At 33.6% G+C, this 72,089-nt stretch overlaps 3 protein-coding genes and 2 pseudogenes across 4 annotated transcripts in view; 4 read left to right on the top strand and 1 right to left on the bottom strand.

Annotated features, from left to right (window-relative positions):
• Window positions 1–25,864: 25,864 nt before the first annotated feature.
• On the top strand, window positions 25,865–28,784 carry LOC116133982 (berberine bridge enzyme-like 21). 2 transcript variants are annotated; one of them, XM_031419640.1, is made up of 3 exons: window positions 25,865–27,494; window positions 27,598–27,650; window positions 28,480–28,784. In XM_031419640.1, the coding sequence occupies exons 1-3, from the start codon at window positions 25,910–25,912 to the stop codon at window positions 28,543–28,545; spliced, it is 1,704 nt and encodes a 567-aa protein (XP_031275500.1). In that variant the 5' UTR covers window positions 25,865–25,909; the 3' UTR covers window positions 28,546–28,784. The 2 variants fall into 2 exon arrangements, with proteins under 2 accessions (XP_031275500.1, XP_031275501.1); XM_031419641.1 differs by lacking the exon at window positions 28,480–28,784 and having other exon boundaries at window positions 27,611–27,645.
• A 6,291-nt stretch (window positions 28,785–35,075) lies between these two features.
• Window positions 35,076–36,776, top strand: LOC116133998 (berberine bridge enzyme-like 21). Its single transcript, XM_031419652.1, has one exon. The coding sequence runs from the start codon at window positions 35,106–35,108 to the stop codon at window positions 36,687–36,689; it is 1,584 nt and encodes a 527-aa protein (XP_031275512.1). The 5' UTR covers window positions 35,076–35,105; the 3' UTR covers window positions 36,690–36,776.
• A 7,720-nt stretch (window positions 36,777–44,496) lies between these two features.
• On the top strand, window positions 44,497–46,604 carry LOC116133988 (annotated as a pseudogene).
• A 13,156-nt stretch (window positions 46,605–59,760) lies between these two features.
• LOC116133987 lies at window positions 59,761–61,279 on the top strand (annotated as a pseudogene).
• Window positions 61,280–71,298: 10,019 nt separating this feature from the next.
• LOC116133996 (phospholipase A1-IIgamma-like) overlaps window positions 71,299–72,089 on the bottom strand; it is a 1,948-nt gene continuing 1,157 nt past the window's right edge. The window contains exon 3 of the mRNA XM_031419650.1: window positions 71,299–72,089. This exon is cut by the window's right edge and continues 40 nt beyond it. Within this exon, the coding sequence (XP_031275510.1) occupies window positions 71,509–72,089 (581 nt within the window). The 3' untranslated portion in view covers window positions 71,299–71,508.

Raw genomic sequence — 72,089 nt, 5'->3', positions numbered from 1 at the left:
TTCGCCGCAGCGAGCACTAAAAGTCTAGCGCATCGGGTTTACAAAGAGCTCCTCAACGCGGCAACAAAATCTTTGCCATGGCAAGCACTACATACGTCAAAAACATCAATTTGCGATCAAGTCTGATTTTGCACAACATCGTGAAACCAAAACATGCGCAACAATGCATGACCAAAACTAGAACTCTCGCAACAATATGTCTCCAGAACCAATATACATCGCATCAACAAATTCAAAATTTTTAAAGAAAGTCAATTGAATAGATTGAAAACCTAATCATGCAATTCTAATTAAACAATTGCAAGGCAATCAATCAATCAATTCAATTAAATAAATTAAAACATATATAATCAAAACCCTAGGCTCTGGTACCACTGTGAGTAACCAATGAACCTTGGCAGTGGAATAAAACAAAAAATTTGGTTTATCAATTGCTTAAATTCCATGATCAGGGTCATGTGTGTGTGTGTGTTTCACACAAAAATTAATCCATACAAGAAGATTATAGATCATATTAGCAGTAGGCTCTTTCAATGTCTCGATCTCTTCACAATTTAATCCAAGAAAAGGACTGCACTTATGATATCCACACGAAGGTAGGAACTTTCACAATTGAATTAATTGAATAGATTAATTCAATTGCTCTTTGGATTTTGCTAAAGAATTGAAAGAACAAATTGATACATGTTCAATAATTGATATTTTCAATCCCTTTATATCAATCTTTGTGATATATTTTGTGATTAATTGAGCTGATTAATATATTTTGTGAATTAAGAAAGGAATGGAGGCATGTGAATGAAAGTGGAGCATAATATGAAGTGTTCAGACATTAGCAAATTCGACCTCTAAAGGTTCAATGAAGACTTTGACGATTTTAGAGTTCAAGAATGAGAAAGAGGTCTCATTGAGGTTTGAACTAGACATCCTGAGCTTTTTAAATTGGGCTTACATGTTTTAATCCTAGTATATTTGGGCTTTCCAAGTTTACATCAAAGTCAGAAGATCCAATCTCATCACAGCCTGGGCATAGGTCAGTAATTGAGCTATAACTTGGGTTCTAGAAGTCCAATTGAGGTGATTGAAGCTGCGTTGGAAATCTTATAACCACTGCTACGACTTTCATGGAGAGCCCAAGCCCGAATTCAGTTTTTTTCTGACCAAAATCAGCTCACAAATTCTAGCAGAAAATTAGTTAGCCTTTTTTGGAAAGAGTATGACTCAATGCCTGCAATTTAGGAATTTGAGTTGTAAACCGTTTAGGAGGTTATACACACGTTTTTTAGGGTTATTTGAAAGGGCTATAAATAGAACATTAGGTTTTTAAGGAGAAAAAACAAAAAAAAACACACACACACACATAAGGGGATTCATTCAGAAACACTTGTTGTTCTCAGTTTAAGATGTTTGGCTAAACTTTTTCAATTCAGTTCAAGGGGATTTCAATTCCTAACATATATCAATGGTATAATTGAAAAGTAATGTAATTTCTTACCTTTCTATGGATTTGATTTATGTTATTCTGTTTTAATGGAATATGATATTTGATTCGTTTAATTTACTTTAGGCCTAGTAGATTGATTGAATTGATATCGATTGCTAGAATTAGGGATTGTATTACATAATCAATCTATACAAGGTGCTTGGTGATTTCAAATCTATAGATCACATACACCACCATCCGTTAGAGGATTTATTCCACAGACACTAGGGTTATCATCTATGTGGAATCCTCTAGTGGATTTGTCCACTGAACTTGCTCATATAGCAAGCACCCACGTGTCACACCAGGTCATTACCAAACAACCTTGACAAGTGAGATATGTCACTGCTTCTCAACAGGGTCGTACAACACGATGATAACCTTATCATATTATCTGTGTCCTTGGTCATATAATATTAAGGCTACGAATAATTCTACAATAGCCACCATATGTGCTCGTAGAGTCCTCAATATCAAGATTTGAAATATTCGATACCCTCCTCATGGTTCTACCATAAGGACATACATCACAATATATAATAAATACGAATTACATGATGTGGAAAAATGCCTTTATTGATTGTAAACATGATATTTCAAAGTCAATTACAATAAATTGATTGGTTCTAAGGCACATACTCTAATATATTCTTTATAGATGTTTGGTATAAATCCATAAGATGTTTTGGTGTACAATAGGTACACGACCAATGTCCTTTGCCCTCGCATCTATAACATACATTTTCGTCATTTCTTGATGATCTATTTTGTGAGTATTTTCTTCTTGTTTTATTTGGAGCTTATTTGATAGGTGGTTTAGTTGGAATTTCTTTGTCTAACCACCTTGAGGTTGAAAGTCATTTCGACCCCACCCTCGCCTTCGCCCTCGACCATTACCTCATCCAGATTACCATCAAGGTTAGTAGCATTCACTTCAAGGAATGGAGCACTACTGGTTGGACGAGTCTAATAGTTTCTTAACAAGAGTTCATATTTTCTCTACAACAAGCAAGAATGATATCAATTTATAATATCTTTTGAAATTATTTTCCCTATATTGCTGTTGCCGGAGCATATTGGAGGGACAAAAAGTTGAAAATGTTTTCTCTAACATATTCTCCTCGATATAGTTTCTCCACATAACTTCAATAGAGAAACAATCCTGAATAATGTTGAGTTATACTCACTGATTGTTTTAAAATCTTGTAATCGTAGATGTGTCTAGTTGTATTGTGCTTAGGGAAGCACTATCAACTTGTGGTGGCCAAATCTTTCTTTCAAGTGTTTCCACAACTCAAGTGGATCTCTCACAGGGGTGTGAGCCAAGTCGAGCCGCGAGCGGCACAGTAAAAGTTCGAGTGGCTCGGCTCAGCAGGTGAGCCGAGTTAAACAGCCAATGCTAGGCTGACAGCTCGCGAGCTTAAAGCCCACTCGAGGGTCTATTTGATATTTTTGAAAGTAATATGTCTTTATCATTTTTTAGTTTTTAAATGACAAACACACTCCTGCCGATGCTTACAAGTTTCAGATCTAACAATATACCCCTACAGAATTCAGGTGTCAGGCGGCTTGTTTCAGACTTTTGGGGCTTGGGCTGCCGTCAAATTTATTGATTCTTTCTCTTTCTTTTCAATATAATATTATAAAATGAATAAAAACCTTTTCTCCTTTGATTTGCTTTTCTTTACCATTTCAATCTGGCTTGCCTTTTGTGAGAAACACAGAGAAGAGAAAGAATCAGTGAATATGGAGAAGATGAAGCTTTTAAGAGGAAATTCCCGCTGGCCAACCACCCTTTGGTGCCGCTTTGTTCGACTGCAACCGTATCATACGCATTCACAAATCAATGTTCCCTTCTCGAAACCCAACGACGGTGACTGGAATCTGAAACTACGGTGCTGTTTGCTTCAAAGAATGACATCATTCCAAGTTTAGTGCCTATGACACACCAATCCCAGCTTCGGTGCTCATTGAAACGATGTGAGTTGGGCATTTTTTGTAGGTGAAAATGAGTGGTTTTTAGGTGGAGAAAATAAGATAAAGAAAAAGAAGAAGAAATATAAGAGAAAAAAAAGAAGAAAGAGAAAAAAATATATAGAAGAGGAGAAAGCGAAGAAGAAATAAAAAAAGAAGATGAAGAAGGGAGAAGGCAGAGAAAAAGATGAAGAAAAAGGAGAACCTGAGGATAAAGAGAAATAGAAAAAGAGAGAAAGGACAAAAAGCTAGGGTTTGTTTTATTATTTTGGATAAAATTTTGGGAATAATATTGGATAGTTGAGTAGGATTATTATTACGAGAATATGATTTAAAGAATATGTGTTTGGTAGAGTATTTTGACCTTGATATTTGTGTTAAATAATTTATTGATATATTTTTTTATAATTGATTTATTAATATAATATTTTGGTACATTTTGTTAAAATAATGTATTATTATAACCTTAAAATTTATCAATTTATATTTTAATAATATTAAATATTTTATTGGTAATTTTGTAACTAGTAAATATTAAAAAATATAAACTCATATTAATTTCAAGTACTAATCCAACTGTTTAAAAATATCACATTAATACATATATGACAAAAGTACTAATTATCAACCCTTACAATCGTTTTTATATGTATACTCCATTAACAACTACGATATGGTCCACTATACTGCCTACAGTGCATTCGTTATGTTATCCCGTACAATCGTCATGTTGTCTATAATACCTTGCTGCAGTTGACTAGGTCCTTTTCCATTTCGGCCATCTTCTACCTAGAGGTGGAACAAATGGGTCGGGTTAGGCGGGTCAATCCTAAGTCGGCCCGCATTCAAGAGAGTTCAACCCGGACCACCAATAAGACGGGCCAGGTTGAACCCAACCCGCCAGCAACCCCTGGGCGGGTCGGGTTGAGAAATGGCAACCCGGCGACCCGCGGGTTGCTATTTTGTCCTTTTTAGAGAAAGGACCGCCAACCTGCCGGGTTGACCCCCCGGTTGGCTGTTGGCAACCCGCCGGGTTGGCCAAAAAACAAATAAAAAAAAAAAGAATTTCTTTTTTGTTTTTTCCAATTACCCTTTTACCCTTGAAATATAACCGTTTTATAGCCATTGGAATGGTCTTTTTCATCATTTTCTTTTCCCATTTTTTTCTATAAATTGGCCCTAAACTTTCATCTTTTCTCACAACTCAAATTCTCTCATTTTCTCTAATCTCTAATCTCTCAATTATTCATTTATTCTCTTAATCTCTTTGTTATCAATTTGCTTTTATTTTAATTTTTATTAGTTTTTGCAATTTTCAATTCATATTTCCATATTCCAATTTCTTTCTTTAATTTTTTATTTTTTCTACGTCAATTTTTTTTTCAACTACAATGGATAGATATTTATCTCCCATCTATATCAATGATGAAGAAAACTACTATCCTAGTCATAGTCCTGCTGATTTTACTAACATAAATGCAGGAGATTCAAATAGTCCCGCAGTTTTCCCTGTCTCAAAATCCGATACACCTCAAAATATGCCCCCGATTCCTCCCCATACAGCTCCCGGTGGTTCTAGAAGTCGTCCTCGTAATCGTCATCCTCGTCCAACTTCATCTCAAGCTGAGGCAGGTTCATCAACTGTCGTCGAAACCGAAGACAGACACACATCAGACGTTTGGGAGCATTTCGACAAGTTTTATGAGACAAAAAATTGCATTCAAGTCAAGAAAGCGAGATGCAAATACTATGGAAATATTTATAAAGCTGATTCAGGTAATGGTACTAGTACTTTAAAAAGGCATGCTAATAAACATATTAATCAACATGGAAATAGAGAAAGCAATCAAACTCAAATAATTAATATGGGTACTACTTGGCGTTATAATTCTAATGTATATAGGGAACAGTTAGCTTTATATATTGCTGCAACTGATCAACCTATTAATATGGCTGAAGATAAATATTTTGAAATATTTGTTCAAAATTCATTTTTTCAAGGATTTAAAAGTTATTCTAAAATTGCAACTAGAAATGATTTAATAAAATTGTTTAGAAAAATGAAATTAGAATTAAAAAATAAAATACATACTTGTCATGTTAGTGTGACTCTAACTGCCGATATTTGGAGTGGTAGAGCTAAACAAGATTATATTTGTGTGACTAGTCATTATTTTGATAATTAATGTAAATTAAATAAATCTTTATTAGGATTTAGATTAATGGATGTTGATCATAATGGTCAACAAATTTATAATAAAATTGTTTAAGTTTTAGAAGATTGTGATATTGTTAGTAAAGTGATAAGTTTAATTTTAGATAATACAAGTTTTAATAGTAAAGCTATAGATTATTTTTAAAGTAATTATCCTTTATATAACAATTTGAAGTTTTTTCACCAACATTGTGCATGCCATGTTATTAATTTAATTATGAAAAGTGGTATGAAAACAATTAAAGAAAATACTGATAGAATTGGAGATTGTTTAGCTTGGATTACTGGTAGTAATAAAAGAAATGCTGAATTTCAAGATGCTTGTATAAAATCAAATATGTCTCCTAGAACATTTGCATTAGATATGCCTGTTAGATGGAATAGTACTTATTTAATGCTTGATTCATGTTTACCTTATGCTAATTTTATTAGTTATTTTGTAGCAAATAATAGAGGTCCTCATTATTTGGTAAAAGTATTTCATTCTTTTCTTAAAATTTTTTACCAATCCACTTTACAACTTTCTGGTGTGCATTATCCTACTAGTCCATTAGTAATACATACAATTGTAAAAATTTCAGAGTTATTTACAAAAAACAAAAACAATGAAATTTTAAAAGAACCAATAAAGGCAATGGAAATTTTTTTTTTAAAATATTTTAAACCCATTCCTTTTCTTTATTGTTTAGGTGCCATTTTTTATCCTAGAATTAAACAAGAAGGTTTAGAAAATGGTTTAGAGACATTATCTGAAAATTTACAAAACTTAGCATTTGTCAATCAAATAGGAGAGGTAAAAAATTGTGTTGCAGAGGTATATTTCCAATATGAAAATAGGTATGGGAACCTGCAAAGACACGAAATACAAAGGGAAGTTTCATCAGAAGAAACAAATGAAGACTTCTACACCTGGAGTGCAGTTAATAGGCTGAAAAGGAACCGAACCCGAAGCACAGGCGCAGCCTCCTCTTCAGAAGCACCAACGGCAACAACGAATCTACTGTCCACCACGCAGTCACAAAGTAACGAGCTTCAACAATATTTGGGAACTCCTGAAATGTTACCAACAGATCCACAACAAAGAGCCAACTTTGATGTCTTGGAATATTGGAAAACCAGAAAATGTATTTTTCCAGTATTATCAAGACTTGCCTTGGATGTTTTTGCTATTCCAGTCTCAACCATCTCATCCGAACAAACATTTAGTGCAAGTGGAAGAATTTTAAATGAAAGGAGGTCTAAACTTTCACAAAAAATGATTGAAGTCCTCACATATCTTCGAGATTGGGAACGGTCGCGCCATCAAGGTCAATACGAGGTTGTCGACGATACTTTAATGGAATCATTTCAATTTTGTAATATAAATGATACGGATGAGGAAGGTCCTAGTCAACCCAAAAATTAGTTGTTTTGTAAATTGTAACTTGTAAATTAATTGTCAATTATTGCACTCTTTTTTCCTTACCAAGTTTTTGTCCCATTGGGTTTTTCTTGGTGAGGTTTTTAACCAGGCAATAATTATTGTAATTTCTTATTTTATTTTTTAATAAATAAATAAATTTTATTTTTCTTATATTACAATTTTAATGTATTAAAATTGAAATAATATTTGGAATGTTAACAAAAAAAAATTTAATTGAATTGAATTATTGATATTTGAAAAGAAGTTAACTAAAAACAATTATATTTATTCATTTATAAATTGTTAATTATTCATTTGAAAAGTTAATTAAACATTTAAACTTAAACAAAACAAAACAAAACAAAATGAAAAAAAAAAAATAATAAAAAAGGGGGTTAACCCGGCCCAACCCGCGGCCTAACCCGACGGGTTAGGGTTGGCGGGCGGGGTTGGGCCAACCAATTCCCCATAATTGGCGGGCCTAACCCGGCCTGCCAATGTTGGCGGACGGGTCAGGACCAAACCGCCACTTTGCGTAACCCGCCGCGGGCCAGGCGGGTTGCTTTTCCACCTCTACATTTCTACCCCATTTTGGCGATCACAATATACTTGTTCATTACCCGTATTTTCAGTATACTGTTTGAAGATAGGGTCCTCCATATTGTACATTCTGATAAAATTATGAAGTACACAACATGCCATAACAATTTTCCTTTGTTTATCCAACGGGTAATTGTTCATTCTATTCAGAATACGAAACCGTCTTTTCAAAACACCAAAGGTTCTCTCGACAACATTGCGGAGTGAAGCATGTCTGTAGTTAAACAACACTTGTGGCCCCCTTCGGTTACGGTGGTGATTAGAAATATGGTAAGCCACTCACCTATGAGGGGCGAGAAACTCCTCTCTATTTGGATAACCCGCATCAATCAAATAGTATTTCCCTGTAATAAAATCATACATGTTATTTGAATTACAAGGCCTCAACAATGGAGCAAATACGCTATAATACATCAAGAAAATAGTTATACCTGGTGGAGGATGTGGGAATCCAGAATTTGGATCATCAATAATTGAATTTAAAACTCTTGAATCATGCGCAGATCCTTCCCATCCAATAACGACATAAGTGAACATCATCCTAAAGTCGCATGCAACCATTACATTCTGTGACAACGTTCCTTTGCGATTCCAGTATCTATCGGCAAATTCATGTGGAACCGAAGCGTATACATGTGTGCCATCAATGGCTCCAATACAGTCCTATCATCAAAATTGAATTTTACTCATATTAACCGACTATCAACATTAATAACACAATGAACTTAACTATCCACTAATAAAAAACATAATGAACCAGTACCTTAAAGAAAAGGTAATATTTTCGATTGGCTGATATTTGGGTAATATTTTCAGTTGGCTGATATTTCCCATGGAACATCACTGAAGTTAGGTGGTCTGATAAACTCTGTCTTCAACTCACATATAGCCTCGCAAACTGCGCCAACATGTCTAGAGATCGTCTCACCCGAAATGTTGGAAATCCTCTATCATCGTTCTAATTTTCTCGTTTTTACCAACGATTGTTAGAAATATCATAACTTGTTCTTCCAAACTCGTCTTCCTGGTTGGTCACAATTTGCCTTGCTCTGACAAAATGTCACATAAGTATGTAAAACAGTCTTTGTCCATGCGGCACTTGTCAAAGATCTTGTTAGCATGACCATTAAGTACTTCCAACATGTACTCATGACCAGTTAATATGGATGTATGTCATAGTTGACGCCCAGTTGTTTCTAACGCGGCAACACAGTAGAGTGAAATGGCTATATTTGTCAGTATTTCTTCTTCGTCATCTATAGAACGTCATCTTCTTCCTGTACGGCTAGACGATGCCATTTAAACCTGCACATTTGCAAAACATTGATCAACAATTAACAGTTGTTGTACTACTTAGCAAAATATAATAGTCAATATTTAATTCTAATGACAATCCAAAACTCATATGAAACATGTAATCTCACATAAAACAATAGCACAATTAATAAGTTCATACAGTAGCATTATAAATTCCAATTCTAATGCCAAGTGCCCACTGACGCATACAAAAGTGTTGGCAAACACTTAGGACATACAATGTCATCTACAAATTGCAAAAGTCGTTATAAATCCAATTAGCCTTTTCCTCGGGTGGGAGTTTCATGAATATCTCCTGCCACCCTGGGTTTTGATATAAGTACTTGACAACCGGCATATAAAACTCTATGGGTACTTGCATGGCCGTCATGATGTCAATACAATTGCTCATGGAAAATGGATCAGATGGACCACTAGTGATCTCTTCGTCCCTATCATCTCCACTGCGATTGCTAGCCCTCGATCCCATAGTCTACTTCTCCATAAGCTCGTCCGTCAATCTACCAATGACATCTGCAAGTGATTGTCCCGGGCCACTTCTGTTCCTCCCATTTCTCGCTCTTCCATGGCCAGATGTGTTTGGCCGTTTTTCCCCTGTCGTCCGATCTAGATCAGGTTTAAAGTCGCTATCATCCATGGGAACCGCGCCCTGATTGGAATAAGTGGAGGTCTCCACCGGTTGAGATGTAGATGTGTACACATATCTCCTAGTGGCAATTTGCTTCTCAAATATGATTTCATAAAGCTCTTTGTGAGGAAGTCCTTTGTGGTAGAATTGTTGTGCCAGTAGGTTTTGCTGGTAATGCAAAAGAATAATATATTAATATTTGCAGTCCAAAAAAAAAAATGCATACAATTACGATGTTGTTGATTAATATTAGTTAAAAAAGTTGAAAATTTACCTTCACATATTCTTGCCAAACCTCTACGGGACACTTTGGACTTTGCGACTCATGATCCCACCCGAACCCCATGTGTTGCAGCAATTTCCACCATGCTTGATATACTCTTCGCAGGCGAAAGTACTTAGAGGTTAGTTGTGTGACGTTGAGTCTCCTCCCAGCCACTGATGATAAGTCGTCCAATATTTCCTAGTAATCTACTGTTTTTATTGAAGTACCATGCAAAGTTTTCTCCCGCTTAGACAACAGGACCAGAAATTTGTGGGTCATCTCAACGGACCAGGTCACAGTATCACTCATCTAAGGACAGTATGGTGAGAACGACAACCAACATTGGGATATCATACGAATCACCAATCATATTACAAAATATAATACTCACATGTTAACATAATCAAGTAAACATAGATAAACTTATACCTCGTTCGATCCGACATTGCTTGAAGACGTCAATGCAGGGGAAGATACAAACAATGTCGACCAACAGGGTGTATGATGAACCCCAAGTCTAGAAAAATGTTGAAACTTTCGCCTCTGCTGCAAGTAGTATTCAATCCTGCGACGTCGGGATAAATTATACTAACATCTGTGCAAATGAGCGTAATTTGTTGTTACGATTAAAGAACGATGTTGAATCTATAGAACAAATATATCAGTTAGTGAAATCCGAAAAAAATATTTATAATAATCTAATAATTTTTTACTCCCAAAATTTATTCATTACATACAACATGTTACATACAAAACATATGAAGCTGTACAATATTTTGACGCATGTGCTAAACACGGTAAACAACATGGCACATGCTCTAACCGTTAAACTCCACAAACAAATCCACCAGATCCAAGTTTCTCATGTGCAAAAATCACTTTGAGTTCACCAATTATAAAAACGCATTATTAAAGTCCAAATTAAAAGGAATAGTAAAAGGAAAAAAAGTACTAACACAACGGCAAAAATTAAAATAAAAATCAGGACAATTGCATTGGGTGTCTTGAAAACAAACACGTCATGGAAGCTAACTGGATTCGCAAAAGCCAACGGGTCTTTTTCCCTTCTCTGAATAAATTCATGGGTACAACAGATTTACAAACCTGCAAAACCAAAAAAAGTCAACAGATTTACAAACTCATTCGCAAACAAATTCATGCGCACATCATACAGACAACACATTTACAAACCTGCACAAAAAAAAAAAATCAAAAATAGCTTTCTTGTTCACGATGTTCCTTTCACGGAAGTTAGATATTTTCGGTGACGGTTTCATGGGTTTGTGGCTTAACGGTGACAGATCTGAGTCGTCCGTGGGTGGTTGCGGTGGGGTTGTGTTGATCGGAGGGTTTATGGCTTAACGATGACAGATCTCAGTTGTCCGTGGTGGTTGCAGTGGGGTTGTGATGATCAAAGGGTTTGTGGCTTAATGGTGACAAATTTGAGTTGTTAGTGGGTGGTTGCGGTGGGGTTGTGACGATCGAAGTGTTTGTGGCTTAATGGTGACAAATTTGAATCGTCAGTGGGTGGTTGCGGTGGGGTTGCGACGATCGAAGGGGTTGTGGCTTAATGGTGATAGATCTGAGTCGTCCGTGGGTGATTGCAGTGGGGTTGTGTCAATCGAAGATGTCGAGGCTTCACGGTGCCAGATCTGCAACGTACGTGGGTGGTTACGGTGGGGTTGTGACGATCGGAGACGTCGGGGCTTCACAATGACAGATCTGTGACATCGGTGGGTATTCGTGGTGGGTTTGCGATGATGGTGGAAGATGGTGATGGGTGGTGGTCATGCGGTTCTGCTGTGATGATGTTGACATATTGATTGGGTGGTGCTATGGGGTGGTTTTCTGGTTCAGGTGGCTGGTTGTTTGGCTAATGTGGTTTGTTTTGTATTTGCAAGTGGAAGATTATATTGGAGAAGAAAGATGGTTTGTGACGGTGGTGAAGCACTGAAGGTGGTAACGCAGAGTGAGAAAGTGACGGTGCTTCGGTGGTGAAGCACTGAAGGTGGTAATGCAAAGTGAGAAAGTGACGGTGGTGAAGCATTGATGGTGGTAATGCAAAGTGAGAAAGTGACGGTGGTGAAGCACTGAAGCTGATAATGCAAACTAAGAAAGTGAAATGGTGAAGCACTGAAGCTGGTAATGCAAACTGAGAAAGTGAAATGGTGAAGCACTGAAGCAGTGAAGAAAAGTGAGAAAGTGAAATAAAAGCAAGACTACAAACTATCTTCAATGGTAAAAAAATTGTCAGGATTTTATTTTCAGGATTGCATTGTGTAAATATTGAACCAAACGTTATTTGTAAAATCTGGTTGAGAATATGGGCAAAAATATTGAACCAAACGCACCCTAGGAGTCTTGTGCATTCTTTTCAAAGTTGGAATAGTGTAAAATGCCTTTTATTTTTCTTTTAAAAAGAAAAAATATGAGGGTGTATTTGATAGTTTTGAAACTAACATGGAGTAAAATTTTCAAAATTTTCAAAGCGGCTTGAGCTTAAGCTGAGCTTAAGCTGCCCTCTTCAATATCGAGCTTGAGCTCGAGTTTGATTTTTCAAGTTTGTCAACCTTAAGCTCGACAATGTAGCAACCAAGCCGAGCTTGATTAGCCCAAGCTCGGCTCGACTCGACTCGACTCGTTTAGACCCCTCCTCTTACTGAAAAATGTTCACTTCTCAATTCTTTGTGTATATGATGATAAAAGAATATTGTTGTTTTTACATGGTCCTGTAGAGACGCTCAAGACCAGCCCAAGGGGTAGGCAGGTGAGGCACCTGCCTAGGGCCCAAAAAAATAGGGTAAAAAAGGGCCTAAATTTTTTATTATTTTTTTTGAATATATTACAAAATAAAAATAGTGTATAATTTCTTATCCAGGTCGACCTAAGAGACCCCCAAAAAAAGTCTAAAGGCCCAAATTTATTATAAACAAAAAGTGAAGCTATTTCTTTACTAACATATGAGATTTAAAATCTTGAATTTCTATTAGGCATGATTATTTGGTATGAAATGTTATTTGCTGCTAATACGGTTAGTAAATATTTACAATATAAAAATATAGACATTGTTGTTGCAATTGATAAGTTGAAATGTCTTGTTTCATTTTTTGAAAAATTTAGAAAAAATGGGTTTACATCTTTTATGATTTCAGCTAAAGAGATTGTAGAGCAAATGAATAAAGAACCAAAATTTTGTGAAAAACGTACAATAAAAAAAAAATACAATTTGATGAGAATGAAAATTAAGAGATGAAAGTATTTGCTGAAAATCTTTTAAAATAAATTATTTCACATATTTAGGTCCTCACTTCAAAGTAGGTTTGAACAATTTGAAATATATAGTGATAATTTTGGTTTCCTTTATACTATAGAAAAATTAAAATTGCTTGATGATGGTAGTTTGAAGAAAAATTGTTTAAATCTTGAAAAAAATTTAAAACATGACATGTTTAGATTTATATTCAAAATTAAAAGTTTTAAAAGAAATTATAAAGGTGAAAATTAAAACACCACTTGAGATACTAAATTTTATAAAAAAAAAAAAAAAGTTAATTCTTTTCCAAATGCATGGATAGCTTATAGAATATTACTAACTATTCATGTTACTGTAGCTTAAGCAAAAAGAAGTTTTTCAAAATTGAAGTTAATAAAATTTTATTTGCGTTCAACAATGTTACAAGAAAGATTGGGTAATTTGACTATATTATCAATTGAAAAATATTTGGTTTCTAAACTTTAATACAAAAATTTAATTTATGATTTTACATCTCAAAAAGTAAGAAAAATAAATTTGAAATAATTTTTTTTAATATATACTTATATTATTAGAAGATCTCAGAGTAATTCTCGCATATGATCACAAATGTTCTTGAGATGGTGTTGGAGATGCTGAGTTACCCTCTTCTAAAACATTTCCAAGATTCATTGATTCAAGATGAAGAATTGATTGAATAGTCTATTTTGTTTAGTTCTTGCCATCGATTTTAAAGGCAATATATTGATGCTTCTGATGTTTGACATTTTGAAAAATATATAATAAAATAACAAAATTAATATTATGACAGAGAATTCAATATTTTGTCATAATATTAATTTCAAATATTTTAAAATAAACTTAGTCCAGATAAAAATTCAAAACTTCTAGTTTTGACTTCAGGGTTTCAATATCTCAAATTTTTTTTTTTTTTTAATAAACTTCAAGTTAATAAGTAAATTCATAATTTGGAGCTTTGAAAATGTGATATTTAAAACCTTAGTTTCAATCTTATTTCAGGTTTATAATTAGTGTTCAGAACTTTGAGCTTTAAATATTTGATATTTAAAACTTTAGTTCGGGTATTATATCAATTTTGAAACTTCAGGTTTTATTTGACATTTAGTACTTCATGTGAATCATGTCTATGAATTTATGCAATTTTGCAAACTTCAAGCTGCAAATGGGTTATATTAATATTATAATTTAAAGACAATACATGTATCTGTCATTATAAAATAAACTTATTTTCTGACGCGGAAGGTCAAATTTTTATATTGAAAACCACAAAGTATGCTCATAAGGATAGTTATAATAAAATGACATGTATAAATTGAACACATATAATAAATCAAATATTTAACAATAAAGATGTTGAAACATACCCCCAAGTTACCGTGCTAATAACATGATGAAAACGTAAGAGTACAAAATAAGAGGGACTAAACAATGAGGCAGAAGTTGGAGAGCTTAAAAGAGGTAGTCCTTCTTATTGAAGACTCTTAGTTTGGTAGAATATCTTGTAAAGGGGAAAAGGGGTATTTATACTAAATTTTGCCGCCCACCTAAGCAATGGATCAATGCCAGTACAGATAATACTTGTCTTCATTTTGTAAATAAGCATGCCACCATAAGACATGTGATGATATGAAGTGGTGGATTGCCACCTAGCTTTACAACAAGTTTAGATTTTTTCTAGAATATATTTAGATAAGGACAATTAGATATATTACTCATCTCGTTTATTAATAGGGATGACCAATAGGGATGGTCATTGAAGGGTATACCTACCTAGTTATTAACTTCAAAATCTCGAGAGATTAATTGAGGTGTGCACAAATTGATCCAAACACCCACTTTCACAAAAAAATAAAAAAAAATAAAAAAATAGTTTTAGGGTGTTTATCGAAGACAAAATCTCGAAGGTGCACAAGGTAATGTTCATTTTAGGGGTGAGCGGTTCCGGGTACCCTGCACTTTCCAGGGGAACCAGAACCGGAACCGCACAGTGCAGGTTCCCAAAAAAGGAACATGAACCGAAACCGCACAGTGCAGGTTCTTCAATTCAAGGAACCAAAACCTAAAATACAGGTTCCGGTTCCTTTCCCAGGTACCCTATAAAAAATCAATTACCCCCCTATTAGTTTAAAAATGACAAAAATACTTTAAAAGTTTACAAATACACCCCTAACAAATTTTGATTATTCATTCATTTGTGTCCAATGTAACTCATAACCTGTAATCTCTAGGCAATATTTGAATTCAATCAATTCATCACAATTCACATAAAATTCGTCAATCAAAACCAAAACACAAACAATTATTCATCACAATTCACATCAAATAACTTCACCAAAATCATTCAAACATTATATTATAATTATTAAATTATAATGTAATGTTATAATTAATTAAGTGATCATACTATAATGTAATGTTATAAATACTTATAATTATTTAAGTAGTTATTTAACAATAATGTAATGTTATAAATACTTATAATTATTTAAGTAGTTATTTAACAATAATGTAATGTTATAATAAATTAAATTTCTAATAATTTAATTATTTATTTATTTATTTATGTTTAATGTTTATAATATAATGTCATAATTAATTAACTAATCATTTAATTGTGTAATGTTATAATTAATTAATTGATCATACTACAATGTAAATGGTAATGTTATAATTAGTTAAGTAATATACTATTTAATTATAATATAATATTATAATTAATTAAATTGTTAATCATTTAATTAAATATTGTAATATTATTTATAATAGAATGTTATAACTAATTAAGTAATCATACTATAAATTTATAATGTAATGTTATAATTAATAAAATTCTAATCATTTAATTAAGTATTGTGTAAATTAGTAAATTACTAATGTTTATAATATAATGTCATAATTAATTAAGTAATCATTTAATATTTTAATTATGTAATGTTATATTAATTATATGATCATACTATAATAGTATAATGTAATGTTAATATGTTATAATGAATTAAGTAATCACTATAAANGCTTTGCCTTTTGTGAGAAACACAGAGAAGAGAAAGAATCAGTGAATATGAAGCTTTTAAGAGGAAATTTCCGCTGGCCAACCGCCCTTTAGTGCCGCTTTGTTCGATTGCAACTGTATCATACGCATTCACAAATCAATGTTCCCTTCTCGAAACCCAACGACGGTGACTGGAATATGAAACTACGGTGCTGTTTGCTTCAAAGAATGACATCATTCCAAGTTAATGCCCATGACACACCAATCCCAGCTTCGGTGCTCATTGAAACGATGTGAGTTGGGCATTTTTTGTAGGTGAAAATGAGTGGCTTTTAGGCGGAGAAAATAAGATAAAGAAAAAGAAGAGAAAAAAATATATAGAAGAGGAGAAAGCGAAGAAGAAAGAAAAAAAGAAGATGAAGAAGGAAGAAGGCAGAAAAAAGGATGAAGAAAAAAGGAGAACACGAGGATAATGAGAATTAGAAATGAGCAATGCTATACTAGAAATTTTACAAAAATCTTTGTATAGAGTCACTTCGTAAAAAATGAACGGAATAGTAAATTTAATGAGTTTGACTTTTTGTATCACTTTTTTATTCATTTTTTGTCACCTCACTTTATATGTAAATTTTTGTAAGATTTCAAATTTTTGTAAGATTTCTTTGTAAATATAGTATTATTGAATAGAAAAAGAGAGAAAGGATAAAAAGCTAGGGTCCGTTTAATTTATTATTTTGAATAAGATTTTGAGAAAAATATTGGATAGTTGAGTAGGGTTATTATTACGAGAATAAGATTTGAAGAATATGTGTTTGGTAGAGTATTTTGACTTTGATATTTGTGTCGAATATTTGATTGATATATTTTTTTATAAATGATTTATTAATATAATATTTTGGTGCATTTTGTTAAAATAATGTATTATTATAACCTTAAAACTTATCAATTTACATTTTAATAATATTAAACATTTTATTGGTAATTTTGTAACCAGTAAATATTAAAAAATGTAAACCCATATTAATTTCAAGTACTAATCCAACTGTTTAAAAATATCACATTAATACATATATGACAAAAGTACTAATTATCAACCCTTACAATCGTTCTTACACGAATACTCGATTAACAACTACAACATGGTCCACTGTGCTGCCCACAGTGCATTCGTTATGTTATCTCGTACAGTCGTCATGTTGTCTATAATACCTTGCTGCGGTTGACTCAGTCCTTCTCCATTTTTGCCATCTTCTACCCCGTTTTGGCGATCACAATATACTTGCTCATTACCCGTATTTTCAGTATAATATTCGAAGATAGGGTCCTCCATATTGTACATTCTGATAAAATTATGAAGTACATAACATGCCATAACAATTTTCCCTTATTTGTCCAACGGGTAATTGTTCATTCCATTCAAAATACGGAACCGTCTTTTCAAAACACCAAAGGTTCTCTCGACAACATTGCAGAGTGAAGCATGTCTGTAGTTAAACAACTCTTGTAGCCCCCTTTGGTTACGGCAGTGATCAGAAATATGGTAAGTCACTCGCCTATGAGAGGCGAGGAACCCCTCTCTATTTGGATAATCGGCATCAATCAAATAGTATTTCCCTGTAATAAAATCATACATGTTATTTGAATTACAGGGCCTCAATAGTGGAGTAAATACGCTATAATATGTCAAGAAAATATTTATACCTGGTGGAGGATGTGGGGATCCAGAATTAGGATCATCAATAATTGAATTTAAAACTCTTGAATCATGCACAGATCCTTCCCATCCAGTAATGACATAAGTGAACATCATCCTAAAGTCGCATGCAACCATTACATTTTGTGACAACGTTCCTTTGCGATTCTTGTACCTATCGGCAAATTCATGTGGAACCGAAGCGTACACATGTGTGCCATCAATGGCTCCAATACAGTTCTATCATCAAAATTGAATTTTACTCATATTAACCGACTATCAACATTAATAACACAATGAACTTAACTATCCACTAATAGAAAACATAATGAACTAGTACCTTAAAGAAAGGGTAATATTTTTGGTTGGCTGATATTTCCCATCGAACATCACTGAAGTTAGGTTGTCTGATAAACTCTGTCTTCAATTCACATATCGCCTTGCAAACTGCGCCAACATGTCTAGAGATCGTCTCACCCGAATGTTAGAAATCCTCCATCATCGTTCTGATTGTCTTGTTTTACCAATGATTGTTAGAAATATCATAACTTGTTCTTCCAAACTTTGACAAAATGTCATATAAGTATGTAAAACAGTCTTTGTTCATGCGACACTTGTCAAAGATCTTGTCAGCATGACCATTGAGTACTTCCAACATGTACTCATGACCAGTTAATATGGATGTATGTCATAGTTGACGCCCAGTTGTTTCTAACTTGGCAACACGGCAGAGTGAAATGACTATATCTATCAGTATTTCTTCTTCGTCATCTGTAAAACGTCGTCTTCTTCTTGTACGGCTAGACGATGCCATTTAAACCTGCACATTTGCAAAACATTGATAAACAATTAACAATTTTTGTACTACTTAGCAAAATATAACAGTCCATATTTAATTCTAATGACAATCCAAAACTCATATGAAACATGTAATCTCACATAAAATAGTAGCACAATTAATAAGTTCATACAATAGTGTTATAAATTCTAATTCTAATGACAAGTGCCCATTGACGTATACAAAAGTGTTGGTAAACACTTAGGACATACAATGTCATCTACAAATTGCGAAAGTCGTTATAAATCCAATTAGCCTTTTCCTTGGGCGGGAGTTTCACAAATATCTCCTGCCACCTTGGGTTTTGATATAAGTACTTGACAACCGGCATGTAAAACTCTGTAGGTAGTTGCATGGCCGTTATGATGTCAATTCAATTGCTCATGCAAAACAGATCAGATGGACCACTGGTGTTCTCTTCGTCCCTGTCATCTCCACTACGATTGCTAGCCCTCGATCCCGTAGTCCACTTCTCTACAAGCTCGTCTGTCAATCTACCAATGACATCCGCAAGTGATTGTCCTGGACGCTTCAGTTCCTCCTATTTCTTGCTCTTCCATGGCTAGATGTGTTTGGCCATTTTTCCCCTATCGGCCGATCTGGATCAGGTTCAAAGTCGCTATCATCCATGGGAACCCCACCTTGATTGGAATTAGTGGAGGTCCCACCGGTTGAGATGTAGATGTGTTCGCATATCTCCTGTGACAGTTTGCTTCTCAAATATGATTTCATAAAGCTCCTTGTAAGGAAGTCCCTTGTAGTAGAATTGTTGCACCAGTGGGTTTTGTTGGTAATGCAAAAGAATAATATATTAATATTTGGCAGTCCAAAGAAAAAAATGCATACAATTACGGTGTTGTTGATTAATATTAGTTAAAAAAGTTGAAAATTTACCTTCACATATTCTTGCCAAACCTCTACGGGACACATTGGACTTTATGACTCATGATCCCACCCAAACCTCGTGTGTTACAGCAATTTCCGCCATGCTTGATATACTCTTCACAGGCGAAAGTACTTAGAGGTTAGTTGTGTGACGTTGAGTCTCCTCCCAGCCACTGATGATAAGTCGTCCAACATTTCCTAGTAATCTGCTGTTTTTATTGAAGTAACGTGCGAAGTTTTCGCCCGCTTAGACAACAAGACCAGAAATTTGTGGGTCATCTCAACTGACCAGGTCACAGTATCACTCATCTAAGGACAGTATGGTGAGAACAACAACCAACATTGGGACACCATACGAATCACCAATCACATTATAAAATATAATACTCACATGTTAACGTAATCAAGTAAAGATAGATAAACTTATATCTTGTTCGATCCGACACTGCTTTGAAGATGTCAATGCAGGGGAAGTACAGACAATGTCGACCAACAGGGTGTATGACGAACTCCAAGTCTGGAAAAACGTCGAAATTTTCGCCTCTGCTGCATGTAGTAATCAATCCTACGACGTCGGGATAAATTATACTGACATCTATGCATATGAGCGTAATTTGTTGTTACGATTAAAGAATGATGTCGAATCTACAGAACAAATATATTAGTTAGTAAAATCCGAAAAAAAATATTTCTAATAATCCAATAATTTTTTACTCCCAAAATTTATTCATTACATACAGTATGTTACATATAGAACATATGAAGCTGCACAATATTTTGACGCATGTGCTAAACTCGGTAAACAACATGGCACATGCTCTAACCGTTAAACTCCACAAACAAATCCATCAGATCCAAGTTTCTCATGTGTAAAAATCACTTTGAGTTCACCAATTATAAAACGCATTATTAAAGTCCAAATTAAAAGGAATAATAAAAGGAAAAAAAAAGTACTAACACAATGGCAAAAATTAAAATAAAAATAAGGACAATTGTGTTGGGTGTCTTGAAAACAAACACGTCACGGAAGCTAACTGGGGTGGATTCGCAAATTTCATGGGTATCTTTCCCTTCTCTGAATAAATTCACGGGTACAACAGATTTACAAACCTACAAAACCAAAAAAAGTCAACAGATTTACAAACTCATTCGCAAACAAATTCATGCACACATCATATAGACAACACATTTACAAACCTATTCACGGGTACAACAGATTTACAAACCTACAAAACCAAAAAAAGTCAACAGATTTACAAACTCATTCGCAAACAAATTCATGCACACATCATATAGACAACACATTTACAAACCTACACAAAAACAAAAGAAAAAAAAAATCAAAAACAGCTTTCCCGTTCACGGTGTTCCCTTCATGGAAGTTAGATATATTTGGTGACGGTTTCACCGGTTTGTGGCTTAACGATGACAGATCTGAGTCATCTATGGGTGGTTGCAGTGGGGTTGTGACGATCGAAGGGTTTGTGGCTTAACTGTGACAGATCTCAGTCGTCTGTGGGTGGTTGTAGTAGGGTTATGACGATCAGAGGGTTTGTGGCTTAACAGTGACAGATCTGAGTCGTCCGTGGGTGGTTGCGGTTGGGTTGTGACGATCAAAGGGTTTGTGGCTTAACGGTGACAGATCTGAGTCGTTTGTGGGTGGTTGCAGTGGGTTTGTGACGATCAGAGACATCAGGGCTTCACGGTGCCAAATTTGCGACGTACATGGGTGGTTGCGGTGGGGTTATGACGATTGGAGACATCAGGGCTTCACAGTGACAGATCTGCAACGTTGGTTGGTATTCATGGTGGGTTTGCGATGATGGTGGAAGATGGTGATGGGTGGTGGTCATGCGGTTCTATTGTGATGATGTTGACAGATTAATTGGGCGGTGTTGTGGGGTGGTTTTCTGATTCAGGTGGTTGGTCGTTTGGCTAATGTGGTTTGTTTTGTATTTGCAGGTGGAAGATTATGTTAGAGAAGAAAGATGTTTTGTGACAGTGGTGAAACACTGAAGGTGGTAACGCAAAGTAAGAAAGTGACGATGCTTCGGTGGTGAAGCACTGAAAGTGGTAATGCAAAGTGAGAAAGTGATGGTGGTGAAGCACTGAAGCTGATAATGCAAACTGAGAAAGTGAAATGGTGAAGCACTAAAGCTAGTAATGCAAACTGAGAAAGTGAAATGGTGAAGCACTGAAGCAGTGAAGAAAAGTGAGAAAGTGAAATAAAAGCAGGACTGCAAACCGTCTTCAACGGTAAAAAACTGTTAGGATTTTATTTTTCAGGATTGCATTGTGTAAATATTGAACCAAACATTATTTGTAAAATCCGGTTGAGAATATGGATAAAAATATTGAACCAAACGCACCCTAGGAGTCTTGTGCATTCTTTTCAAAGTTGGAATAGTGTAAAATGCCTTTTTTTCCTTTTAAAAAGAAAAAAATATGAGGGTATATTTGATAGTTTTGAAACTAACAGGGAGTAAAATTTTCAAAATTTTCAAAGTGGCTCGAGCTTCAGCCGAGCTTGAGCTGCACTCTTCAATATTGAGCTTGAGCTCAAGTCGATTTTTCAAGTTTGTCAACCTTAAGCTCGACACTGTAGCAACCAAGTCAAGCTTGATTAGCCCAAGCTCGGCTCGACTCGACTCGACTCGTTTACACCCCTACTCTTACTGAAAAATATTCACTTCTCAATTCTTTGTGTATATGATGACAAAGGAATAATGTTGTTTTTACATGGTCCTATAGAGATGCTCAAGACCAACCCAAGGGTAGGCACCTGCCTAGGGCCCAAAAAAAATAGGGTAAAAAAGGGCCTAAATTTTTTATAATTTTTTTTGAATATATTACAAAATAAAAATAGTGTATAATTTCTTATCCAGGTCGACCCAAGGGACCCCCAAAAAAAGTCTAGAGGCCCAAATTTATTATAAACAAAAAGTGAAGATATTTCTTTAGTAACATATGAGATTTAAAATTTTGAATTTCTATTAGGCATGATTATTTGGTATGAAATGTTATTTGCTGCTAATACAGTTAGTAAATATTTACAATATAAAAATATAGACATTGTTGTTGCAATAGATCAATTGAAATGTCTTGTTTCATTTTTTGAAAAATTTAGAAAAAATGGGTTTACATCTTCTATGATTTCTGCTAAAGAGATTGTAGAGCAAATGAATAAAGAACCAAAATTTTGTGAAAAACGTACAATAAAATGAAAAATACAATTTGTTGAGAATGAGAATGAAAATGAAAAGATGAAATTATTTGCTGAAAATCTTTTAGAATAAATTATTTCACATATTTAGGTCCTCGCTTCAAAGTAGGTTTGAACAATTTGAAATATATTATGATATAGAAAAATTAAAATTGCTTGATGATGATAATTTGAAGAAAAATTGTTTAAATCTTGAAACAATTTTAAAACATGACATGTTTAGATTTATATTCAAAATTAAAAGTTTTAAAAGAAATTATAAACGTGAAAATTAAAACACCAATTTAGATACTAAATTTTATTAAAAAAAAAAAAAGTGAATTCTTTTCCAAATGCATGGATAGCTTACTAACTATTCATTTTACTATAGCTTCAGTAAAAAGAAGTTTTTCAAAATTGAAGTTAATAAAATTTTATTTGCGTTCAACAATGTTACAAGAAAGATTAGGTAATTTGACTATATTATCAATTGAAAAATATTTGGTTTCTAAACTTTAATACAAAAATTTAATTTATGATTTTACATCTCAAAAGGCAAGAAAAATAAATTTGAAATAAATTTTTTTAATGTATACTTATATTATTAGAAGATCTCAGAGTAATTCTCGCATAAGATCACAAATGTTCTTGAGATAGGTGTTGGAGATGCTGAGTTACCCTCTTTTAAAACATTTCCAAGATTCATTGATTCAAGATGAAGAATTGAATGGATAGTCTATTTTGTTTAGTTCTTGCCATCGATTTTAAAGGCAATATATTGATGCTTCTGATGTTTGACATTTTGAAAAATATATAAGAAAATAACAAAATTAATATTATGACAGAGAATTCAATATTTTTGTCATAATATTAATTTCAAATATTTTAAAATAAACTTAGTCCAGATAAAAATTCAAAACTTCTAGTTTTGACTTCAGGGTTTCAATATCTCAATTTTTTTTTTTAATAAACTTCAAGTTAATAAGTAAATTCATAATTTGGAGCTTTAAAAATGTGATATTTAAAACCTTAGTTTCGATCTTATTTCAGGTTTATAAACAATGCTAGTTTTACAAAGACACATATAAATGAGGCATACAAAGACAATCCTTATCTTTTATTTTCATGATTTCTTTCTCTTTCTTTCTCTCTCTTTTTCCCCTTTTTTTTTGTTTTTTTCTTCTGAATGATATCACTTTGTATCTCTCTTTATATGAATTTATGTAAGGATAGTATTTTTCATAAACTAAACTTATTTTCTGACGTGGAAAGTCAAATTTTTATATTGAAAACCACAGAGTATGCTCATAAGGATAATTATAATAAAATGACATATATAAATTGAATACATATAATAAATCAAATATTTAACAATAAAAAGACGTTGAAACATACCCTCAAATCAACGTGCTAATAACATGATGAAAACGTAAGAGTGCAAAATAAGACGGACTAAATAATTTGGCAAAAGTTGGAGAGCTTAAAAGAGGCGGTCCTTATTAAAGATTCTCTTAATTTGGTGGAATATCTTGTAGAGGGAAAAAGGGGTATTCATACCTAGTTAGTAAAGACGGGTAAGGCAAAAAAATGGTATGGAAATTTTACGGGTATAATACGGTAAACAGTAAAAAATACATTTATAAAAATTCGACCATAAAATTTGGATATGGAAAAAATACAATACGGGTATATATGGGTTTAATACGGTACATTGTCAATAATACGTTTTGAAAAATACGGTAATATCAATCTTAGTTTTAACACTTTTATAGACTGCCTGGTTAAAATCAATATAACATTTCAAATGCAAAGTATTCAATTAACCAAAAACACAAATACACAATATATAAATATAATTGATATTCAAAATTATAGTCTCCAAACTCAAACACATATTTAGCCAATATTCAACTATAGTCTCAAATCAAACACAACTATAACAAAACCAATTGTTTACAAAAATTACAAATACACATTGTCAGTTAGTTTACAAAAATTACAAGTGTACCGTGTAAAAGTTAAACTATTATTTTATTAAATTTTCTCCCTTCTTTCTCTTCTCATTCATTTTCTCGTTCTTTTCAAAACTTTCTTCTCTCTTTCTTCTATAAGTTTCTTCTCTTCTTTCTCTTTGTTTTCTCCACCTTCTCTTCACTTCCTTCTTAAACTTTCGTCCCTTTTATATAAACTTATGTCTATTTTGTTTCTCTTCCCTTCTCTTTTCTCTCTCTTCTTCTTTCTTATGGAATTTTGTTTGTTAGAGTCGGTTGTGGGAGTTGATAACTTGTTTGCTGGAGTTAATTGTTGTGTGTTGATTGTGGGAGTTGATTGCTTGTGGAAATTTGTGGAAGTTTGTTGATTGTTTTGGGTTTCCGATTTGAGCGAAGAAGAGGAGGTTTAGCGATCTGTTTTAATTTTTAGTAAAAAAAACCCACTAAAACGACGTCGTTTGGGGGTTAAATTTTTTTTTTCAATAGTTCGTGAATTATTCGCGAATAATACGAGAAGCCTTATTATACGTGAATTATACGGTAGATTTTACAAAATATGTATACATATATTTTATATGCGAATTATACGATTGTCCGTATAATTCGCGTATAATACGTGTTTTTACTAACTAGGATTTATACTAAATTTTGCCGCCCACCTAAGCAAAGGATCAATGCCAGTACAGATAATATTTGTCTTCATTTTGTAAATAAGCATGCCACCATAAGACATGTGATGTGGTGGACTGCCACCTAGCTTTACAACAAGTTTAGATTTTATCTAAAATATAGTTAGATAAAGACTATTGGATGTATTACTCAAAAGTCTTGAATTTAAGTCATCTCATCTATTAATAGGGATGAACACTGAAGAGTATACCTGGTTATTAACTTCAGGACCCCGAGAGATTAGTTAAAGTATGCACAAATTGATCCGAACAGCCTCGGTTTCCAAAAAAGAAAAAAAAATAGTTTTAGGGTGTTTGTTGAAAGACAAAATCTCGGAGGTGCACAAGGTGATTTTCATTTCTCACATTCTCCTTGTCAATCCGCCTGTCCCCATCTTCTAAGCATTTAACTTTACCAAATTTCACTTGATGACTTATGATTGCGTTGCAAAAACTCTATCCAAAGCAATCAACAGACAACAATGGAAAATCCAAGTTCATCTTTTCTTCTGCTTCTTTTTTTAATTCATGTTTCCTTTCCATGGACTACCTCATATTCAGTCTACGAAACTTTTCTTCAATGCTTAGCACATCAAACTCACTCCAAAAACCAAGTCCCCAACATAGTCTACACCCAAACAAATGCATCATACACCTCAGTTTTACGTTCGTTTATCAGAAACGCTCGCTTCAATTCTTCTTCAACGCCAAAGCCTTTACTCATAATAACCCCATTACAAGAATCCCATGTTCAACAAGCCGTGATTTGCACCAAACAAGTTGGTTATCAGCTCAAAATCCGCAGCGGCGGCCACGACTTTGAGGGCATATCGTATATCTCTGACCACCCGTTTTTCGTTCTTGACACGGCGAATCTACGATCGGTATCTGTTGACATAAATGAAGAGTCGGCTTGGGTTGACGGTGGCGCCACATTGGGTGAAGTTTACTACGCGATTTGGGAGAAGAGTAAAGTTCATGGCTTTCCTGCTAGTATTTGTCCCAGTGTTGGCGTCGGTGGGCATTTGAGTGGCGGCGGTTATGGCAACATGTTGCGAAAATATGGCTTGTCGACGGATAATGTTGTGGATGCGAAGATTGTTGATGTTAAGGGGAGAATTCTTGATAGAAAAGCAATGGGAGAGGATCTTTTTTGGGCTCTTAGAGGAGGCGGTGGAGCAAGTTTTGGTGTTGTGTTATCTTATAAAATCAAGTTGGTTTCTGTTCCAGAGAGGGTTACTGTATTCAGAGTTGAAAGAGTTTTGGAAGAAAATGCAATTGATTTGGCCTATAAGTGGCAGCTTGTGGCGCCTTCGACTGATAAAAATCTGTTCATGAGAATGCTTATACAGCCCATTACGAGAAACAAGAAGAAGACAGTTAGAATATCGTTTGTGACATTGTATTTAGGCGGGGCGGAGAGTCTTGTTTCTCTCTTGGCCAAGGATTTTCCTGAATTGGGGCTAAAAAGGGAAAATTGTTTAGAGATGAGCTGGGTTGATTCAGTTCTTTGGTGGTATAAGCTTAATGGCACTTCATTATCATCGCGTGCTCTGCTTGATAGAGAACTTAACTCGGCTATTTTCTTGAAGAGGAAATCAGATTATATTCAGAAACCAATTCCGAAGAATTCCTTGGAATCGCTATTCGAGACATTGATGGTACTGGAAAAAACAGGACTGGTTTTCAATCCTTATGGTGGGAGAATGAGTGAAATTCCAGCGTCGGAGACAGCATTTCCACACAGAGGAGGAAATTTGTTTAAGATACAGTACTCAGTGAATTGGGATGAGGCTGATATTGAGCTTGAAAAGAACTGCACATCTCAGATAAGAAACCTTTACAATTTCATGACTCCATTTGTGTCCAAAAATCCAAGGAGGGCTTACTTGAACTATAGAGATCTTGATATTGGCATTAACCATCATGGAAAAGACAGTGATAATGAAGGTGAAGTTTATGGGGTCAAGTATTTTAATGAGAATTATGCGAGATTGGTGACAGTAAAGACAATGTTTGATCCTGAAAACTTCTTCAGGAATGAGCAGAGTATCCCTTCTCAACCAAGTAAGCCATAGATTAAATTTTGGTCCTTCTGTTATTTGTATAGTGTTATCCAGGGATTTGCTTAATATTTATTTGGATAAAAATTTAAACTCATTTTGCTCAGGTGTAAAAAACAGGCAGTTGACCTCCAACTCAATTTCCTGGAAGCTGCCTGGGGTACTTTTCTTAATATACTTGCTTCTCTTTTGTAGAATTATATTGATTTAAAGGATTTTTCATAATTGCGATTTTTACACTGGTTTTTCAATGGGATGCATCATTAAGGCCCTTTATTCTTTAAATGATCCAAATTGATACACACTTTTCTGTCTTCTGATTGCAAAAAATTATCTGAAATGGCTCAACACTCCACCAAGCTCCACAAAATCTAGCAAATGGGGTTGTGTGCTACTTTTCATCAAAGTTTAGTTCCTAGCTGTACTGCATTTGAGTATGTATGTGCAGTAATTCAACCATTACATTATGAAATGCAACTAGAACCAATTAGATTTCAAGTGTCCTTGCTCCACTGGTTTGTATATTATTGCAGATGAACTATTTAGTAGATGGATGGTCATGTTCCCTTTAAGTTATTGATAGATACCTTTCCCATCAGAACTTCGATATCAGATTAGCCGAGTGGGATCGCACTCTGAATGCATAATGCTGCACTTCAAGGAAAACTTCTAAACTAAAATGTAAATTAAATATCATATTAACAAAATTTTCTCTCCCTTAATTTGTTTTAACTTGTTTAATCATAATATAATAAACAAGTTGTGCTACTAGTTTACTTCCAAGCTGTACCAGCATTTCTGTATGTATGTGCAGTAATTCAACCCCTTTATTATGAAATACCACTGGAACCAATTAGATTTTCAAGTGTCCTTTAAATCTTGGCTCCACTAGTTCTGATATTGCAGATAAATTATTGAGTGGATTGAATGGTCATGTTCCCTTCTAACTGTTGGTAATACAGATTCCTTTCCGATATGTTTCATATCAGGTTAGCCAAGAAGGATCACACTCTGAATGCATAAGGCTGCCTTTCAAGGATACATCAATCAATTAGAATGCATAATGGAAATGTTTTACCATTTGATAATAAAGCTACCTGGACTTCATAGCTAAGCTCAGAAGTCAATTTATTTCAGCAGCCTGCTCTTTTAATTTTCATCAACTTGAATAATGAAAAGCTGAAATAGTCATCATTCATTAATAGTGTTTGTCAGGTTGTTGGTTCTTTTGAAACAAGGACAATGCCTGCTTGTTTGATTCATTTCTAAAATCAATAAACGAGTGATCCTCATTTATCTGTACTAATTTAATTTCAAACCCAGTCACCATTGGCGGCTTGTAGACTATTGCATTATTCTAATGAAATCAACCAGTCAGAAAATAATCCATTCACATTTATTCTATACCTACTTACTAATTTGTATTATATACACGATAAAAATTGACTTACAATCTAATCTTACAAATTTTTTCTCACAATTCTAATATGACAGTTCACAATTAAACAAATAGGACTCATAACGAGCAAATGAGACTTATTTGTGAACTGACCAATTGCGAGTTACCACATTGAGGTTGTGAGAAAAAATTTGTGAAATTAGATTATAAGTATAGTATTACACGTTTACCTTTAGACAATGAACCCAACTGGTACCCTTTTTACTTATGCTGAAATTCTAAACACTGTTTAGTACTAAAGAAGGCAGTTTGATTCCTAAATTACAGGAAAAATTAAAGCTAACTCTTGAACTCAAATTGACTTGATTTATTATTGATAATATACTTTGACCCTCCTTTTAACAATGTAAAGATGAAAAAAAAACGATGTAACCAATGGCCATAAAACTCTGGCCTAAGATTAATGGACCTTGTTAACCCAAAAAAGAAAACCCAACAGAGCCCACTTCCATAAGCCCAAAATTTTAATATGGACATACTACAAAACCCCCAAACAATTAGGGTACTTTTGGTTAGACGTTATATGAGATTATTGAGGTAATGTCATTTTATTATTACTTTTGATTGTTAAGTAATATAAGATTCTGGAAATTTTCCAATGCCAATAGTACTTACTGTTGGTAATATAGGAGGTAATCTGATTATTTCTATTTTCTTAGGTATTTTAAGATTACTTGGTAATCTTATTTTTGTTACAATTTTACACCTTATTAATAAAATTTTAGGATAATAATGCCCTTGTTTTAAAATTTTTTTATAAAAATACCAATAGACTATTTTATCTTTATACACAAAGTTTTTAGGACATAAATACACTTGAAATAAAAAAAAAAAATTGCCTAAGGGTGGTGGCTGGATCGGCAGTGATGGAATGCGCACGACCAGTCATATCTGACCAGCTATGCACCGATATGATTGTTTTCATCCATGGATAACAGCCAGATTTGGCATTGAAACAGCCACAGATTTGGTTGTGAAATGCTATATATCTGGCCTTTCACGACTAGATCTCCGCTTTTGCCGTCGCGGCGGTGGTGGCAGGCCGCCGACAGTGGCTTGGGGTGGGTGGGTGTGCTTTTGTTAAGTGTTAAACTTTTTTTTTGTTGCTAGAGTGTTTTAACTAAATCTAAAATGTAGGAGGTTAAAAAAAATTGTTCAAAATATAATAATAAAAATGATATTATATTAATATTTAAAAAGGAGGGTAATTTAGTAAATTATATAACATACCCATCAATTTATTCCTCCCAACCAAACATATTAATATAACATACCCACCAATTTATTTCAACTAACCAAACACAATTTCTTAAACATTCCAAATAATCTTCAAGATAATTTATCTTTCTATTAATATAACATTCCTAGTAATACAATATTCTTTGAATCAAACACACCCTTAGATGCTATGAAGGATCAAATTAATAAGTCTTCATTATAATTGGAGGAATTATGTGAATCTTTTTTAAGGGTTAAATTAAAAAGTGACCCAAAATTTAAGGCTCTTTCAGGGTAACCCTTTTTTACACCCCCTTATCCCCTAGGTACATGTCTCTTATCAACACTTTTCTCACACAATTTCTCCATTTTACTCATCAATTTCTCTTCAATCTTGTCACTCTAACCAGCTAAAAGTTTGTTTATGTAATTTTGACTCTTCTAAGGTGTAAAAAGCTCAACAAGTTCGGGGATGGCAAATGAGTGGCTTGGGGTGGGATAAGGTCCAAACTAATCCCATATAACATTTATGGAGAAAGTAATGAATTCTACTTTTCTTAATGTACGTACTTGCTTCCTTTATGTATAATTATATTGATATAAATGAGTTTTCATAATTGTGATTTTTGACTCTGGGATCCATCGTGCAGGCCCTTTATTTCCATGCTGACCTAACATTTCTGTATGTATTTGCAGTAATTCAACCACTACATTATGAAATACTAGTAGAACCCAATAAGATTTCAAGCATAGTTTTAATATTGCAGATGAATTATTTAGTGGATGTATGGTCATGTTCGTTTTAAGTTTTTGTAATATAGATTCCTTTCCCATTAGAACTTTCATATCAGATTAGCCGAGTAGGATCACACTCTGAACGCATAATGCTGCTCTTCAAACATACATCGCATTTAAGATAGTTAAACCAAGAGATGGGAATGTTTTACCAAATAATAATAAAGCTACTAGACTTCATTACTAAGCTCAGTATTCAATTTATTTCAGCACCTAGCTCTTTTCATTTTCAGCTGAAATAGTCATCACTCCTTAATATTGTCTGTCAGGTTGTTGTGTTTGTTGAAACATGGACAATGCCGGCTTGTTTTGATTAATTTCTAAAAAATCGATAACAAACTATCATCTCTCCTGTTTAATTTCAAACCCCAGCCAATAATGGCTGCTTGTGGTTAATAGCACTTTCTGTGCAACATGTTACAATATAAACAAATGATAAAAAGGTAAACATATTTTATTTGTGCTAATTTGACATATATTGATTTATTATTATTATTATTTTATGACTAGAGATGTTCGGGTCAGTTTGTGTGTATCACTGTATTTTAACTAATCCCTCAAGATCCTTGAACTATCGGCCGGATAAGAGTTCCAGTGGTCACCCCTATTAACAACCGTGAGAATTTAAACTTAAAGAGACCATATTTGACATATATTTATTGACTCTTTATAACACGATGTATAGAAGTTTTTTGGGTGAACTTAATAGAGATTTGTCATTGTAATATGCTAAATTAATGCCGTAAGTAATGTATTGAAGAGTAACATTTACGAAATATGAAGCGCACAAGTCGCAACATTATACTGTTATCTTAATTCTATAAATTATATCATTATCAATTTGCCTTTAGCCAATGAACCCAAGTGGTACCCGCCCTTTTACTCATGCTGAATTACAGGCACAATTAAAGCTAGCTCTTAAACTCAAATTGACTTGATTTATTCTTGATACTTGACCCTAGTTTTATCAGTGTATAAGATCAAAATTACAATATAACCAATGGCCATAAAACTCTGGCGTAAGATTAATGGACCTTAATAACCCAATAAAGCAAGCCCTATGGAGCCCTCTTCCAGAAGCCCAAAGGCCCAGAATTTTCCATGGATATACTGCAAAGCCCACAAACAATTTGATGTTGTGAATGATCAAATTAATAAATCTTCGTTAAAATTGAAGAAATTTTATTTTGACTCGTTTTTAAGGGTTAAATTGAAAAGTGACCCAAAAATTAAGGCCACTTTACTCATCAATTTATCTTTTATCTTGTTACCTTAACTAGCTAAAAGTTCGATTTACGTAATTTTGACAGATTTATTAAACCCCCTGAGGTTTAGCCAAATCAAAATAAACCTCCTATGGTATTGGTAATTAGGTACTGTCAGCTCTCTTAACTTTCTTCCGTTAGTTTTAATTGAATCAAGGGTAAAAGAGTAAAATACCCCTAAAATTTCATAATTATTAAGGGTTAATACATTTACACTCTCTAAAAAATCATACAAATCCGTATATCCCAAAACTTCTGAAACTACCACATAGACCCCAACAAATATGGAAGTTTACTGAATTTGATTAAATACAATTATGAATTACCCTAATTATATTTTGAACTTGACTAGTTTACCATAAAATTTATTAACTACTCATTTTAAATAAAAAATTAAAAAACTAATAAAAATTAAAAATTCTTAAATAACACACCTTAACCTAAAACCAAAAACACTAAAGAAAAGGATGTAAAAAAAAAAAAATTAAAGATTTTGAAAAATTAAGAATACTTAAAATAATAATAATAATACTAAAAAAAACCTAAAAAAAGAAGTTAAAATCTAAAATATTTTCCAAGTTCAATTTTTAGGTCATTATAATTTTAATTTTTTTTCATATATTTCTTATTCTTTTCATTATTCCAGATATTTTTCCATTTCAAGAGATTTTTTTTTTCAGATTTTCAGATTTTCAAATTTTTTATTTATTATTTTTTTCTATTTTCTTATAAAAATTTGTAATAGTTTCACATGATTTAATAATTTTTGAAGCCTAACATGGGTGTTGAGGGTTACTATAGATAAAATGAAAGTAGGGGGTGGGTTGCAAACTTGCAATTGATTGGCACAATAGGGGAGGGCATTAAGGTCATTTATCCTTTCAATTGTTAAAAGAAACAGAAAGATACTAACAACGGGGGTTGTGATTTATTATCAATAGCCTTGGTCCATACTCAGGTTGTTTAAATTATTGATCCCTTATTTTGGGCTGCGCAGGGACGAGGGGGGAATAATTGGCTTGGGGTGGGATAAGGCCCAAACCAATTAAGCCCACATAAAATTTATGGAGAAAGAACTATTTGGTTGACACGTCGTGTAGATAATGACATAGAGGTGTTGGGTTACTTGGGTTCCATTTGGTTGGCTTTGGGGAATACTATTATTAGTATTTTCAAAAAAGTTAAATAGTAAAATACCAAAAAACTCATAATATTATCTAATATTATTCAATTTTTTTTAAATCCCCTAAATTTGTTAATTTAATTAAATACCCCTAAATATTTTTTTTAATTGCAAAAATACCCCTAAACCCACATTATACCAGTTCCAGCTACCACTGCCAGAAGTTGGCCGAAATCTGATATAATGGCACACTATCGGCTGAATCTCTGGCCGTCACCAGACGTCAACGACGACCAATATATGGTCGTCGTTGACGAGCAAATGCGGCCATTAATGGCCAGATCTAGCCGTAGATCTGGCCCGACAAAGGCCATATCGGCACACGACCGGCAAGATCCAGTCGGTCATGCATCAATACGACGACTCCGGCCACCCTCCGACGGTGGTAGTCAGCTGTGATTATTCAATGGGTGGGTTGGAGGTGTTTTTGTTAATTTTCAAAGTTTTATTATAGGGGTGTTTAGTAAATAAACAAACATAGGGGGTATTTTTATTAATTTTCAAATCCTAAATTGTAATACCCGTCCAATTCAACTTTTTTTAACTTTTTTAAAAAAACTTTTAAGAAAACTACAAAAAAGTGAACCAAACGGAGCCTTAATACTTTATTGATATTGTTATCCAGAACGTAATTTTATTGCATTATTTATATTTAGGATTTATTATAAAAGTTTATATGTAAAACTGGTAAGTGCTAGTTTGAAAAAATATTATTTATGTTTAAGATTTATTGTGAAAAGTTTATAGGTAAAATTGGTTAGTGTATATATTTGAAAATAAATCACATAGTTCACAAATGGTACAAACTTAAAAATCCAAAGAAATCATTCAAATCAAGTTATTGATAATTTGGTGTTTGACTTTTTTTTTTTTTTTTAATTGTAAGAATCTCGTACCCGGTTTGTAACCTGGAATCTAGGTAGACTAGACCTAGTCTGGCACATAATTTCCTAGGCTTGCACTCGGGTCTAGCTTCAATGTCCGAGCCGATTTTCGACCCGAAAAAGGGGCTCAGCTTGGAAATTGACGTCCCTTTTGAGAGTAAAGGAAATGAAATGAGAATAAAAAGAAGAATATATATATCAATTGAGTGTATTTATCATTTAAATGTAATTAATTATTTTTTTCCAAATCAGTTTATATTATTCCAGAGGTTAAAATTTGATTATTATGTGGTATTCATATGCAAATCCGGCTATAAGAATAATGTCATGATCATAGAATAAATAAGGCCATGTATTGTATGACAATTAGTTAATTGAAATGATAGATTAATAGTGCCTTCAAACGGCCAAATATGTTTATAACTTGACAATATATATAATACACAAATTGGTTAAGAGAGTAAATTTCAATACATAGAAAGAGAGAGTGAGAGTTGTTTTCGCCGGCAATTCGATATCTACAAGATTGCTGTCCATGCTACAAAGTAATAGCCAGCTGATGATAGATTCAATAATATATTAATATTTTCTTGCGCCTGATTTTAGGTTGATTATTGATATTGAAACACGTAGAACATATAAATCTCAGATCGATGATAAAAATGGCCTAATCATATAGGAACATCTATAATTGGTATATATATTTTACCGTATGTAAACAAAATGTTTAATGACCAAATACAACAATAACTAAGATCACTCAACAATGAAAATGTCAAGGTCTTGTAATTCATCCAACTCTGAGGCCTCAATGCTTCTTCTTCTTTTACTAAGCTTTCTCAATCTTTCCTGTTCATGGGCTGCTTCAGGTTCAGTCTACGAAACCTTTCTCCATTGCTTAACACATCAACCGAACTCCACAAACCAAGTCTCCAGCATAGTCTACAGCCAAAAAAATGCATCATACACCTCAGTTTTACGATCGTATATCAGAAACGCTCGTTTCAATTCTTCTGCAACGCCAAAGCCTCTACTCGTCATAACCCCATTGCAAGAATCCCATGTTCAGGCTGCTGTGATTTGTTCCAAACAAGTTGGTTATCAACTTAAAATCCGTAGCGGCGGCCACGACTTTGAGGGCATTTCGTATATCTCTGAAACCCCCTTTTTTATTCTTGACATGTTTAATTTACGATCAATAAACATTGATATGAACGAAGAGTCCGCTTGGGTTGAAGCTGGAGCCATACTGGGTGAACTTTATTACAGGATTTGGGAGAAAAGCAAAGTGCATGGCTTTCCTGCTGGTGTTTGCCCCACTGTTGGCGTTGGTGGGCACTTGAGTGGCGGAGGTTATGGCAACATGATGCGGAGATTTGGTTTGTCGATTGATAATGTTGTTGATGCTAAGATTATCGATATTAAGGGGAGAATTCTTGATAGAAAAGCAATGGGAGAGGATCTCTTTTGGGCACTTAGAGGAGGGGGTGGAGCCAGTTTTGGTGTTGTGTTATCTTATAAAATCAATTTGGTTCCAGTTCCTGAAACGGTTACCGTTTTCAGAGTTGAAAGGCTCCTGGAAGAGAATGCGACGGATGTGGCCTATAAATTTCAATTTGTGGCGCCTAAAACTGATAATAATTTGTTCATGAGAATGCTTTTGCAGCCCGTCATACGAAACAAGAAGCAGACTGTTAGAGTTACGATTATGACATTGTATTTAGGTGGGGCGGACAGTCTTGTGTCTCTCTTGGGCAAGGAATTTCCTCAATTGGGGCTAAGAAAGGAAGATTGTAGGGAGATGAGTTGGATTGATTCAGCTCTTTGGTGGGCTAGTTTAGGTGTTGGTAATCCAAAAACTCTGCTTGACAGAAATCTCGACTCGGCTAAATTCTTGAAGCGGAAATCGGATTACCTCCAGAAACCAATTCCCAAGCGTTCCTTGAATTTGATATGGAAAGTTTTGATGGAATTGGGAAAAACCGGATTGGTTTTCAATCCTTATGGAGGGAGGATGGATGAAATTCCTGAATCAGAGACTGCATTTCCTCATAGAGCCGGAAACTTGTTCAAGATACAGTACTCAGTGAATTGGGATTCACCTGATATTGAGCTTGAAAAGAACTACACATCTCAGATAAGAAGTCTTCACAGCTTCATGACTCCTTTTGTGTCCAAGAATCCAAGGAGCGCTTACTTGAACTACAGAGACCTAGATATTGGCATTAATCATAATGGTAAAAATAGATATAATGAAGGTAGAGTTTATGGGGTAAAGTATTTTAATGAAAATTTTGATAGACTGGTGAAAGTGAAGACAATTGTTGATCCTGAAAATTTCTTCTGGAATGAGCAGAGTATCCCTCCTCAACCGGGGAGGGGCAGAAGGCTCTGAATACCTAAAGTTCAGGATGTTGAACATGTCATAGTTTCTAGTTTTATATCAGCAAACAGAAATAAATAAATTCGTACTTCTTTTACACACGGCATAGACATGACTATGGAGTTGCGAAACCCAACTGTAATACATGGTTAAGAAATAAATAAAATTATTTGAAGTAGGGGTAAATCCAAAGTTCATTATTTGAATATGTTTGAATGTACAAGTTTGATTGATATATATATATTTTTTTTTTTTTTTTTCAGTGTTGAATTATTTGTTCTTATTGATGTTTTGACACATATATACTTATGAAGTTAATTTTATATTTTTACATGTGCGATAACTATGTTATTATAAATTATGAAAATCAAAATAAAATAAAGATATAAAACATTGTGTTTGTATAGTAATTAACAATGTATTATAACAAAATAAAATAAAATAAAAAAAATAAAAATTAGTTAGATTCTTAAAAGAGTTAATTTTCAATTTGGCCTCGTAATTGTTTTATGAACATTTGGTTAATTTTTCCAAGCAAGTTGATTGCATTTGATAGTTGATTTTGATTTGTGTGGCTATAATAAATAAAGAAGACAAATTTATATAATGTAAAGGTTTTGATAAAAATAGAATTATATAAATTTAATAGAGATATAATTGACAAATAAAAATGTTATTAATGTATATGTTTTAGTATTCAGACAAAAATCAAGTTTTTTGGCTTTTGAGTTTATCTGATTAATTATCAGATAAAAGTTAAAAAACAAACAAATATAAAAGTTTTAAATCAAATAAAATTAGACTTATTCAGACTTAAAGACCAAAAAATAAACAGCCTCTTAGGAAGAGAGTGAGTGTTACTGGAAGTCCAGGTACCATACTTTTCAATAGTAATAAAAATGTATTTAAAGCATAAACCGTATAAGCCTAGTTTAAGAATTGATTATGGAGATAATTGAAGCCCCATAATTGCTATATAAGTATACACCTCCTTACTCCTATGATACCTGAAATTTTATGTGTTCTAAGTGAGGAATTTTGAGAGTAAAAGTGTTTGAAGCTTAAAATAAAGATCTGAGGAGAAAATGAACTTCTCTATTGATTGAGACTTAAACGAAATACGGCTGACTTCTCTTTTAGATATGCAGAGAAGTTTCAGCTGAACTTGACTAAAACGGACAAGAAACGAAACTGGTCAAAACGACACAGTTTTTGTTAACACTTAAACTACAGAATGACAGTGTTTTAGTCTTGGCACACTTTTATCTTACTAACAGCCCCCCTCAAGCTGAACTACTTTGTAGCTTCAGCTTGCCAATTCAGCTTGTAGCTAACATTCTGCTCAGGTGAAGCTCAAATTCTGCTGCTTATAAATTCTGCTTTGAAACTCAAAATCTGTCAAATGCAGAAACATAAAATCTGAAGACTTTCTCAAGTTTGCTGCAATATAAAATCTTCTTCTTTTGAATTATCTTAAACTGCTGTAAAATTGACTTGTAAAAAAAAACATATGCCAACAACTTCAGAGTAGAAACTGATCACAAAATGCCAACAGCTTAAGAACAACAATCTTCATAACTGATCAAAAAAAAAAAAAAAAAAAAAAAAAAAAAAAAAAAAAAAAAAAAAAAAAAAAGAAAAAAAACAATGTCAGAGTAGAAACATCTCACTGATCCATCACAAAATGCCATCAGAATTAATCACTACTTCACTGCTTTTGCTGCCAGTAGCTATAACATACCAAAGAACCACTACTATAACCAGTAGCTGCAACACAACAACTAACCAACACATAATGCCATAATGCATCAATCGCTACTATACTGCTTTAGACAGCAGTATCTTCATCACAACAATTAACCAACACACAATGACAACATGAACAAATCACTACTTCACTACTTCACTACTTCACTACTTTAGCCACATAATGCCATCAGAATGCATCAATCACTGCTATACCGCTTTAGACAGCAATAGCTTCATCACAACAATTGATCAACACACAATGTCAACATGAACAAATCACTACTTCACCACTTCACTACTTCAGCTACATAATGGCATCAGAATGCATCAATCACTGCTATACTGCTTTAGACATCAGTAGCTTCATCACAACAATTGATCAACACACAATGTCAATATGAACAAATATACAGCCAACATAAACAAATCACTACTTCACTATTTCACTACTTCAGACAACAGTAGCTTTAATCACTGCTTCATTTAACCAACATTTTACTTAAGCAGATTCAGTCAGATTTAACAGTTAGCTTTGCCTTTAGTTCTTCAAATTGAGCAGCAGGGAAAGGCTTAGTGAGTATGTCAGCAATTTGCAACTTAGAAGGTACATATTGAATAGCAACCTTATTAGCCAATACTTGTTCACGAATGTAGTGAGTGTCAATTTCTATGCGTTTGGTACGAGCATGAATAACCGGATTCGAAGCCAAGGCTCCAACACTCACATTGTCACACCATATAACTAGGGTTTTGTTGAAGGACAATCCTAATTCAGTAAACACACTATTCAGCCAAGCAATTTCAGTAGCTGTGTGCGCAAGAGCCCTATACTAGGCTTTCATAGAGGAAAGAGCCACAACTTTTTGTTTTCTAGAGCTCCATTAGATTAAGTTAGGACCTAGGAACACACAATACCCACTATTTGACCTTATATATTCTATATTACTTCCCCAATCAGCATCAACATAACATTCAATTTGAAGCGAGACAGCAGGAGTGATTTTCAGCCCATGGTCTTTAGTACCCTGAATATATCGCATGACTCTTTTGCAAGCTTGCCAATGAAGGGTAGTTGGAGCTTGTAAGAATTGACTTAACTTATTAACTGTAAAGCTCAAATCCAGTCTAGTTAAAGTCAAGTACTGTAAAGCTCCTACAGTACTCCTAAACAGGCTGAGATTAGAAAATAGTTCACTATCTCCTGAAAACAGTCTCGCGCTAGTAGCCATAGGAGTAGCACATGCATTGAATTTTAACATATTTGCCTTGGCAAGTAAATCAGTAGCATATTTGGACTATTTTAAATGTAAACCAGTGGTTGTCCTTCTTGCTTCCAGTCCTAAAAAATAATGGATTGAACCAAGTGTTTTGAGTGCAAATTGATCATTAAGCTCATGCACCAATTGTTTTATATAGGACAAATCTGAACCAGTTAACAATATGTCATCAACATAAACCAAAATGTAAACAACTTGACCATTTTGACGCAGGATGAACAGGCTTGAATCTGATACAGAATTAACGAAACCTTTCTGCAGAAGAGCTTGTTTAAGCTTGTCAAACCAGGCCCTTGGAGCCTGCTTAAGTCCATAAAAGGGCTTTGTTTAACTTGCAAATTGAAGTGGGTTGTGTGGTATCTTCAAAACCAAAAGGTTGAGTCATATAAACCACTTCATTTAGTGTGCCATTGAGAAAAGCATTTTTTACATCCACCTGTTGGATATCCCAATTGTTTGTCACTGCCAAGGTAAGAATAATCCGTATTGTGGAAGGCTTGATTACTGGACTAAAGGTCTCAAAATAGTCAAGGCCAGGGGTTTGTTGAACACCTTTGGCTACAAGCCTTGCTTTATATTTTGGAGTGACCCATCGGCATTGAACTTTGTCCTAAAGACCCACTTATTTCCTACAACATTCATTTCCGAAGAAAATGGGACAAAAGACTAGGTATGGTTGGCAATTAGAGCATCATACTCTACTTGCATAGCTAATTTCCACTCATTGCCAAACAAGGCTTCTTGGACAATGCTGGGTTTAGGTATTATGGAGGCAGCAACTAGTAATGTTGTTTTGGGAAAAAACAGCAGATTTGCTTCTTGTAACCATAGGATGAGTGTTTATGGGAACCTCTAAAGAGCTTGCAATGTCAACAAACTTGGACAGATTCAGATCAATTTCAATAGAACATGATGGTTTAGTTTTTCTGTGAGATCTGTGTATGATTGGTTCTGTTTTGTTTTGAGAATTGTGTATGACTGATTCTATTTTTTGAGAACTATATAAGGTTGATTCAGTGTTGTGAAAGTTGTGTAGAGTTGTTGAATGATTAGGAAGTTGTGAAGTTGTTAAGTCTACTGTGATAGTACCAGACAATGTTTTTGATGGTGGAGATGCACTGGATGATGGTACAGGCAATGTATTTGATGGTGGAATGCACTGGATGATGGTACAGGCAATGTATTTGATGGTGGAATGCACTGGATGATGGTACTAGCAAGGATTGATGAATTACAGGAGTAATAGATGGAGAGAAGAGTAAATCCTTACCACTTGTTGGAGGAGAATCATTTGAAGGACAGGTTACTCCAGAAGGACCAGAGCTAGCTGAGCTGGAGGGATTATGGATGGAAATGAAAGGGAAAAATGTAGGTGCAAGGGAAAGGGACTCAGGTGAAGAAGACTGGATATATTTAACAGTGGTGAAACCAGAAGAAAAAGGAAATTCATGCTCATTAAACCTAACACTAGGAGTGATAAAGATTCGACCATCTGAGCTAAGACATTTGTAACCCTTATGCATCAAACTATATCCAACAAAAACACATTTACTTGAATGGAAACTAAACTTATGTTTATTAAAAACTCTTAGGAAAGGAAAACAAGCACAACCAAAGACCTTCAAGGTATCATACATAGGAGAAAATTTAAACAGTAACTAATAAGGAGATGTATGTTGCAGTACATCAGTAGGCATTCTATTTATTAAGTAGACTGCAGTTTCAAAAGAAAGCCACCAGAAATTTAAAGGCATAGAGACATGAGCTAATAGTGTTAAACCTGTTTCTACAACATGCCTATGCTTTCTTTCACCTCTTCCATTTTGTTGATGTACATAAGCACAAGAATATCTAAACTGAATTCCTTCACTAGTTAGATATGGCAATAATCCCTTATACTCACCTCCTTGATCAGATTGAATACACTTAGCTTATAACCAAATTGTCTTTCAACTAAATGATGAAATTTGATAAATATAGACCTAACCTCAGCCTTAGTTCTAAGGGGAAATAGCCAAATATACCTACTAAAGTCATCTAAGAATTGCACATAGAATCGAAAGCCTTCAGTTGAGGCAATAGGTGTAGGACCCCAATGTCACTATGGATGAGTTCAAAAGGAAAACTAGCTCTAGAATGTGATTTGGGAAAGCTAGTGTGATGCATCTTTCCTAATTAACAAGCATCACAGAACTCAACAGGATGTAAGTTCAACTTTTGAAGGGAATGATGCATGATTTGATTGTAAACCTTACTATGGGGATGACCTAGTCTTTGATGCCAAATCAGTGAATTAATATTAGTGTTTGTAGTAATAAGTGCTTTAGCATGAGAAGATGAGCTATATAAAGACACTTGACTAATATTTTATGGAATAATAGGAGCAGAATTAAGCAAAACAACATCAGAAAACACAGCATCAGACAGATCATTCATATGGTGTGTTTAATCAGATAAACCAGCATCAGACAGGTCATTCATATGGTATGTTTTATTAGATAAATCATGTTGCTGACATTCATTAGAACTATTAATCTTAGAACTTTCAACAGGTACTGAGATATTTGAAACTGAAACTAGAGCTTTATTTTTATTGCAAGAAGATTTAACACAAGCAAATGTCATTATTATATATGGTATTGACATCAAACATTACAGATTTTGACTTCTCTAACATTGCTGACTCTAAAGGTTCTTTTACTGAATGTTGAATCTGTTTAGACAATGCACAATTAACAGAAGGTAAATGTGGAAGTTTGACTTGTGAGGAAAGTGATGGTTGAATGGACATACTAAAAGGTAGCATCAACCGATATAACCCTTCTTTAAGATCTCCTTGGAGTAGCACAGTCCTAGAAATTTTGTCCTTCATAACATAGCAATTAGAATTAAACTCAACAACAACATTATTATCCTTAGTAAATTTTGAAATCTTAGTAAGTTCTTGGTGATTTTAGGCACACACAAGATATTTTTAAGGTACAAACATTTGGACTGTAATACACTAGGTAATGAAGAAAAACCAATGTGAGAAATGTTTAAGAACTCACCATTTCCTACTTGCAATTGATCTGTACCTTCGTATGGTTTGCTGGCATTCAACTAAGCTGGATCAGGGCAATGTGGTCGTTGCACCTGAATCCATGTACCAGATGGGATCAGTAGTTGTTGTTGAGTTTGCAAGGGAAGTTGACATATTTGGGAAGTGTTATGGAGGCATATTTGGGTATTTTTGTGTAGCAAAAGCAGGAAACTATTGGGACTGCACAGCAAAGTGTGCTTATGAGCCTGGTGGGGACTGCTGAATTGCAACAAAATGAGCTTATGATCCAGACAACATCTATTGACTTGGGAGACCAACATGAGCAGATGATATCTGCTGACTTAGAAGACCAATAGGACTAGAGTATCCAAAGCTTCCATAAGAACTAGAATTAAACTGACCAGACTATCCAGAGTGTCCTGAACTTCCATAGGAACCAGGATTAAACTGTGAAGATGCATACTGATAAGAACTTGGCCTTGCAAATTGGGAATTTCCAGTTGGATAGTTTCCATTGCTAAACTGTGACTGAGACTGATAGTTTCCATTGCTAAACTATCACTGAGATTGAAACATTCCTGATTGAAATCCTCCAGAATAGGCCGAGTCATATCTGTGTTAACATTGGATTGCAGTATGTCCTAGTTTACTACACATTTGACATATAGGTCTACCTCTATTATTGAACCTACCTCTACCTCTACCAAAATTATTAAACATAGTAGGTCTGTAGGCATTCTAGGGCATAACAGTTTGGCCACTAGGCTGTTGTATTGAAACATTTTGAGAATTGAATTAAGGTACTGAGTTTACAGGAACATGATAAGTGGAGTGTGGTTGTTGACTCTGTAAACTATGCAGAGCATTCAATGTAGAGCCATTAAACACTAGAGCATTATCATGTTTCACAGCTGATGTTAGTTGATTTCCAGTAGCTGTAGTAGCTAAGTTAGCTAAGCTGTTTGAGAAGTCCAAAGTATTAAATTTTTCCAGCCTTATTTCATATTTTTGCAGCAAAAACTTTGCTTCTTGCAAAGAGACAGAATCCACTTTAGACTCAATTCGTGAGGTTAAATTCACAACAGCTGCATCATACTCAGGGCCAAGACCATCTAAGACATATTGAAGAAGATCCTCATCTGTTATGGACTGTCCACTAGTAGATAAACTGTCTGCAATCTCCTTCATTTTCTTGAAGCAACTATTTATGCTTAAGTCCTTCTTATGAGTATTTTGCAACAAGTTCTTTAAATGCAAAGCTCTAGCCTTAGAATCTATTTCAAATTCATTCTCTAATACAAACCATATTTCACTTGAATAACAACATTTAGAGACATGACCAAACATATTTTCTGAAATTGAAGCTAACAGCCAACTAACCAAGAATTTATCAGTACGTTTCCAAACAATATACGTTGGATTAATTTCTTCCGTAACTACATTTTCCTTGTCTATAGTTTCACCAACAATTCCAGCATTATCTTTCTTAACACAAATAAACGGTGGAGGACAAGGAATAGTACCTATCAAGTGATCTTCCAATGCATGAGCACCCACGGCAAACAGGACTTGCAATCTCCAGAATCGGTAGTTGTTGATAGTGAGCTTAGGGTTAATTACTTGTAGACTGGATGAGAACACAATCGAAGCAAAGTTAATCGAATAGCTGAAGTTATTCAGTATCTTGTCGGTGTTAATGGACTTAGAAGGATCGATTTCAGCCATTGATGTTTGTCAAAGCTCTGATACCATGAGGAATTTTAAGAGTAAAAGTGTTTGAAGCTTAAAATGAAGATCTGAGGAGAAAATGAACTTCTCTATTGATTGAGACTTAAATGAAATACAGCTAACTTCTCTTTTAAATATGCAGAGAAGTTTCAGCTGAACTTTACTAAAACAAAGAAGAAAGGAAATTGGTCAAAATGACATAGTTTTTGTTAACACTTAAACTACAGAACGACAGCGTTTTAGTCTTGGCACACTTTTATCTTACTAACACTAAGTAGTTGTTGTGCCCTCAAGTTGTCTTGATTCAAGACGTGATAACCTTGGCACTAGTGCAATAATATATATATCTATATATATCGATATATATATCTATATATATATATATTTTTAAATTTGTCTTTATTAAATAATAAGTGGGGCATTGTTGGTTTAGTTTTTAATAAATTAAGAAGATTTTATTAGAAAAACTGATTTAATAAGTGGGGTTATTTTGGACTTCAAAAAACCAACGTTAACTTTTATTCTCTTATCCAATAGTAGATTTTTATGGGATATATTTGATTTTTTAGAGAGATAAATAAGAGAAAAACTTCTCTTCTTAAATAACAAGTTTTAGTAAAACAAAAAGTTCTCTCTGTGTTTATTATTGATTATTGTGTATTAACAAGGCAGTGTGAAGTTCAATCTTTTTGTGTTGTGCAAAGGAAAAAAAGTACGAAGATAGTTTGGGCTGTTGTATCCATAGGACATGTGTCGGGGAGTCTACTGCACTGAAATTTCAACCGCAGAGGGAAGAAATCATCTTAAGAGAACAACATCTATAACGTCCCTCATCCTAATCTGTCTTTGGTGGTATTGTTTAGATAACTTTTTTGGGTTCAAGCACTTGAGGTAAATCTGTATCACTCCATAATTTATTATTATTAAGCTAACATAATTTATCTTAAAACAAGTTTTAACAATCAAAACAATAGTAATTGAGACCACACAACAAAGAAATGTCAAGTTCTATAACAAGATTTGGGAGAAGAGCAAAGTGTATGGTTTTCCTGCTGGTGTTTGCCCCATTGTTGGTGTTGTTGGACACTTGAGGAGCGGCGATTGTGGCAACACATTGCAAAAATATGGCTTGTCAGTTGATAATGTTGTGGATGCTAAGATTGTTGATGTTCAAGGAAGAATTCTTGATAAAAGAGCAATTGGAGAGGATTTTTTTTGGGCACTTGGAGGCGGTGGAGCAAGTTTTGGCTTTGTTTTATCTTATATGATCATGTTGGTTTTTGTTCTTAAAACAGTTGCTGTTTTCAGAGTTGAAAGACTCCTGGAAGAGAATGCGATGAATGTTGCTTATAAGAGGCAGTTTGTGGCGCCTGTGAGTGATAATAATTTGTTCATGAGAATGCTTTGGCAGCCCGTAATACGAAACAAGAAGCATACGCTTCGAGTATACATTGTGACATTATATTTAGGTGGGGCGGATAGTGTTGTGTCTCTCTCGGCGAAGGAGTTTCCTGAGTTGGGGCTGAAAACGGAAGACTGTAGGGACATAAGATGGATTGATTACTTTGGTGGGGTAATTTAGGTGTTGGTGATCCAAATGTTCTGCTTGATAAAAATCTTGACTCTGCTAAATTCTTGAAGCGAAAATTGGATTACGGAAAGAAACCAATTCCCAAGCATTCCTTGAGTTTGATATGGAAAATGATGGAATTGAGAAAAACTGCATTGATTTTTAATTCTTATGGAGGAAGCATGGATGAAATTCCTGAAGCAGAGACAACATTTCCACACAAAGCTGGAATTTTGTTCAAGATACAGTACTCAGTGAGTTGGGATTCACCTAATATTGAACTTGAAAAGAACCACAATACATCTCAGATAAATAGACTTTACAGTTGCATGACTCCGTTTGTGTCCGAGAATCCAATGAGGGCTTACTTGAACTACAGAGATCTTGATATTGGCATTAATCATAACGATAAAAATAGATATAATGAAGGTCAAGTTTATGGGGTGAAGTATTTCAATGATAGTTTTGATAGACTAGTGAAAGTGAAGACCATGGTTGATACTGAAAATTTCTTTTGGAATGAGCAGAGTATCCCCCTGTTGAGATTTGCGAGAAAATGATGTTGAACAAATTAAAGAGAAGAAGAAGAAAATTTTCTCATTCATATCACGTGATTCTGTACAGCTTATATATATATACATGCATTGCTTTCTGTTATTCAGAAAGTAACTAACTCTAATAACCTTCCAACTAATTATGCCAACTCTGCCGTTTAACAAACTTGAGCTGACTAAGCTACCACGCATTTATTCCGGCCAACTTGTCCTTCAACACTCCCCCTCAAGTTGGCATATGTAGATATCTTTGATTCCAAGTTTAGCAACTAATTTCTCATGTTGCTGTCTCCCTAATCCTTTGGTCAAGATAACTATAAACATATTCTGTGCTTAAAGTTTTATCTTAGATTCTTTCTCTTACAAAGTGGCAATCAATCTCAATGTGTTTCGTTCTCTCATGAAACATTGGATTGGCTACAATTTGTAGAGCAACTTTATTGTCACAGAAAAGCTTTACAGGCTTCATGTTCTCCAGATTTAATTCTTTCAGTAGTCCTAATAGCCAAACTATCTCTGTAGTTGTGCTTGCCATGTTTCGATACTCTGCTTCTGCTGATGACCTGGACACAGTGCTTTGTTTCTTTGTTTTCCATGATATGAGAGATTCACCTAACTTCACATAATATCCATTAACAGATTTTCTACTTACTGGACATGCAGCCCAGTCAGAATCACAGTAAGCTATTAGCTCCATGTTGCTATTTGACAACATTAGTAATCCAAGTCCTGGACTCCCTTTTACATATTTAACAATTCTCAGTGCAGCCTCTAAATGTGATTGCTTTGGATTATGCATATGTTGACTGAGATTTTGTACTGAAAAGCTAATATCTGGTCTTGTCATAGTTAAATAGAGCAGTCTGCCTATTAGTCTCTTGAATATAGAAGGATCTTCCAGCAATTTATCTTCTTCTGTTGGTGGATATTTCTGATCATATTCAAATGAAGTAATTTTCTGATTTTGCTCAAAAGGAGTTTTGATTGGTTTAGCATCTCCTATTCCAGCTTCAGAGATCAATTCCAAGGCATATTTTCTCTGATTCAACACTATGCCTTCTTCGGATCTAGCCACTTCAATTCCGAGAAAATATCTTAATTCTCCCAAGTCTTTTATTTTGAAACTTCTTTGCAAAATGTCTTTCAACTGTTTGATCATCTCTTCACAATTTCCGGTTATTAATATATCATCTACATAAACCAGTAGAATGACAATCTTGCTGCCATGTTTTCTTGTAAACATAGAGTAATCTTGTTTGCTTTGTATGTAACCATTTTTAATCAAAGCTTCAGTCAGCTTTAGGTTCCATTGCCTGCTGGCTTGTTTCAAACCATAAAGACTTTTGAGCAATCTACATGCCTTATGCTCCCCTTGATTGCGAAACCCCTTAGGCAGATCCATATACACTTCTTCATGCAGATCTCCTTGAAGAAATGCATTAAAAAAATCCATATGATATAATGGCCATTGATGAACAGAAACCAAGGCTAAGATAGTGCGCACTGTCACCATTTTTGCAATTGGGGAAAATGTTTCTGTGAAATCAATTCCTTTTTGCTGGTTGTAGCCCTTGGCTACAAGCCTGGCTTTGAAGCGCTCAAGAGTGCCATCAGATCTGTACTTCACCTTAAATACCCATTTGCAGTCTATGGCTGCCTTGCCAGGAGGAAGAGAGACTAACTCCCAAGTATGATTAGCTTCCAAGGCACTCATTTCAGCTTTCATGGCTTCAATCCAGTGAGGGTATTTAATAGCCTCTTCAGAAGAAAAAGGTTCAATATGTTTAGACATAGAAGTAAGGAAACATTGATAAGGACTAGCAAGATGATCATAGCAAATATACTTCTGAATAGCAAAGTGAGCATGAGGGGAGGCATAGTCTGTAAGCCATAATGGAGGCCTGGTGCTGCAAGATGATCTTCTAGGAGTTGGAAAGATGACTGCAGGGGCAGGAATATCCGGGGAATTATGAGAAGAAACATGAATGTCAGGAGCAGCAGGAGTTGGTGGAATAGATCCAGACTCAAGAGTTGGTGGAAACTAATGCTGTGTGTGAGTGATAGGAGACTCAGGAGGCAGTGTATAAGTCTGATGTAGGAAATCAGAACCAAAATCCAAAGTATTTGTGGGTTCTGAAGAGGGAAATAATGTTGGAGATGGAATGGTAGACTGAAAGGGAAAAATATGCTCCGTGAATTGCACATCTCTACTGACAAACAATTTTCGAGTGGCAAGAGAGAGGAGTTTGTAGCCTTTTTGAGTTGCTGAATAACAAGGAAAATGGAAGGAATACTTCTAACACCCAGCTTATCTTTAGAAGTGAAGTTGGCAGCATAGCATAAGCACCCAAATACCTTGAAATGCTCAATAGAAGGAGGTCTAGAGTGGAGCAGTTCGTATGGACTTTTGTTAGAAAGAACTAAAGTGGGCAGTCTATTGATGATCTAACAAGCAGTAAGGATGCAATCACTCCAGTAAGATATAGGAATGTTTGCTTGAATCCTTAATGCCCTGGCCATTTCAAGAAGATGTCTATGCTTCCTCTTTACTACACCATTCTGTTGAGGAGTGGCTACACAAGAGCTTTGGTGAACAATCCCCAAAGAAGTAAATAAATCAACACATTGTGAATTAAAAAATTCACTCTCATTATCTGATCTAATAATCTTGATAGAGGCAGAAAATTGGGTATGTACAAGAAAAATTTCTTGAGATGTATGATTGTTTCATGCTTATGCCGCATTAAGAAAATCCAAGTAGTTCTGGTGAAGTCATCAATTAAGGTTAAGAAAAATCTGTGACCATTATGTGTAGGCTGAGAATATGGTCCCCATACATCCATGTGAATTAAAATAAAAGGTGCAGAAGCTCTACTATGGCTTGTTGTGAATGGCATTCGAGTTTGCTTGGCAAGAGGACATATATGACAATAAAAAAACATGGTCATTCTTAACAAATGCATGTTTGATTGCAAAATAATATTTGAGTTTAGAAATAGGTACATGTCCCAATCGTTTGTGCCACAACTCAGAAGAACTAAGCATACATTGCTTGGTATTATTCGAAATTGGAAAACTTGGAATAACAGCATGAGAAACATCATTAGTTGAAGATGATCTATGAGAAACTGCATCAGGTGAAGATGATCTTGAATGAGCTAAGTCTGATGGTGACTGTGGCAGTAGAAAGTAGAGGCCCTCAGTTTGTTTACCAATCCCCTTCACTTGCCCATTTGAGAGGTCCTGAATTACACAAAAATCAGGAAAAAAAGACACAGAACAAGATAAGTCCTTAGTGAGCTTGGCAATGGAGATCAAGTTAAACTTGAAGTCAGGAACATAAAGAACATTGGTGATTTTCTGAGTGGGACTGAGAAACCAAGAGCCTATGTGAGAAACTTCTGATGCATGACCATTTAGGAGTCTTACTGATGGAGATACAATAGGAGAAATCAAGTCAACTAACTGCTCAACACAATGTGACATGTGATGGCTAGCACCGGTATCCAAGATCCAAGATTGCTTATTGCTAAGAGAAGAAAGGTAACATTATATACTTGCCATGTTAGCATTAATATCAGTCAAAGGAGAAGGTGATGTGTCCCTGTGCAGCAGCTTCAAGATCTCAGCATATTGCTCCTTTGTAAAAAGAGCTGATAACTTTGACTTAGATGAATCTGGTGTTGAGGAGATTGCATTGGTATGAGTATCTGCCTGATCAGAAGAAGTGACATTGTGAGCAGTGGATGATGGTTGATATAGTCCTTTCTTCTTAGTGAACTTAAAATCAGGAGGATATCCAATCAACCGATAGCAATTCTCCTTCTTGTGGCCTTTGACACTACAATGCTCACACACCAAATTCCAGTTTTTTTTTTTGGACTTGGTTGATTGATGTGAAGTTGAAAACAATATAGTAGATTCTAAAGGTGTATCAGCTAGTGGATGTGTGTTGATATTCCTCTGACTTTCTTCAGTGATTAACATAGAGTAGGCTTGATTAATTGATGGTAAAGGTGTCATCATCAGAATTTTTCCTTGGGCTTGAATGTATGTCTCATTCAATCCCATCAGAAACTGAAGTAGTTTCTGATTTTGCATGTGATCTACATATGATTTAGACATGGCACAGTCACATGAAGGTAGTTGGATGATGGAGGAGTACTCATCCCATATTAATTTCAAGCGAGTGAAATATGCTGATATTGATAAACTGCCTTGTGTAAGAGTTACAATGTCTCTGTGCAATTGAAAAATTCTTGAACCATTGACTTTATCAAAACGTTCTTGTAAATCCTTCCAGACTAAATGAGCATTAGATGCATACACAATACCACTTAACAGTTCTTTAGTTACATAATTCATGATCCAAGACAATACAATGGCATTACACCTATCCCACTGCTGATGCATGCTTGCGGAAACTGAAGTTCTGGTGCATGAATCATCTATAAATCCTAGTTTGTTTTTCGCTAATAAGGCTATTCTCATTGACCTACTCCAAAGAAAGTAATTATCCACACCAGTTAATTGAAAAGATACAAGGATTGAACCTAGTGTATCAGAGGGAAGCAGGAACAGAGGATGATTGAAGTCAATTGCATCCTCCTTTTGAATAGCTTGTCCTTCTAATGTATGCATGTTCTGACCTTCAGTTGAGCTATTTCCTCCAGTTGCCATGAGTTTGATGTTGAAGGAAATTATCAAGAATCAAAGATTGGGATTCACTTAGGTTAATGAATCAGAAGGAAAACAACAACCTCCAGAAATGTGAATCGAATGAATCAAGACTGATTCCTGATTGATTGAGAAGAAAGTAGATTGAAATTGAGATGATTCGAAGAGTTGAAGAACCAAGTATTTTGGCCCCTTATCGAAGCTCTAATACCATGTTGAGATTTGGGAGAAAATGACGTTGAACAAATTAAAGAGAAGAAGAAGAAAATTTTCTCATTCATATCACGTGATTCTGTACAGCTTATATAGCTTATATAGCTTATATATATATATATATACATGCATTGCTTTCTGTTATTCAAAAAGTAACTAACTTATATATATATATACATGCATTGCTTTCTGTTATTCAAAAAGTAACTAACTTACTAATCTAACTAACTCTAACAACCTTCCAACTAATTATGCCAACTCTGCCGTTTAACAAACTTGAGCTGACTAAGCTGCCACGCATTTATTCTGGCCAACTTGGGCTCTCTCCCTTTATAAGCGGGTTTTAAGGGTGAATTCTATCCAATGGTAATTAATGGAGTAAGGTTGACCTAATTGGGATAACAGAATCAAAATTCACTAATGTGGGATAGTAAAAACTTACGATTAACCTTTTGAAACAAATGTCAAATTACAATGGTTTATAAAATTACCATGAAAGAGATTTTGGATATCTTTTAAAATGGAGTAGTAAAAACTTACAATTAACCTTTTGAAACAGACAGCATCAAATTACAATGGTTTATAAAATTACCTCAAAAGGGTGTTTGAATCATATAATGTTTTATTATAGGAGGATGTTATATTATCAGAATAAAACATCACCTTGAAGATTACCGAGAATGTTTAGAAAATGTGTTTGGTTGTTTCGAATAAATTGGTGAATAATATGTTTGGTTGGGAAGATAAATTGGCGGATATGTTATATAAATTACTAAATTGCACTCATTTTTAAATATTAATTAACAATATTTTTTATTATTATTTTTTGAATAATTTCTTTTAACCTCCAACTTTTCAGATTTAGCAAAAAATCCTCGTAACCAAAAACGTTTTAAACTTAACAAAAACACCCATACCCACCCTAAGCCATTGCCGGCAGCCAGCCACCATCGTTGGCGGCCGCCGGCAGTGCCACAGATCTGGTCGTTTCACGGCTAGATCTATGATCGTTTTACAGCCAGATCTCTAGTTGTGAAATGGCTAGGTCTTTGGTCATGAAACGCCGACCGTTTCACGCCAAATCAGTTGCCCTTTCAAGACCACATCTTTGGCTGTGAAACAACCAGATCTAGCCTTTTCCGACCATGGTTGGAAAAAGCCTTACCGGTGCATGGTCGGCCATATACGACTGGTCGTATGCCATTATGGCAACTTTTGACAACCTCTAGCAACGGTCGACAGTGGCTGGTGGTGGTCGCTAGTTGTGGGTATAATGACATTTCTGTAAAAAATGATAACAACAAGGGCAAAAGTGTCTGCATGAGTGAATTAAGTGTTTTGTAAATGTTAACAAATATAAGGTTAATTTGGACCAAATGCTCAACTATTTAGGGGCAACAAAGGAAACAAAATTGTATTACTAGGGTAAGCTTTAATAACAACCCCCCCAAGGTATTAAGATTCCAGGCAATATTCCCCCAAATGCCACTGTTTGTCATAAAATATTCTGGAAATAACTTTTTACAAACCAACCAAACATCGTCATCTGCTCAATTTAAAAAATATTACCCTAGTTATCTAATATTAACTTGATCCAAATGGCTCCTAAAAAGGATTTTGGATTTCTTTAAAAATAGAGTAAAGGCTAACCCAATTGGATATCAAAATTTAAATTCACCAACGTGGAGTGGTAAAAACTTACAATTAACCTTTCGAAACAAACAACGTCAAATTACAATGGTTTATAAAATTACCTTAAAAGAGAATTTGGATATCTTTTAAAATTGTTTTTGTGGTTGAAAAATGAGAAATTGAAAACTTTAACCACATTCTAAAGGCAAACAAAACTATTGTTTGATCTTATTAATTTCTTTTGTCCAGTTTGTTTTTTTTTTTTTTTTTTTTTTTTTGGTTTTCCTTTCCTTAGTTTTATATTTTGTAAAAGGGTTATGGATTACATTGTTTAAATAGAAAGTGATCACACGACCAAAAAAAAAAAAAAAAAAGAAAGAAAAACATAAACTTGAATCAAGCAAATTGCTTATGTTAGTTTTTGGAGTGTTTCAGAGTTGACAACTTTACAGAGACATAGGATACTGAAAAATTCGAGATCTTAAGCAAAATAATGAACTTCTATATAAATCCTTTCTAAAATTTTTGAATGTTTATAGAAAATCATTGTTACTAATTTTGTTTAAATATTATTATACTCCTGTTTAAGATAGAAAATGAGGATTAAAGATAAAAATGATGGGCGTTAAATATTACTTCCCCAAATTTAAATAACTATTTAGAATAAAGATAATTTGACAAACACTTCTCATAAATACTCTCTCATAAACGCAACGTAACAGTTCACAATTGGTTTAATCAGGTGAAACCTATTGTTGGATAGATGAAACTCATACAAACTGATCAATTATAAGCTGATATATCATGTTTGTGAGAGAAAATTAGTGAAAAGTGTTTGTTTGCACCGTATTACTCAACCACTTATCTCACTTTTTCTCGTTAACCATTCAATTAGTTTTATGATTAACCATTTCATCGATTCCTCAACTCTCTTCAATTACAACTCACAAAAGCCAATAAACCAACAGCTCACCAAAATTGATAAGTCTTGGGAAGTGAATCAGAGCCATGGATCATCCTGAAATCAAATTCGAACACACGAGTAAAATTAAGTTTAATGATAATTGTTCCTTCAGCTATGGTTAACTTCATCAATTATTGTAGAAAACTTGAGTTTTTTTTTTTCTTGTTTAATGCAAATGTGTTAGAATTTGTGCCATTTGTTCAAATATTGAACCAAATTGATGTGTAGTTCAAAGAGTGATCTTAAAGATTTAAGAAAATAAAATATAACCAGGCAACCAGCCCATGGCCATAAAATCCAAGGGTTTGAGATTTTCCAAGTATCGAAGAAAACATTAAACATGAGGTAGCAAGAAAAGTTCAATAAACATTCACCGTTTAAAAAAAAAAAAAAGGGTCTTTTCCCAACTGTTTAAAACGAGTAGTTAAAAAGAATTAGTTGCTCAGCGGGTGGGCTTACATGGGTCAAGGTCCACTGGCTGTCTGGTTCGATGCTGACTCATGTCATGTGTCATCATCTTACCATACAAAAAGGGGAAGATTACCGTGCCACTGCTGTCGGTAACATTAAACGAAGAAAAGGGCAGTTAATTTTGGGATTAAATCTTCTAAATTGTAAATCGGGTGTATATATATACAAAAACAATAAATATATACGATCTTGATATAATTATATCAAAACTAGGGGTGAGCACGGGTAGCGGGTAGAACTGGAACCGGGGGTAAGAACCGGAACCAGAACCGGAACCTACCCAGAACCTGCACTGTGCGGGTAGGTTCCGATTCCAATTTTTTAGAACCGCTACTGTGCGGTTCCGGTTCCGCTTCTTATCCCCGAAGGAACCGGAACCGGAACCAGAACCTGTAAAAAGGGTACCCTGTTTGGAACCTGTAGGGGGTACCCTGTTTGGAACCTGTAGGGGGTACCCTGTTTGGAACCTGTTTTGGAACCTGTTTTGGAACCTGTTTGGAACCTGTTTTGGAACCTGTTTAGAACCTGTTTTGGAACCTGTTTTGGAACCTGTTTGGAACCTGTTTTGGAACCTGTTTGGAACCTGTTTTGGAACCTATATTGGAACCTGTTTTTGGAACCTGTTTAGAACCTGTTTAGAACCTATTTTGGAACCTGGACTATAATGAAATATTTGTGAAATGTAAATAATGGAGGAGTTTCTATTATTTTACATATAAAAAAATTAAAATAGAAAAAATTAAATTTTTAGAATAACCTAATTAAATAAATATACGAATACAATTATACTTATTACATATAAATTACACCATATTAGAAGCTTTAATATATTATAATATATTAATATTAAAGTTTTGATCAATTAAGTGAATAATTGGAATTATGATCCAATTAAAAGTGTTTTACATTTTTAATGTTATTAAAAGAATTATTTTTGAATAAAATAGTATATTTGATTGAGTAATAATATATTTAGTTATTTACTTCAATTATCAAGTTCTAAGTATATCTATATAAATTAGTATTATTAATTATATATGATAATTGATAACATTAATAAATTTAATTACTAGTTAAATTCATCTTAATCAATTATAACATTACATTATAGTTAATGATTACTTAATTAATTATAATTTATAACATTACTTAATTGATTATAGTATAATTAATTATAGCATTACTTAATTGATTACTACTTAATTAATTGCTTTATTATAACATTAGTACAAACTTAATTAATGATTAAAAATCATTAATTAATTATAATATTAATAAATTTATAGTATGATTATTTTAGTTTAATTCACTATAACATTACATTATAGTATGATATATAATTAATTATACATTACTAATTAAATAATACTTAATTGATTATGAGTTATATATTTGTTTTAAACATTAGTAATTACTAATTTGCTACATAATATAGCACAATACTTAATTGAATGATAAGAAATTTAATTAATTATAACATTACCTTATACACTTTCATTATAACATAATTTAAACATTACATTATAGTTAAATATTACTCAATTAAATTATAATATTATTATATTACATATATATTATGATCACTTCCTTTTATAGCATTACATAGTTAAATGATTACATAATTACATAATTAGTTATGAATTTATAACATTACATTATAAACATTAGTATTTACTATTTTTACTATATTATATATTACTTAATTAAACGATTAAAAATTTAATTAATTATAACATTACCTTATATATTTATAATATAATTACTTAATCAATTATAACATTCTATTATAAACATTAGTATATTAATCAAATGATTTAATAATTAATTATATATTAAATATAATTTATAGTATAATTATTTAATTTATTATAACATACTTTATACTATTAAGTATGATCATATAAGTAATATCATTACATAATTAAATAATTACTTAATTGATTATGAGTTATGATATTATATTTTAAACATTAGTAATTCTAATTTACTATATAAACATTAGCACAATACTTAATTGAATGATAAAAAATTTAATTAATTATAACATTATCTATAAACATTTCATTTAACATTAATTAAGCATTATATTATAGTTAAATAATTACTCAATTAAATTATAATATTATATATTATATTATATTATGATTACTTACTAATTATAACATTATAGTTAAATGATTACATAATTACTTAATTAGTTATGAATTTATAACATTACATTTAACATTAGTAATTTACTAACTATTACATACTTAATTAAACGATAAAAATTTAATTAATTATAACATTACTTATATATTTGTAATATGATTACTTAATCAATTATAACATTCCATTATAAACATTAGTATATTAATTAAATTTTTGAAATTTAATTAATATATATTAAATTATATATTGTAGTATGATTACTTAATTCATTATAACATTACATTATACTATTTATAGTATGTCAATATTAATATAACATTATATAATTAAATATTACTTAATTGATTATGAGTTATGATATTATATTTTAAACATTAGTAATTACTAATTACTACATAAACATTAGCACAATACTTAATTAAATGATAAGAAATTTAATTAATATACCATTACCTTATAAACATTAATTAAGCATTACATTAAGTTAAATAATTACTCAATTAAATTATATATTATTATTTACATTATATTATGATCACTTACTTAATTAATACATTATATAGTTAAATGATTACATAATTACTTAATTAGTTATGAATTTATACATTACATTATAACATGTAATCTACTATACTATTACTTACTTAATTAAACGATTAAAAATTTAATTAATTATAACATTACTTATATATTTGTAATGATTACTTAATCATTATAACATTCCATTATAAACATTAGTATATTAATTAATGATTTGAAATTTAATTTAAATATTAAATTATAGATTTGTAGTATGATTACTTAATTCATTATACATTACATTATACTTATAGTAGATCATATAATTAATATAACATTACATAATTAAATGATTACTTAATTGATTATGCATTATTTTAAACACATTAGTAATTTACTAATTTGCACAATATTTAATCGAATTATTATAATTTTATTAATTATAACATTATATTATAATTATTGTATGATTATTTAATTTAACATTTATAAACAATATTTAATACTTATTAAATGATTACAATTTAATTAATTATAATATTACTTATAATTAATAATATATTACTTAATTAATTATAACATACAATTTACATTGTATTATGATCACTTAATTATTATAACATTACAATTTCATTGTAGTAGATCACTTATTTATTATAACATTACTTGTTTCTAATATTAAATTTACTGAATTATATTTGGTATATTATAAATACCCAATTAACCAATTATAACATTAAATTAATAAATTATAAAACATTAATATTTATTAACTTATCAATAGACCCCTGGCAAATGGCAATGTTAGTAATTAGTATTAAGAATTGTTGTTTATTTAAATTATTTGGTGAAGTTATTTTATGTGAATTGTGAGAATAATTGTTTGTGTTTTGGTTTTGATTGACGATATTATGTGAATTGTGATGAATTGATTGAATTCAAGTGTTGCTTAGAGATTACAGGTTATGAGTTACATTGGACACAAATGAATGAATAACGAAAATTTGTTAGGGTGTATTTGTAACTTATAAGGTGTTTTTGTTATTTTTTAAACTAATAGGGGGGTAATTGATTTTTTACAGGGTACCCTGGAAGGAACCGGAACCTGCATTTTAGGTTCCGTTCCTTGAATTGAAGAACCTGTACTGTGCGGTTCCGTTTCCGGTTCCTTTTTTTGGGAACCTGTACTGTGGGTTCCGGTTCCGGTTCCTCTGGAAAGTCAGGGTACCCGAACCGCTCACCCTAATCAAAACTGTACTTAAATACTATTGGATCCACTCATTAATTGAAATGATATTTTATATATATATATAATTACGACTATCTTATGACTAATCGTTCTTGACAATTATATTTATGTCAACAGAACGCAATAATAATAATATTGTCAACATAAAATTTCATGAATACTATTGTTTTTTTTTTTTAAATTATTTTGGTGTTTAACTATCATTATTTTTTAATTTTTTCAGAGTTTTAAATATTTTTAAAATTATTAAAAATTTGCCAAACCTAAAACTTCCCAATATACTTATGACTTACCAAATTTTAAGTCTAACGCTAAATTGTTCTTGAGTTGTTTTTAGTTTTTTTAATTTAGAACTTTAAAAGAAAATATCCCCACCCCACATGATAATATCATAAAGAATATAGTACTCAATATCAACATTTAAAGGCCGTTTGTTTAGAATTTAAATACATTTTTTGTCTTGTTTTTAAAAATAAGAAATACAATAATCTTATAAAAATGAGTTTTTTAGAAATGAGTTGAAATGTTTGAAAATAGTTTTCGGATACAATCCTTAAAGCTTTGTAAATCAGAAAACGATATAAAGTTATTTCACAATTTTTTATGCTTTTTAATCTAAAAACAATTCTTAATTTTTTTTATATAATAAATTTAATTATATTCTAGTTTTTTTTTTTTTAATTTTAAATCAACTTGTTGTTAACGTTAATTTAAATGCCTTTACTTGGTGATTTAACCTTCCTTTTATTTATAGATGTTTCAATTAAAAATTAAACAAACTCTTTAGATCCAGAAACTAGGCGTCCATACCAAATGTTTAAATTAAAGTCAAGGAACATAAATTGTCAATATCAAATTCGTACAATATTGTAATTAATAAACACGAAATGAAAGCCCAATGGACCCAGTTCAAGGATTGATTAATCATAATTATTACTTCTATCCTATTTAAAAAAAAAAAAAACTAAAATAACCATGTGACCTTAGCCTCACCAAATTAAACCGACATTGAAAATAGTTTAATCTCCCCAAAATTGAAAATTAATAGACATTGTGATGACTAGGGGTAATTTCAGTCTCCGATTTTCTCTTAAAACGGTGAAAAGTCTTTAAAGTTGTTACGCCTAATTAAAGATGTTATTTCGCCATAGACTGACCTCCAAAAATGGTATAATGCATCTGAACTCAATCTTTACTGACCAAAATAAAAATTAGACCACAGAACTATGAAAATATTAACAGTTCCGTGGCCTCAATTCTTCTTCTTTTACCAATCTTTCCCGTTCATGGGGGGTCCGGATCCTGTGTATGAAACATTTCTCCAATGCTTCACAAAGCGAACAAATTCCACGGATGATAAGCTCTCCAGCATCGTCTACAACCAACAAAGCAGATCATTTTCATCGGTTTTACGAGCCTATATCAGAATGCCCGCTTCATTCTTCCTCAACGCCGAAACCAACCGTCATCATAACCCCATTGGAAGAATCCCACGTTCAAGCCGCTGTGATTTGCGCCAAACAAGTTAATTTTCAGCTCAAAATCCGTAGCGGCGGCCACGACTATGAGGGTTTATCGTATAAGTCAGAGAATCCTTTCTTCATTCTCGACATGTTTAATATTCGGAATGTTGATATTGACATGAAGGAAGACCGCATGGGTTGGAGCCGGCGCCACTCTGGGTGAAGTTTATTACAAAATTTCGGAGAAAGCAGTGTTCATGGCTTTCCTGCCGGCGTTTGCCCGACTGTTGGGTTGGTGGGCACTTTAGCGGCGCTGGTTATGGCACCATGTTGCGGAAATTCGTTTTGTCAACTGATAATGTGTTGATGCTAAGATTGTTGATGTTCAGGGAGAATTCTTGATAGAAAAGGAATGGGAGAGGATCTTTTTTGGGCCATTAGAGGCGGCGGTGGCGCGAGTTTTGGCGTTGTGTTATCGTATAAACTGAGTTGGTTTCTGTTCCGCAAGGTTACTGTGTTCAAAGTTGAACGACTTGTGGAAGAGACGCAACGGAGATCGCCTCAAATGGCGTTTGTGGCGCCGGCGACGGATAATAACTTGTTCATGAGAATGCTTTTACAGCCGACGACGAAGAACAAGAAGACGACTGCGAAAATAACTGTGATCGCATTGTATTTAGGATTGAAAGATAATCTTATGTCTCTTTTGGATAAGGAATTTCCTGAATTGGGATTAAAGAAAGAAGGTTGTATGGAAATGAGATGGGTTGATTCAGTTCTTTGGTGGTCTAATTTTGATCTCAATACTACAAAACCTGATGCTCTACTCGATAGAAAAGTTGACTGGGCCGATTTCGTGAAGAGGAAATCCGATTACGTGCAGCAACCAATTCCGAAATTTTCCCTCAATTTGATATGGAAAACTATGACGGAATTGGGGAAAGTTGGGTTGGTTTTCAATCCTTATGGAGGGAGAATGAGCGAAATTCCTGCAACGGAGACTCCATTTCCGCACAGAGATGGGAATTTGTTCAAGGTTCAGTACTCCATTACTTGGGAAAAGCCTGATCCTGAGCTTGAAAAGAACTACACTTCTCAGGTTTCAGACCTCTACAATTTCATGACTCCATTTGTGTCAAAGAATCCAAGAGGTGCTTACTTGAACTACAGAGATCTTGATATCGGTATGAACCATAATGGTAAAGACAGTTATGAGGAAGGTAAAGTTTATGGGGCCAAGTACTTTAATGGCAATTTTGACAGATTGGTGAAGGTGAAGACAATGGTTGATCCTGAAAATTTCTTCAGAACTGAGCAGAGTATTCCCGTTCTACCAAAGTAAGAAAATTTCAGAAAATTTATTTTAATTATTAAATATTGAATGTCGTCAATTTTGAATGATATTTTATGCTCATTAAATTTAAGATTCTTTAACTTTATAAAAATGATTTAATTGATAAGATTATTGTGACAAATACAATTAAAATTGTGATCTCATCAAAATATTTCTTTCAATAGTATCTCTCTTGTGCTTTTTTTTTTTTCCTTAAAATTCGGTAACCATATCATTTAACTTGAGCCTGTTGAAAGTATAAATAAGGATTGTGGGGTAGATGGAGTTATTACGGTTGGTAATTTTACTTGACGAGTTGGGCACCCAAACAAAGCTGGTTCATTAATTATTAATATATATTTATTTGATCATTTTTATACAGATGAATTAAATAAAATTAGATAAAAATGATTATTAACATATTGTAGGTTGTCATTGATGTTTGATAATATGTTGATTACTTGTTAATATATACTTTTACCATATAATGTTGTGACCCCAGTGGGTTAATATCGAGTATTAAAAATATATCTGTAATTAGTATGATAATTGTTATTTATTTACAAAAGAAAATTAAAATAACGCGGTTAATGACTTCAATAGATTCTTCTATTTGCTATTGTTGGTTATGTGCCTATGAGTACATGTGGTGCCGTCATGTGGAAAAGTTCAAATGGGTGGTTGAATTGGCTTTTTCAGTCACAAAAAGCACTTAAATATAGTGTTTTTTGTCCTCGTAAAAGCACTTTATGTGAAAGTGAGATTCAATTCATCTTTAACACGCCTAAATGTCTTGTATTTCATCTTATAGATACTAAAAGTATTCATTAATGGAACATTACTAAGAACAACATTAACATAGTTTTGTTAAAATTAAAATGCAGGAGTATAATATGAAAAATGTTCTCATATGCTTACAAAATGCCTTGTGAAAAGGATGACCAATAGGATGATTGTTAGGTAGACCGAATGTACCATTAGGTTGAGCTAATGTCAATTGGGAGTTATAACAACTAGTGACACATCAACAATAGATCGACCAAATAGACCATTAGGTTGATCACAAACTGGAAAATTCATTTTTGTGCATAACGACTATTTTTTTTTTTTTTTTTGAAATTTTCTATATAAATCCAACCGAATCATATTGAATCAATTTTTGACACTTTAAAATTGCAAAAACATCGAAGCATAAACATTCAATCATTCAAAGAGCTTTTACTTGCAAATTTCTCATCCTAACCTTAAAACTTTTCTACACAGTCATTTGATTTCTTGTAGATTGGGTTGTATTGAGCGAAAAGACTTGTGATTCTATTATGTGAGAGAGTTATTGCACTGTTTTATTAATCTATTTCCGAGTTGTAAAAGAGTGAAGTTCAATCTTGAGTTCCTAGACATTTCTAGTGAGAGAAAGTGAGTCCAAGAGAGTTTAAAGGTTAAATAGCACCTTGGAAGCTATTTGTAAATTGAGAAAGAAAGCTTGGTTAGGGGTTTGATAACCAAGGGTTAGTGGAATACTCTAAGAGAGAGAGCTTGGAGGAGTGGATGTAAGCTGGTTTGGGCGGAACCACTATACATTGTGTAGGAATCATGTCGTGGCAAGCACGGAATAACAAAAAAAATTTCTTGCCATAGCATGATCTCTTACCCAAGATCACGACTCAATAAATTAATTTACAATATATTTTGATTAAACCATACAAGGATGGTACTTTTACCTCCTGTTGGCGGCTCCTTCTCTAGATTAGAATTTTCAATATTGTTCACTAGCACTGTTCATGAGGTTCGGGATTACCCTAGGACTGATTGTTAGACCAATAAAAGGGTTTAAGAGAGGTGGCAGAAATTAGAGAGAGAATATCTCTCTAGGGTTGGCGGCAGCTAGGATTTTTGGGAGAGTTAATTTTGCTATTAAATTTGCAAAATTAACTTTATGAGAATTGCTCTTTACAGATAAAAAAAAACTCTCCTCCTTTTATAGTGCTATTCTGAATAGGAATTCAACTAGGATTGCAATCCTTGAATTCCTATTATGGAAGGATTCCACTAATCCTAAAAGGAAATGATAATATCTCTAAGACACATTATCCTATTTAAATATTAAATACTAAATTAAATAAATAATACTATTTATTTAATTCCATAAATATATATAAACTAATTAAATGAATACATTTATTTAATCCATATATAGACTAAAACCTCTCTATAGTCATAATAGTGGGACTAACTAATTTTATTATTATAAGGAGGTTATAAATTAATAGAGGTGTAGTTAATTTTTTTTTTTTATTTCATAATTCATGTTTTAGTAGTACAATATTAGGATTTCAATTTAGCGTTTCAATTGCCTACTTTTGAAACGTGTTTTGAAACCAACAAAGATAATTGCCCTTGATGGAATTGTAAATGCAGTTGCTGCATGGCAACTGATGTGAAGCCACAGACAATTGCTAATTGTTTTAAGCATTACAAAATTAGGACCCTTGATGTTGATGAATTGCAAGTTACAAATGAAATAGATGAGGAGAATCAAATAGTCCTTGTAGAATTGAGTGATCCGATTCGACAACTTCATTACACTAATCGAATGAATATTAATGTATTCCTTAATCATCCAAATGAGTAACAAGTTATGTATGTTTTAACAAAAGAAGAAATTATTTCTACAATTAAACAAGAAGAGAAAGGAAATAATTATGAGGATGATAGTACGGAAATACAAAAAGTTTCATGTCAAGAAGCCCTAAATATGCTTGAGAAGCTAGAATGTTTTGGCTTTAAGAAGAAAGTGTCCATGCTAGCGAGTAATGCACCCACAAGTTAAAAGATGTAATAACAAGTTAAAAGATGTAATAACAACTCTAAAGCATAAATTATTGTCTCATACAACTTCAGATAAATATTGTATTTTATCTTAAATCTTTAATGTAACATACCATATATTTTTTTGCAATATACAGATAATTATTAATATATGGAAGCAACTTTCCTTAAGACGGGAATTAAAAAAATTATAACTTATTACAATATGAAGTTTATTCTTATTTATAATTATCCCAAATTGGGAATATAATTTTTTATGACTATGTAGAGTTTATTCCTATATAGAGTATCACTAGAGGTTTTACTGTATATAGTACCACACCAAAGATGATGATATAGATATATTATATTATATATATATATATATATATATATGTGTGTGTGTGTGTGTGTGTGTGTGTGTGTGTGTAAAGCCACAGATAATTGTCATGCAGCAACTGCATTTACAATTCCATCAAGGACAGTTATCTTTGTTAGTTTCAAAACACGTTTCAAAAGTAGGCAATTGAAGCACTGAATTGAAACCTTAATATTATTAAAACATGAATTGAAATCCTAATATTGTACTACTAAAACATGAATTATGAAATAAGAAAATTTTTTAACTACACCTCTATTAAGTTATAACCTCATAGTAATAAAATTAGTTAGTCCCACCATTATGACTATAGAGAGGTTTTACTCTCTCTCTCTCTCTCTCTCTCTCTATATATATATATATATATATATAAAACTTAGGTTTAATTAAGCTATTATGTTATTAAATTTGTTATGTTATATATCACTTAATTATATAATATGTTATATTCATAAATTTGACATACCATATTTAATTAAGCTATTATTTTATTAAATTTGTCATGCTATATATCTATTGATTATACAATATGTTATGTTTATCAATTTGTCATACTATATTTATTATTTATTAACTGAAATACTATATCACAATATTTAATTACTGATCATATTTGGAAAAATATAAAACTATTATGTTATTAGATTTGCTATGTTATATATCGTTTGATTATACAATCTATTACATTATTAAATTTATCATGCTATATATTATAATAATTTATTATATGTCATGTGAACGGACGAATCATTCGAACGGAGTTATGTTCCCGAATATAATCGAACAAATACCTTTTGTTAGAACTCGAATGGAGTACCTTATCGAACAAACTCGAACTTGAACTCAAACCGTTTGTTATCAAACGAACATCGAACTGTTTGTGAATAGAACGATTCATTTGCAACTCTAACTGACATGTTAGTATTGATATTTTTTTATTCTTAAAGGGTGATTTTGACTTTTTCAATTTTATAAAGTACCTAATTTTTTTCTTTCTTTCCATCTTCTCCGCCTCCTTTTTCTCTTATCTTCTTTCTTCCTCTCTCCCTTTCTCTCCACCACCTTTCTATCTACTTCTCTCTCTCCCTCTCCCTCTTCCTCCTCCCATCTTCTTCTTCTGCATCTCCCCCTCTTCACGTCTTCATCTTCTTTTTATGGAAAAAATTCATTCCGTAAAGAGAAAAGTTTAGAAAAATTGTCGGTATGATTCTTGGAACCCATGTCTATTGGATTTTCTTCGGTTGAAACCTTTAGAAGTGCTATCTCATCTCTTAAGATCAGGTCTCTCACAAAGTGATATCTTACATCTATGTGCTTGGTACGTTCATGTTACACTGGATTCTTGCTCAAATGTATTACGCTCTGACTGTCAGAAAAGATTACTGGCCTCTGATTTGTTAACTTGGCTTCACTGAGAATTCTTTTAAGCCAGATGGCTTCTTTGAATATGTCAGCAACTGCCACATATTCAGCCTCTATTGTGGATAGTGCAACTATTGGCTGCAGCTAGGATTTCTAGCTGATGCAGTTGCCCCCAAAAGTGAAGTAGTATACAGTGGTTGACTTCCTGGTGTCTCTATCACCTGCAAAGTCTGCATCTACAAACCCAACCAACTCAAGTGAAGTAGTTCTTTTACGGTAATGCAGTCCAACATTTAAAGTAGCATTTACATATTTCAGAACCCATTTTACAACAATCCAGTTATCCATACCAGGGTTAGACATATACCTACTAAGTAAGGAAATTACAAAAGCTAAGTCAGGCCTAATGCTAATCATGGCATACATAAGAGATCCTATCACATTGGCATATGAGATATGTTCCATCCTGATCATTTCAGATTCAGTTCCGGGACATTGTGACTTACTCAGTGTGAAGTGACTGTCCAGTGGGACTGTAACAGGTTTTGCACCTGTCATACCAAATTTTTCTACTAGTTTGTGCAAACATGAACATTGGTGCACTCTCAGCTCACATTTATGGTTATTTCTATCAATTTGCATTCCTAGGATCTTCTTTGCATTTCCTAAATCTTTCATTTCGAACTCAGCACTCAATTTTCTCTTTAATTCACAAATCAAGGACTTAGACTTGCTAATTATTAACATGTCATCCACATACAATAGTAAGTACATAGGCAGGTTATCACTGAGGGCAAATTAAAAACAGTTATCATATTTACTCCTAATGAAACCTATACTCACAATGAATGTGTCAAATCTCTTATACCATTGCCTAGGGGATTGTTTTAGGCTGTATAATGACTTGAGAAGAAGGCAAACATGGTCAGGGGTCTTTGGATCTATAAATCCTATAGGCTGGTTCATATAGATCTCTTCCTCAAGATCCCCATGAAAGAAGGCAGTAATCACATCTAATTGTTCAAGTTCTAAATCTAGGTGAGCTACTATGGAAAGCATTAATCTAATTGTTTTATATTTAAAGACTGGAGAAAAAACTTCATTGAAGTCTATTCCCTCTCTTTGGGTGAAGCCCTTGGGTACTAATCTAGCATTATACCTGATTGGTTCTCTGGTTGTTACTCCATCCTTCAATTTGAACAGCCACTTACATTGGATTACCTTCTGCTCTTTTGGCTTTGGTACAAGAACCCAGGTTTTGTTCACCTTTAGAAACTTCATCTCAGCTTCCATGGCAACCCTCCATTTGTCCCTCTCCTTAGAGTTTACTACTTCCTCATATGTTTCTGGTTCGATTCTCTGCAATTTTATACCTGCAAGGAGGGCAGTATAAATGAGGTCAGCATATGAAAACCTTGTGGGAATCCTTACCTGTCTCCTGGCCCTATCTCTTGCAAGTTGGTAATCTTGCAAGTTTTCAGGCTGAGTTTCAGTATCTTCAGCTGTTTCTGTCTCATCCTCTTGTTCTGGATCAGAATGTCCAGTTTCTCCTACAGGTTCAGGAACAGCTTTAGTTTTTTGGATGGTTTCAGAATCTTGCAGTGGGTGAGGTTGGGCAGGAAGCTCCACCTCAATTTGTGTAGTCTTAGGCTGACTAGAACTCTCCCTTACACTTGGATTTGGACCTACATCAGAGTTAGTACTTTTACAGGGAAAAATACCCTCATTAAAAATCACATCTCGACTTACTACAATTTTGACCCCAGGGGACTCCTTGTCCCACAGCTTGTACCCTTTTGTTCCTTCTTGGTATCCCAGAAAAACACACTTTATAGACATTGGTTCCAACTTTCTACCAACAGTGTGTGCATATGCAGCACAGTCAAAAACTCTCAAGTGTCCTAGATCATGTTTTCTTCCAGTCCACATCTCTTCTAGACATTTTAGGGTTATAGCAGTGGAGGGGCTTCTGTTTATCAAGTAGGCTGAGGTTCTTAGGGTTTCTCCCCAAAAGGAGGTGGGAAGTTTGGAGGTGATAAGCATGCATTTCACTTTATCCAAGAGGGTTCTGTTCATTCTCTCAGCCATCCTATTCTGTTGAGGGGTGTGTTTCACAGTCCCATGCCTCAAGATCCCTTGATCACTATAGAACTTATCAAACTCTTGGTTGCAGAATTCTAACCCATTATCAGTTTTGAGAACCTTGACCCTCTTATTCATCTGATTTTCAACTAAGAGTTGCCACTCCCTAAACTTTTCTGAGGCTTGATCCTTAGTCTTTAATAGGTAAACCCAAACATTTCTGCTGTAATCATCTACTAGGGACATAAAGCAACTGTTTTCCCCATAGGTTTTAACCCTCCCAGGTCCCCACAGGTTAGAGTGAATGTATTCAAGTTGACTAATGGCTTGGTGTACCCCCTTTTGGAAACCGTTTCTATGTTGTTTTCCTAGTATGCAATTTTCACAGAAATCCAGTGAAGAGATCTTATCTTTACCAAACTGACCTTGATTGTTCAGGGTATCCATACCTTTTTGGCTTATGTGACCTAGTCTAAGGTGCCACTTTTCTATGTTGGATAGGTTGGTAGGCTTAATCACAGAGTTCAAACAGTTAGAGGATATATTCCCATAGAGTATGTAAAGCCCATTCTTTTTCTCTCTTGTTAGGATAAGGTTCCTATTTTTGTATATGTTCAAGCTTCCATTCTCTGCCTTATAACTACAACCTGATTCATCTAGGGTACCTAGAGATATTAGGTTTCTTTTCAGTTATGGGATGTACCTGACTCTTGTGAGTTTAACCAATTTTCCAATGTTAAGACTTAGAGTTATAGAGCCAATTCCTCTAACCTACATGCATTATTGTTCCCCATGTAAACTGTTTCTGAATCAATATCCTCAAACTCCTGGAACCAGTTTCTGTTTGGACTCATATGGAAAGAGCATCATGAGTCCAGCACCCACTCATTAGCAGTGTCAGACATTGACACTGTAAGCACCTCAGGTTCATCTACTAGGTTTGTAGTGGTGGCTAGGTTTGTCTCTGTGTTCCCTTGTTTTTGTTTCTTGATCCATTCAAAACAGTTCTTTTTAATATGACCAGCCTTATTACAGAAAAAAACATTTTCTAGTTTCTTTACCCTTGTTATTTCCTTTCCACTTTTTCTTATTCCTATTCCCCTGATTCGCAAAATTACTCCTCCCTGTCTGACTAGACTTCACCTTGGTTTTAAAAAACAAGTTCGACCCACTTCTTTTCTGGACTTTCAACTCTAACTCCCTAGCCTTAAAACATGCAACTATTAGATCTAGGGTTGGTACAGTACCAATGTACTGTAACGCATTTTTGACTACTTGGTAGTCATCAGGCAGTGAGTTCAAGAGGATCATAGCTAGGCTAGTACTTCCTAATTCTTGATTTGTTCCTTTTAGGATTAGAGTCATTTTAATAAATTTGTCTAAATTGTCCTCTATACTCCTAGAACTATCCATTTTGTAAGAAAATAAAGTGCCCTTTAAGAAAGCTAAATTTGGGGCAGATTGTAAAGCATACAAAGTATTGAGTTTACCCTATAGTTCCAATGGTGATTCTATCCCATCTACCTTTCTGAGGCCACTGTCTGACAGATTCAGAATGATCAGATTGTAAGCTTCTTCATTAACTTCCTCCTTCTTCTTCAGTTTTTCCTCCGGCCACTTCTTGATGTCTTCTTCCAGTGCAATTGCAACCTTATTGTGTGAGAGGAGAGCTTTTGTCTTCTTTTTCCAGCTCCCGAAATCGATCTTCCCATCGTATTGGGAGATCTCCATACGAGTAGTGCTCATTGTACTGTAACGGCAGGGAAGAATAGCCTAAGGTATACGTGGCGTTGTTACACCAAAGGTCGCCAAGTATTGCTAGGCAATTTTTAAGGCAGTTACTGGTTTCCAGCCTAGATACCCTTAAACTTGGCCAAGATTTGACTCCCTAGATCCAATTGGAGACTCAAAGGAATCACTAGTTCGAAAACCCCCAATTTCCTGAAACCCTAATTTTGCAAAAAAAAAAAAAAAAAAAAAAAAAAAAAAAAAAAAAAAACCCAGATTCGCAAACCCTAATCTCCAAGAAATGGCTCTGATACCATTGTTCTACCTGTTCGCAACAAATCAATCAAAACAACCACGAAACACATAGCACAAAAAGACAGAATCACACACACAACACACCAAGATTTACCGTGGTTCACTTGCTCTTATTGAGCAAGCTACATCCACGTTGAGCTCGGGAAACCAGCGAGCTCGCTGCACTATATTGATCAAGATTACAGAACACAACTCGACCAAAGAATTGATCTTTACAGAACCTGTAACACCTTAGAGACACAGATCTAGTACCCAAGATACATTACAAACTCTAGCACCCTCAAGTGGCCTGCAAACCAGCCACTCAACACCCTATTACAAGATTCAAGATCAAAACTATATCCAAACTCTAAAAGAGGCAGTTTGTTTTACAGAGAAAAGGAAAAACATGAAAATAGGTTCAATCGTTTAAGAATGGACCGTTGCACTGCTTTTATACTGTTGACCATCAAACTGACTTGCCACCGTTGGATTCTCAACCAGCCGACGAACAGGATTGATCTTCACTTGGCTTAAAACGACATCATCCCACTTAATGATAAAACGTCACCGTATAAATCCATCACCCTAACAAAAATTTTATAAGATAAAATATTTCTAAATTATCTTCTTCATCTCCAACAAAAAATCATTCTCTCTCTAAGTCCAAAAATCACAAATGAGACCCTAACAGCTTCTCTATCGCAAATTAAAATAACTCAATACACAAATAAACAAAAAGCAAATAATTCACATAATTAAAAAATCTTTAAAACTGAAAAAGCATAAAAATTGGGAAGAAAAAATCGGTAACCTCATTATTTGGCCACTAGATTGAAGCTAACACAAATCGTAGTTTGATTGCAGAATTTCTTTAACAGGGGCTATCGGAGATTGGGCTGTTCGAGATAGCCACCACAATCTTCATTGCAATTTATAAGATCGTGCTACAATCCTGGTTGGTGTTGAGCCCACCATTGAAGTTCAATGATAAAGTCACCGTTGATTGGATTTTTGGACTTTGTACATGTAAAACTTTACGCATTTGGAGTTAAGATTTTAGATTTCTGTAATTTAGGATTTAAGTTTGAGAGTTTATGACATTATGGAATTTTAATGAAAAGAAAAAAGCATATCTAAGTAGGAAATTCAAAGAAATATTATGGGAATGTATACGTATAAATTTCTTATTGGAGTAGTCACTAGCCATTAGCTTACACATTTAATGGTCACATATGGCAGTGGTGCAAATGTAGTATCTGAAAAATTAATGAATGGCCAAATTTGTTTCCAAAAGTTGTGGGATCCCAATTCATTAGCGATATTTGTAATTGTAATAGAGAACCTTTGGATTAATATAACATCTAATAAACAATAGGAGAAAGACAAATGGCCATTTGATTAAGTTAAGTTACACCAAGATACTAGTAAAAAAATAAATAAATGAATAAATAAATAGCAAAAAATTACAATAAACAAAGCTTTAAGTAGCAAAGGTACCCTAAGCTAGTTGAGTCCTACTCTACTTTTATAATTCCCACATAAGATTCAGGCTCTTAATTAGTGCTTGTATTTCCCAGGATAATTAAGCACTAGGACACTCTGGAACATAATACTCCAGCTTCCAATAGCCATTGTTGTCTTGAACCATTCTTTTGTTTACAATTGGATCCCACCATTTGGGTGGTACACCAAATTCGCTCTTCAAAATATCTAATCCTTTGTTCACCAGTGCAATATCACGTTTAATTATCAACTCAAATTTATCACTCCCTTCAGACGTCGTCCCTGCAATTCCATGAAGATAAATCTCCAAGTTATGCAAATCACCTATTTGTTTAGCATTTTCAGCCTTTAAGTACGTTGACTTGGTAGAATCAAATTTTAACTGTTTTCCCACTTTACTGTAGAAAATAAAAGGCAATTTAGGAACTATGTCGTTGATGTTTCTGATGTGCAAGAGATGAAGATTGCTGAGTTTGTTGAATACAGTCTTGAAGCCTTTGTCTCCAACCTTGGGGCTCGCAAACACAAAAGCTGTAACCATGCATGCTTTATCCGCTCCCGTGGGCTTATTGTATCCTCCGGAAACTATGTCTTCTGCATTCAATGTCGCAAGTGCTGAACCCAAACTATGACCTGTTATTGTTATACTGATTTCCTCGT

This window comes from Pistacia vera, unplaced genomic scaffold (assembly GCF_008641045.1).
Source record: "Pistacia vera cultivar Batoury unplaced genomic scaffold, PisVer_v2 Contig279, whole genome shotgun sequence".
Classification (NCBI taxonomy): Eukaryota; Viridiplantae; Streptophyta; class Magnoliopsida; order Sapindales; family Anacardiaceae; genus Pistacia; species Pistacia vera.
The sequence above is the reverse complement of the archived record's forward strand: the minus strand, read 5'-3'. Positions and strand labels throughout refer to the sequence as shown.

Coding starts and splice junctions, on each gene's coding strand:
- LOC116133998 (XM_031419652.1), top strand. CDS start 35,106: ATGCTTCTTCTTCTTTTACTAAGCTTTCTCAATCTTTCCTGTTCATGG.
- LOC116133982 (XM_031419640.1), top strand. CDS start 25,910: ATGGAAAATCCAAGTTCATCTTTTCTTCTGCTTCTTTTTTTAATTCAT. Junction 27,495..27,597: donor GAGTATCCCTTCTCAACCAA/GTAAGCCATAGA, acceptor CATTTTGCTCAG/GTGTAAAAAACAGGCAGTTG. Junction 27,651..28,479: donor TTTCCTGGAAGCTGCCTGGG/GTACTTTTCTTA, acceptor GTTTCATATCAG/GTTAGCCAAGAAGGATCACA.